The 70,667-nt window shown below is 49.9% G+C and overlaps 1 protein-coding gene, 2 long non-coding RNA genes and 1 pseudogene across 10 annotated transcripts in view; 1 reads left to right on the top strand and 3 right to left on the bottom strand.

Annotated features, from left to right (window-relative positions):
• Window positions 1–16,587: 16,587 nt before the first annotated feature.
• Window positions 16,588–26,059, bottom strand: LOC101331660 (V-type proton ATPase subunit e 1 pseudogene; annotated as a pseudogene).
• Window positions 26,060–32,911: 6,852 nt separating this feature from the next.
• Window positions 32,912–39,494, bottom strand: LOC141277354 (uncharacterized). Its single transcript, XR_012328615.1, has 3 exons — window positions 39,106–39,494; window positions 38,744–38,923; window positions 32,912–33,484 (listed from the first exon to the last, which is right to left on the bottom strand). It is a non-coding gene; the product is annotated as an uncharacterized lncRNA (long non-coding RNA).
• An 11,535-nt stretch (window positions 39,495–51,029) lies between these two features.
• MEOX1 (mesenchyme homeobox 1) overlaps window positions 51,030–70,667 on the bottom strand; it is a 21,424-nt gene continuing 1,786 nt past the window's right edge. For 3 of the 7 annotated variants that reach the window (XM_073797698.1, XM_073797700.1, XM_073797699.1), the window contains exons 3-4: window positions 57,156–57,328; window positions 51,030–55,997 (exon numbers count right to left, since the gene is read on the bottom strand). In XM_073797698.1, coding sequence (XP_073653799.1) covers window positions 55,875–55,997; window positions 57,156–57,328 — 296 coding nt within the window. In that variant the 3' untranslated portion in view covers window positions 51,030–55,874. The remainder of the gene's footprint in view (window positions 55,998–57,155; window positions 57,329–70,667) is intronic. The other 4 variants (XR_012328606.1, XR_012328604.1, XR_012328605.1 and 1 more) reach the window with 4 other exon arrangements.
• Window positions 58,558–64,159, top strand: LOC117309610 (uncharacterized). 2 transcript variants are annotated; one of them, XR_012328609.1, is made up of 4 exons: window positions 58,558–61,560; window positions 61,682–61,964; window positions 62,212–62,924; window positions 63,229–64,159. It is a non-coding gene; the product is annotated as an uncharacterized lncRNA (long non-coding RNA). The 2 variants fall into 2 exon arrangements; XR_012328610.1 differs by having other exon boundaries at window positions 62,248–62,924.

Consider the following 70,667-nt stretch of genomic DNA (forward strand, 5'->3'; position numbering starts at 1 on the left):
TAACAGACCGCATGCACCCAGAACCACGTGGCTAGATCTTGAAAACTTAGGAGTAAAAAAGAACACACGACTGCTACCCGCATCACGTGGAGGGAGCTCCCAGACAAGTTGAACAAAAGAAGCAAGACATGAAAGGCGTGAAAGAGGCCCCGCTGTATGATTCAATTTAGATGAAGTTCAAGAACAAGCTAACTACGGGGCTTCCCTGGTGGCGCAGTGGTTGAGAGTCCGCCTGCCGATGCAGGGGACACGGGTTCGTGCCCCAGTCCGGGAAGATCCCACATGCCGCGGAGCGGCTGGGCCCGTGAGCCATGGCCGCTAAGCCTGTGCGTCCGGAGCCTGTGCTCCGCAAGGGGAGAGGCCACAGCAGTGAGAGGCCCGCGTACTGCAAAAAAAAAAAAAGAACTAACTAACAAGCTAACTAACTGGGTGGTGACAGAAGCTGGAGTAGTGGTTACCCCTGGCAGCAGAAGGGGGAAGGGAAGAGTTTATTAACGGGGAAGAGGCACAGGGGAAGCTTTCTAGGGTACTGGAAATGTGTTATCTTTTGATCTAGGTGGTGATTACACAGGTTGTATTCATAGATAAAAAATTGAGTTTTAGACTTAAGCACACATGCTTTGCTGTATACATGTTATCCCTCAACAGGGAGTACAGAGCAAAAAATGTTGCCCAGGGAGAAAAGCAGGAAACATGGAGCTATGACACAATACCATTTATGTAAATAAAACCCTGCATGCACGTGAAACAACACTGCCCATCCCGCAAGAACTCAGCAAACAGAAAGATAGCCACTATCATTTGGACATAGGCAATGGGGATAAAAGAGAATGAATGAATGAATGAATGAAACCAAGAATAGGGTCCTGAAAAGACCAGTTACGAAAATAGGTCATGAATGGAGAGTATGGTTAACTTAACCCTCTGCCTCTGAGGTAGAAGTTTGTAGAAAATCACTAGTTAATTAATCAGGATGTCTTTGGGCTGGATGTGGGATGTGTGGGGTGTCGGGGCATTTTGATCTGAGGGGTGAGTGTAGAATCAGTCACCGACGCCTGCCAGGGGCTCAGGGAGGCACCTGTCTCATGTTTCTATCCGTCTCTGCTGTTTGCCAAGTGACACCATCATGCCCACTGCCTGAGAGGACCTCATATGGTGGGCAGATCCCCGGGGTGGGTTGACTGGGGCCAGCCCACCTGCACTTAGCCCAGACCTCCCACTCCCAGCTGAGCCCCCAGCAGGTTTCTTAACCTCTCTGGATCTCATCTTCCTTATCTGTTACATGGATGATAAAAAGAAGGTCCAAGGTGAGGGTGTGGAGCAGGGCTCAGCAAACAGTTTTCATTTTTTTTTTTTTTTCGGGGCCATGTGGCTTGTGGGATCTTAGTTCTCGGACCAGGGATTGAACCTGGGCCCCAGTAGTGAAAGCACCGAGTCCTAACCACTAGACCGCCAGGGAATTCCCTCAGCAAACTTTTTATGTAAAAAGGCAGATAGTAAATACTTTCCGCTTTGTAGTCCATAATGTCTTGATCACAGCTACTCCAGAAGCAGTCATAGATATAAATGAATGTGCATGGCTGTGTTCAAATAAAACTTTATTTATGGACACTTAAATTGAAGTATCACATGATTTTCATGTGTCACAAAATATCATTCTTTTGCTTTTTTTTCCAAACCATTTAAAAAGGTGAGAATGATTCTTAGCTCGCAGGCTGTACACAAACAGGTGTGGGGAACGAGGGCGGATTTGGCCCACGGGCGGTAGTTTACTGAGCCCTGGACTAGAGCAGTGAGTGAGCTGGAGCAGGGCTTGGCACATAGCAAATGCTCAAGAAAGTTTAGCTATTACCGTTCTTACCCCCACTGTACGGCAAGAAAGCAGAGATGTGGAGAGGCAAAGTGGCTTCCCAGGGTCACTGCGGAGTTAGTGGCAGAGCTGGGACACCGACCCAGATCTCCTGAGTCCCCATTCAGGGTGGTGGTTTCAACCCACTTAGAAAAATGCTCAAGGAGGGAAGATTCTGGTGGTATCTACGTCCCCTTTTCCAGGGCCCGCTACTTGCAGCAAGAAGTCTGGCTTCAGTCTGGGTGGCTAGTTTTTCTGCTGAATCAGAGAACGCCTTGCATCCATGGAGTGCATTTTTACCCTTCAAAGCCCTTGGCCATCCTTAGTCTAAACGAAGTGACAAACGCTACTCTGCGCTCCTGTTTCCTAGGCTTCTTTTGTCCTATGGCGTCAGTGTGATGAATTTGTTGATGTGGATATGCCATTAGGGGGCATCAAAGTGAACTTCTGATTCCATTTACATAAAGTTCAAAAGCAGGCAAAGCTAATCTGTGCTGTTAGAAGCCAGGAGAGTGGTTACCCCGGGCAGCAGGCACGTGGGGGCCTCTGGGGTTCAGGAAATGTTCTGCCTCTTGATCTGAGGATGATCTTTGTGAAAAGCCATCGAACCTATACTTATGACCTGGGCACGTTTCTGGGCAGATGTTCTACTCCAATAAACTGTTCAGAAAATAGCTCCAAAAGCATCTTGGGAAAAACAGAGAAATTTCGATAAGTCTAGTTGCGGGAACGGGAGGGCATTGCTGATGTCACCCAAGCCTTCTTGCTCTGCTGGGGCAGAGAAGGACACTACTGATGAGACTGGAAGTTCACCAGCCCATACGCACCTTTCACCTTAACATATAAGGTGCTGGTCTTGGTTCCCTGGAGCACAGAAAATGTGTGAGTATATATGTGAGAGTGTGTAGTGTGCATGCAAGTGTGGGTGGGTGTGCTTGTGAGTGTGAGTATGTGAGACATGTGTGTGTGAGCACCACTTAAAAATGGGCCCCAGAAGTTTTCCTCTCCCTTTGGAGTTTGGATGTGGGACCTGGGCAGGGGTGTGTATACGCATACTTAGCGTGTGTCGCACGTGGAGGTTCTGGGACTCATCTCCCTGGTGTGAGTGCTTGGCCCATACCGCTGCTATTCCTCCTGTGGATAGCCGTTCTGTGTTTTTGATAATGCACAGATTTTGTAATGCTGCAGGTTTATGCAGAGAAAACGGCTTCTGGTAACTGGCTGACCCTTTTAGCCATTGTTCATGTGGGTGGATCTCAGGCCCTCTGTTTGTTTCTGGAGGGTTTGCTGGAATTCTCTCTGAGATGTGCTGAGCTTCCTGCCCAGGAGAAGAAATTGATTTAATTTATTTAATTCAGTGATTAAATTCTCTCATTCACAGGGAGCAAAACACAGATTTTGCATTACAGGAGCCTGAAGGAGAGAGGGAGGGATGGAGAAGATTGAAACATGGTGATTCCAGCTAGAGCTGGAAGAGAACTTCTCTCCGTTGGAAGGAGCTTCACATTTGTACCAAAAGGATTGGTCTTTGGGGCCTTTCTGTGAAAAAGAGCTGATGTCGTTGACCAGATTTGAGGAAGAACATTCCTGTCCTCCCACCAATACCACCCTTTAGGACTCCTCCGGACCGACGTCCCCTAGTCCCTGCCTTCAGCTGCAGACCATAACTCCACCCCTGCTTAACTCCCTTTCCCCCCCTTGAACTTGACTTTTCTAGTTCCAAGGGCACGCCATGCCCCTGCATGTTTCTCTCTACTGCCTGGAACATCCTCCTTCACCCTCAGCCCACTTGGTGAACCCGAATTTGTCCCTAACTCAGCTCAGATGTGGTGTTTTATGAGATGCTTTTCCATCTCCTCTCCCTTGCAAATATCTCGACTCTGGTGCTTACCACACATAGCTGTAATTCTTTGCACATGTGTTTTTCTCCCACATCGGGCCACAAGTTACTCCTGAGTAGAGACCCTGTCTTGTTCATCTCTGAATCACCGGATGCCAGGGCAATGCTTGCCTCAGAGGAGATGCTGGGTGAATAGAAGCTTCCTGAATGAATGAATAGGCACACAAGTGGGGGGTGGGGAACTGAACGAAGTCCACAGGTCTCAAATGCAAACACACAGACATGTACATGGCTGGGCAAAGGCACACTCCCCGCCCCTCACTCGCTGAGTTGAATTGTATCAGTCCTCTATATTTTTTTGGCCTCGTCACATGGCATGTGGGATCTTAGTTCTCCGACCAGGGATCAAACCCGCGCTCCCTGCATTGGAAGTGCAGAGGCTTAACCACTGGACCGCCAGGGAAGTCCCGTGTCAGTCCGTTTTTGTTTTGCACACGGCACTTGGCTTTCAGAAGGGTTCTGGGTAGTAGCGGCTGTCCTTTCAGACAAGGTCTACCTGAGTCTAAAACAGCACAAGATGAGGGTGAAAGGTGGGACTGGAGGGGCATTCCGATGTGGGGCAAGACCAAGTCGGGAGACTTGTTGCCCTGGGAGCCTGGCCGGAACTGGGCCGCTCTGCTCGCAGTCACAGGCTGGGGTGGGAAGGTTTGTGGGGGAAAGGGTTAGATCAGTGACCCAGAATAGAGAAGGATCAAAGGCTGCCTGGACAGATGCTATCTCTCCATGGATGAGTGTCCCCGCAGGCACTGGCTGCTTCTCTGCACTCAGGTGCTTGCTCGCCACGGAAGCTCTAGTGAGAACACGTACGAGCACCTGGCACGGAAAACGAATGAATGAAAGAATTCATTGTCTGAATTGGGCACGAGATTTTACTTCCTTGGGACCCATGTTTTCTCACCTGGAAATTGAGGGTGTGGAACTACGGGAGCCTTTCCAGCTCTGCTCTTGCCGCACTCCCCTCTGTGTTGATTAGTGGCCCATGCACTGCACAGACATAAATAATCATACACTGACATTAAATATTAATGTTGCCTTCTCCCTCTCGGTACCCTCTTGGGCTCTCAGCACAGGAGGATGGAGACCCTGGAGGCAGACAAGGGAAGGTTTCAATTTTTGAGTTGGCCACTAGCTAGTTGTGTGATTTAGGGCAGGTTCTTTTAGAAGCTGCTGGTTCCTCCTTGAAGTAGGGATACTACACAGTCTACTGATCTCTCAGAGATGTGAGCATGAAGCGAGATAATATATTCAAAAGGGTTTTGCAACCTGTCCGTGTTACTAAGGTGGCGTTCTTTATGATGATCCCACACGGTGGGGTCTCAGTAAACGCTCACAAAATGAAGGAGTTTCTGGATTTGCCTCTATCTTTAGTCAAGCTCCGCTATGTGTGTGTGTGTGTGTGTGTGTGTGTGTGTTTAAGGGCCTTAACCCCCATGCTGCCGGGAGCTTGAAGCAGCACAGCCAGAAGTTCTCCATCCTCCTTAAAGCCCAGCAACTAAGTGCTGCAACTTTGTTCCCCCCATAAGTCAACAGAACCAGTGGGGATGGGGAAACAAAGGAGCCCTTAGCAGGTAGGAGCAAGCCGGCTCAGTCTCCGTGCAAGTCACCACCAATAAAACCTAATCAATGCAACCCCTTTTAAGTTGGTTGGATCAGTGACCCAGAAAATAGCTCCCCTGCAGAAAAGGAAATGATAGTCAATAAACTGAGACATCGATGGGAAAAATCTATTAAAGAGAGTGAGATATCAGGAGACCTCTGGTGTTAACGGAGACCCTTTGGAACGGAGCCACAGACAGACAGTGGGTTTTTAACCCTCTCGAGGCCGGAGTTGTCTCTGCCCCAACTCAGCTTCCGGTGCTTTGCTCGGCCCTGCGTCTCCCCAAATGGTATGGAGGAGCCCATGATGTGATGAGTGCTGTGTGCTGCTTGGCCATTCAGTGTTCCCTCCTAGATGGTCAGCAGGTGGGGCTGGTTCGAGGGTCTGTCTGGGGGGCTGCCCTAGAGACGATCCCTCTCTGGCCCACAGGGAAAGGAGCTGGGGGTCTCTGCTCCTTCAGTTATAACGGGTGTGTGGAACCAGATGCCTCACCCTGGGTCGGATGTGCTGCCGCCACCCTGCCAATTAACAAAGCTTCTCTCCTCTGGAGTTTACCAGGAAACGCAAGCTGTCCCCGAGAAACCGTTCCGCGATAAGGTCAAGTGTTCTCCTGGCCTGCACACGGCGTCAGCGACTCTTCAAGCTCCCCGTGATCAAGTAGGGCAGGGGATGAGGGACTCGTGGTGGGTTTCAGGGTAAAGCTGTGTTGAATCCAGAAAATTGTGGGAGCACATGGGCAGGCGGGTAGCTCTCAGAATGGGGCGTACAGGTTCCGGGATTGCTGGATAGCCCACCCCTGGCCCTTGTCCTGTGCGCATCATGACCACTGGCGCTGAGCTGTGCGGACTGTGTCTGTGTGTGCAGGTGCTGTTCAGGTGTCTTGGAATGAAGGCTGCTGTTAAGGAAAATCACCATTGTATCACGCTCAACAGGCAGTGACGATGTCTAAGATGAAGGACATTTGGATATGCTGCTCTACTGTGAATAAATAGGAAAGTGTTGGAGTTAGTTTAAAGGTGGGTTTGTTGATGTGGAATTGGGAGGAACTAGAGGGGGCCAGCTTGGGGACAGAGAGTTATGGGAGTAAGACCTTGGCTGTACTCTTCCTCCTCTCATTTGCCTTGGGACAGAGACTTTTGCTGGTTAAATTTGTGTCCAGTCACTACACCGCATCCTTTATGTTATTATGATTGTTATTGCTGTTGTTTAATCTTTGAGTTTTACAGTCTTCTTCTTTGTTTTTTTTGTGGCCATGCCGCGTGGCATGTGGGCAGTGGAAGCGCGGAGCCTTAACGGACGACTGGACCACCAGGGAAGCCCTTACAGTCTTCTTTTGGAAGTAGAGTCATACAGCCATAGTATTTATGCCATCCCGGTGTTAGCGGGCTCTAGGGGAGATATTGGCAGTGGCTTGGTCCATCTGGGACATGTCCATGGGTGGGTTTTTATACCCCAAGGGGCCAAAAAGCCCACAAGAATAAGATAAGATTACTGGGTGAGACAATTACAGACAAATATCTCCAGACTGCGGTTAAAGGTCATTCTAAATATAACTTCTTTTTTTTTTAAATTTAAGTATAGTTGGTTTACAATGTTGTGTTAATTTCAGGTGTACAGCAAAGTGATTCAGTTATATATATATATATATATATATATATATATATATATATATATAATATTCTTTTTCAGATTCTATTTCCTTACAGATTATTACAAGATATTGAGTATAGTTCCCTGTGCTATACAGTAGGTCCTTGTTGGTTATTTATTTTATTAAATATAGTATTTAGAAACCATGATCTGGGTGCTAGGGGTGCTCATGGCTATTGGGGTGTCACTGCTCCCAGCCCTCTCAGTGGGGAGAGTTAGGGAGTGCATGTGCATCCACATTTTCGATTATAGGCATACCTCAGAGATATTTCAGGTTTAGTTCCAGACCACTGCAATACAGTGAATATTGCAATTAAAAAAAAGGATCTGGAGGTTTCTTTTTTTAAAGATAATTTAAAACAGGGGTCAACAAAGTACAACCTTTAGGCCAAATGTGGCCTGTTGTTTTTCTGAATCAAGTTTTGTTGGAACACAGCCGCGTAGCTCTCTCCTTCCATCTTTCCTGATGATAATCACATTGCTTGAGAGGTGTCAGCTGTCATGGTGGTTACGTTTGGTGGGGATTGTGAAAGATTTTTTTTTTAATATTTATTTATTTGGCTGCTGGGTCTTAGTTGCAGCACGTGGGATCCGCGTTGTAGCATGCGGGATTTTTCTTTTTCCCTTGCGTGCACGGGCTCTTCTTTGCGGCGTGCATCAGAGCATGTGGGCTCAGTAGTGGAGGCGCATGGGCTTAGTTGCCCCGGGTCATGTGGGATCTTCATTCCTGGACCAGGGGTTGAACCCATGTCCTCCTCTGTATTGGAAGACAGATTCTTAACCACTGGACCACCAGGGAAGTCCCCTGTGAAAGATGTTCTAATGTGTTTGAGGAGGTAACTGGTTAGCAACTCTATGAGGATAAAATTTTTGGATCTGGGCTTATTTTGCTCCTAGGGTGCAGGAATGTCAGGAAGGGAATCACTTTTCCTGAGAATATGAGAACCAGATGGGTCTCTGTCTTCATTTGCCACCTCAGGTTGGTCACGGCCTCTGGGAGGTGGTGGTGAGGTTTCCACTAGTGGTGACAGAATAAATTGACAAACTGTTGCGGACACATGCTTTGAGTTATTGGTTCCTCTGAGTCATGGGTTCATGCCTTTGTTACGATCTGGAGGTTTTCTTTGGCACTTAAGGGAACATTCTGGAAGCTTCTGATGTGCCCCATTTGCTTGGTGAGCCCAGAGCCTTGGGTGAGGTTTCATCTATTCCCATTCTTGGAGCAGGGCAGGGCTGTTCCTTAGATACCTTGCTCCCTCCTCCCCTTCAACTCAGTGACTCCCCATCTTAAGAGGCCTGTGACTATGGAGTCTGAAATATCTGAGACAAATTAGCTACCCACATTGCCTGAGCTTTGGAGTCCGGTGGTCTTTGACTTTCAGGGTAATCTCTTTCTAACTGTGTGACTGTGGTCAAGTCACTTCACCTCTCTGAGCCCCAGTCTCCTCATCTGTAAAATGAAAGCCAATTATATCTTCCTCACAGCGTTATTTTCAGGATCAAACAAGACGATGTTTGTAGGACATAGTATTTACCACAGTAACTGGCACATAGTAGGAGCTTGGAAATGGTAATTCCTTTCCTTATCTAAGACAGGATCATATTTACAACGAGTGTCCCATGTTACAAACTGTAAGAGACATTTTTGGAAACAGAGCCCCGTTGATAAGAATATGTCTCTGTTACAGGAGAAGGGTGGGGTGGGGTTCAAGCTTTGACCACAAGGGCGCCAAATTGAGGCCTCCGCTGGGAGTTATGTGTTTCTGCCACAAGGTGGCAGTGTTGGCAAACGCACAACATCCCATGCGTTGCAGAGAGGCCCAAGCCAGAAGAATTTTACCTCCAATTTAAATTATTTTAAGAATGGGAGTGCTTTTAGAGATCACCTAATCCCATGATTGGACACCTTGGGAAACGAAGGCCCAGAGAGGGGAAGAGCTATCCCCAAGATCACAGAGCAAGTCAGTGGTAGAGCTGGGTTCACAATGGATCTAGGATTCCTGACTTGATTCATTCGACACACCTTTGCCATCCTGCTCTTTCCCATCACGTTCTTTGCCGCAGGGTGAGGGGTCGGTGGGGCGGGGGAATTACGAGGGCTTCAGAGCCCTTGTTTCGGTCTTAGCATCTCTGTTTTCAGAGGCACCAACAGGAGCCCCCCCAAAGATTTATATAATCACTGGAAGTAAACCGAGAGATCCCAGAGTCCCCAAGATCTTAACTGCATATCCCTCACCTCACTTACCGTTAGTTAGTATCCTAGTGACAGAGGCAATCAGAAAACCATTTCTCCTCCCCTCCCCCTGCGATAGTTTGGTCTTTTGTTAAATCCAGGGTGAATGGATGGCCCAGCTCTGGTTTCCCGCTCTTTCACAGGAAGGACCCCAGTCTAGCTGTATTTGTCACAGCTCGACATGCAGTTTATTTGGCTTCTGCTCTGTGCTAGGAACCAGGTGAGTGCTGACGGCCCCACCCTCACTGGGTGATGCTGGTAGATGATGGTCACATCTCCCAACTCACAGCTAAGGAAGCAGAGGCTCAGAGAGGAGAAGTAACTCACCCAGGGTCACGCAGGATTTGCAGATTCTGAGCTTCTGCTCTTTCTAGGCTGGTCCAGCAGGGGCGGGGTGGTGGTGGATGGAGATGGCCCACCTTTGGGATTTGCGTCCTCATACTAGGTGCTTTGTCCTGCCATGGAAGCTCCCTGAGCGGTAGGTTCTGTGCGCAGACTCCTTCCCTCCTCCCATCTCGCCCCCTCCCTACTGCAGCTTCTCACGGGTTCCTTTCCAGAGCACTCACTGGCTGAATAGGTTGCTAGTGGAAATGTGGTTTTCAAATTTGGGAAGTCTCCATTAAGTCCTTTTATTTAAGGAGGATGTCATTATCACGCCTCCCCGAGGACTATTAGGGTTCTATTAGGCAAGGCCGCAGACTTCCTAGGTACTGTCTGGGGTCTGATTCCTGGGCAGGAAAATGCAAGACAGGAAGAAGGGGAGGCAGGAGGGGGAGAGAGAACAGGGGATGTGGAGGGGCTGGAGGAGAAGGAAGAAAGGAGGCGAAAGAGTGAATTAAGGCAGGAGTGAGGACTGAGAGAGACATGCAAGGGCATGCGCGCCCTTTGCTCCCTGAGGTGTGGGGAGAGGGCAGAGACCCTGGACCTCTGGGCCACGTGCTAGTTCAGAGGGTTGAAGATTAAACTGGAGGGGAGATGCCCACCCCTCCTTCTTTCACCCTTTGGAGCAGACAACACAGGCCTTCCTGTCTTCCAGCTGCCAGTCCCGCCTCAGGGATCCAGGTTCAGACTTGGGGTGGGGACCCTCTGTGAGGGAGAGAGGAAGAAGATGCCCAGGGAAGGTACTTCTGGAAACTGTGTCTGGGCTCAGGGCGTTGGCCTTCCTGATGACTCCGGTGAACACACTTTTCCTATTCTCTGCCCTTCTCTCTAGAAAGCAAGCTTGAGAAAAGCAGGACCTTCTCTCTGCTCTTGGCTGTCTTCTGGGATCCTAGAGCAGTGCCAGGCACATAGTAGGTGTTTGCTAAATGTTTGTGGGATGAATAATGAACAATGGATGAAGAAATAATTCCACAGATTCCTATCCTCTCCCTCGTAGAGCTTAAAACAGCCTTCCGGTTCGAATGGATCTTCTCCCTGTTCTCAGCAAAGGCAGTGATCACACACACACACACACACACACACACACACACACACACACACACACGGGATTCTGGGTTTAGGGAAGGTCACGAATCACATGGTAAGCCACTGACACTGGCTTGGCCACAAGAGACAAAAAAAAAAAAAAAAAAATCCTCTCCTGGGACTTGCCTGTTAGGGGGTTACCAGCAATGGACTGGAAGCACTTTTAACCTCTGGGCAGGAAGGCTGCTGCTCTTCGGACAAACATCCTGGCTGGGAAATCCCCTGGCCTGGGTGGGTCCCTGGGGCCTGGCAGCCTTGCTCCATGCCATCCTGGCCTCCGCAGACCTTCCCCTGGCTCCCAGCTTGAGGCCAGGCACGCCCCTCCACCCTCAGGAGCCCGGGGAGAGCTAGCTCAGGCCCCTGGAGCTCCTGTGCAGAAGTGATTAATGAGGCAGACAAGTCTTTCTTCCCCAGCTGTGTCAACACGCCCCAGGCCGCCTGGAAGTGGCCCTGTTAGCTGCAGGTATGGGAAGCAGCCCCAGGCCTCCTTTACGCCTGTTCTCCCCTCACCAGGGGCTCCCTTTAGGGCCCTGGGCCTCCCACTGGGCCATCAGAGTCCTGATGGTGGTGGTGATGATGATGATGATGATTTTATGATGCTACAGCACTTGATATTTGCAGAAGGCATGGCCCTACTTTTCCTCAGCTCCTCTTGCCAGCTGCCAGAGCCAGTGGCTTGTGTGTGACTACGTTTGGGTCACAGGGAGCAATTGAACTATAGCTGCCGGAGCTTATGCCACCTCCTCTGTGAAGCCTTCCTTGATCACCCTGGCAGGCTTTGTGCATATCCCCATCCTCCAGTCACTGCCCGGTGCTTTCACTGTGTGGGGAGCACATCTGTTTCCCTCACTGCTTCCTTAAGGGAGGAGACTGTGTGTTTTTCTGGGTCTTATTCATTTTGTACCTGCAGCCCTCTTCCCCCACATCCCCATTCTCACAGCAGCCTAGCACAACGCTTGGCATGTGCTAGGATAAATACTTATTGAATGAACAAATGACCTTTAGATCTGGAAAGATTTGAAATTCCAGGGCTTTGGTCTGTCTGTGGTTCTGATTTCCTTGTGTTCGAGCTGGTTCAGATCCGCCTATGACCACACATCCTGCCTCTGGCCCCAGCTTGTCCTCATGGGGCTCTTAGTGGTTGCCACCCAAGGAACTCTGATAGAGCAGCAGATCGTGAACTTGTGTTGTGGGGGTGGGATGGGGGGGTGGGGGAGTAGTGAGGTTGGAGTGGGGAGGTCAGGAAGCTAGAAAGAGTCATAAGATTTAAAAAAAAGTAAACCTAGGGCTTCCCTGGTGGCGCAGTGGTTGAGAGTCCGTCTGTCGATGCAAGAGACACGGGGTTCATGCCCCAGTCCAGGAAGATCCCACATGCCACGGAGCAGCTGGGCCCGTGAGCCATGGCCGCTGAGCCTGCGCGTCTGGAGCCTGTGCTCCACAACGGGGGAAGCCACAACAGTGAGAGGCCCGTGTACTGCAAAAAAAAAAAAAGAAAAAATAAACCTGAAATTTTGGAATAATTTTATTTTTAAAAAATTTATCATTATTATTATTTTTTGGCTGTGTTGGGTCTTCATTGCTGCACGCGGGCTTTCTCTAGTTGTGGTGAGCTGGGGTTATGCTTTGTTGCGGTGCGTGGGCTTCTCATTGCAGCAGCTTCTCTTGTTGCGGAGCACGGGCTGTAGGCGTGTGGGCTTCAGTAGTTGTGGCACATGGGCTCAGCAGTTATGGCGCACGGGCTTACTTGCTCTGCAGCATGTGAGATCTTCCTGGACCAGGGATCAAACCCGTGTCCCCTGCATTGGCAGGCAGATTCTTAACCCCTGGGCCACCAGGGAAGTCCCTTGGAATAATTGTACATTAATAGAAAAGTTGCAACGATAGTACAGAGTCCCGTACACCCTTTAGCCCAGTTTCCCTTCATGTTAACATCTTATTTAACCAAGGTACTTTAATTAAAACTGAGAGATTCACATGGGTACCTTACTAGTAATTAAACTCCCGTCTTTATTTCTATTTCACCGGTTTTTCCATCAATGTCCTTTTTCTGTTCCAGGCTCTAATCCTGGATCTCACGTTGTATTTAGCCCACATGATTTGGAAGATGATGTTTTATTTAAAACTTCATGCGTGTCGCTCTCTTCTTCATAATCCATCTGGGTTGATTTTACGTGAGAATAAAGCTTCTCCCAGCCAAATTTTCCGGTAAACAATTGTCACTGTGTTGTTTCTCGTGGCTTCCCTGGCGATTCTGCACACTGTCGTGGGTCTTTGGGGAGTGAAGCATGATCCCAAGAGGACAGTCTCACGGCGCCTTCTGGATACACAATATTAAAATCTGCTGACTGCAGTTCTGATATGAACAAGAAACAGGGATCATTGGGCTGATCTAGGGCTGGGGACAGCAGAGGGGTGGGTGAGAAAGGATGGATGTGAGGGTATTTGGGGGAGGTTTGGGGAGAAGAGGGATCTTGGGGTGGTAGCCCGGCGTTTCCTGAGAGGCAGGGACATGATGTTTGATCTGTGAGTAGATGTGTCCTGGGTTCCCCTGGCTCATTGGTCCTCCGCCTGTGTCTCTCTCTCTTTTCTATCTTTTCACATGGGTATCTATTCGCAGCATCACAGTTGGTCTTGGTTTTGCTTGCATTCCTGGTCAGCTGGAATAATTAGAGTTAAGAAGCGAACATTACTCTCGCTTTGAGGAAGACAGGATCTTCCTGTTTGGAGGCCCGAAGGACTGGGGCGGGGTGGGGGGGAAGCAGAATGCAGGCGGGGTGATAGGTCAGTTAAGGCCCCTGCTCTTCGCCCGCCCCCCCCACCCCAGACCCACTCTCCTTCTGCTGCAGGTCTCTGTCCAGTGTCTGCTGATGTCATTTCCATGCTTCTGGTTTCTAAGTCTCACTGCTTCAAGTGATAGACAGGCTGGTGGGGCTGTGGGAGGGTGTGGGAGGGAAGGCATTTGAAGTTTGGTTTTGGAACTCTGGCTCCTTTTGAAAGAATAACCAGTGACTTCCGGGAGAGCCCTCAGCAGGCTGGCTGTTCCGGTCAGGGCCTGGGTGGAGGTGGGAGGAGGGGTAGTGGATGGAAAACCCCTCCCTGGCTGGGTGGGCCTGAGGCCAGAGGGCCAGTCCACACCCTCAGGCTTCCACCCCATGGCTCCCAAGGCCTCATAATTTCTGGAAGGAGAAGGCCTGCAGAAGTCCAGCACCAAGTCAGCAGGCAGGAGGGCCCTGGGTGCAGGACTCCCCGGGGCCTGCAGACACCAGTGCATTAAGGGGTCAACTCCTCTCATCTCTGTGTGGAGGGAGCCAGGATGTGTGTTGGGGAACAGGGAGAATTTCCCACCATCTCCATCATTGTCTGCCATGAATCCACTTCCTGGTCCGTATGTGATCATCTCAAAGGTCCGTAGTAGGTGCTCAGTGCCTTAAGAACCCTTGAATGGTTGAAACCTCATCATTTCCCACCTCCAGTTGTCCCCCCATTTCAGACCATGTCAGCCGGTTTAGAAAGGAACACAGGTTTACTGTGCTAGGTGTGTTTCGGGGTGCTTGCCTGCCCATCTCACTGCAGACTCTGTAGGAAGTGCTGGCTTTGTAAGTGGAAGGGGCGTTCATTCACGTGAACCCTTGCTGGAGGCAAACATCCTGTTCGAGTCATTAGCTTCCCAGAACTTCTCAAGGCACCACCCACCTCCTCACGTCTCATGAACTCCTCAGGCCTCTTCCCACCAGCCCATGGAAACAGACGTGATAGTCCGTGGATTTGGTGGAGATGCAGACTTTGAAGTTGCTCTTACTAGAGACGCCAATGACCTCCTCGTCTTCAGGCTACGGTTTGGTTCTCGTCTTCATGTCCTCACCGCTCTGCTGCACAGAACCGTTTCTCTTCCTTTTGTCTATCAGCTCTCCTGGTCCCCTGGATATCACTCTTTCCTGCTCCCGGATCTCCTCGCTGGTCCCTGGTCTCCCTCATCTCTTTCCACTCGTCCTCTGCCAGCCTCTCATCTTCAGCTCTCTTTTTCCCTAGACCCTCCCTCTGGCTCAGCTCACCTGAGATCTCCACACAGCATATCTCCAGCCTAAACTTCCCCTTGAGCCCATCACATCTCATTTGGTTATTTCATCTGCATATCTTCCATCTACTCAGAGTCAGCAAGTCCTAAACGGAGCACATCCTCTGTTCCCCGATTTGCCCCTCCTCCCATATTCCCCTGTTTTGTTTGCTGTACATAATCACCTAAAACAGAAACCTGGAAATCAACAGAGACTCCTCCCTCTCCCTCATCCTTCACGTCTCCTTAGTCACCAAGTGGTGTGGCTTCTCATCAGAAATCTCTTTAACTCCGTCCCTGCTCTCCCTCCCCGCCATCGCTGTCTTGGTTCACGCCTTTATCATTTCTCCCTTGGATTATTGCACAACATCCCAACTGATTTTTCTACCTCCAGATACTTCCAACTTTAGTCCCTCCTCTCCTTAGCTGCCAGCATTCTCTTTCTAAAAACAGATCCAAAATGCCATTTTCTGCCTAAAAGCTTCCAATGGTTTCCCACTGCCAAGAGAATAAGATCCAAATTTTTATCTTAGCACACAGGGCCTTTCGTGGTCTACGTCGAGTTTATCTTACCATCTACCTCTCCCATCACTGACCCTCCTGCACGCTTTGCCCCGCCATCCATGCCTCTCCCCATCTCCAATCATGCTGCCTTTTTTCACACTCTGCCTTTGCACGTACAGATTTGCTAGGGACAGAAGGCTTGTGTCCCCCCAAAATTCAGGTTGAAATCTGAATCCCCAATCTGATGGTGTTTAGAGTTGGGGCCATGGGGAGGTGATTAGGTCATGAGGACAGAGCCCTTATGATCAGATTAGTGCCCTTATAAAATGAGACCCCGTAGAGCTCCCTCGTCCCTCCTGCCATGGAAGGACATGGTGATAAGAGACATTTATGAACCAGGAAGTGGGCCCTCGGCAGACACCAAATCTGCCAGCACCCTAACGTTGGGCTCCCCAGCCTCCAGAACCCTGAGAAACACACTTCTGTTTATAAACCCACCCACCTGCCCTATTTTCGTTATAGCAGAGGCTGAACAAACTAAGACAAGGTCCTTGTCTGAAAAGTCTTAGTCCGTCTGGCACGATTCTACTTGGATTGAATTCAAGGCCCTGCTCTGCAAAACCTCCCCTAACCGTCAGCTAAATATCAATAGTTGTCCCCTCGAAATTCCCACATTCCTCTGTCTCTAAAGAGCACATCTCACTTCATTCTGCATTTATTTTTCTATGTCTGTCTGAGTCTACCGGATCTTGAGGCCAAGGATCGATGCAAACTGGTGTATATAGAATGGATACACAACAAGGTCCTACTGGAAAGCACAGGGAACTATATTCAATATCCTGTGATAAACCATAATGGAAAAGAATATGATAAAGAATATATACATATATATATATATATGTGTGTGTGTGTATAACTGGGTCACTTTGCTGCACAGCAGTAATTAACACAACACTGTAATTCAACTATACTTCAATAAAAAATAGATTTTTTTCCATAGAAAGCAGAAAAAGAATTCATTCCAAAAGAGGGCAGAAATAAGACATTCATCCTGAAAATATACTTTGGTATAATTCTGGTGGGACAGATTTTCCCTCTGAGCCTGTTCTCTTACTGACGGCCCCACTGGAGTCTTATTGTCATGTAACAGTTTTTAAACACTTCTCTGATTCTCGTGTTGTGAGCAGGCAGGAACCATCTTCACATCCACACTTTGCAAGGAGAGAGTAACGTTATTTCTCAGAAGAACAGCACTTTCTAGCTTGGAAGAGTACATAAACATTTTATAGAGGCAGCACAGTTTAGATTCAATAGACACATCATTCATCACAGCGTGAAAAATGTGATAGGAAAAAATACTGCCTTGTAGAATAAGATATTCAAATGTGGTGGGAACGTTTAAGGCAGCTGATGGCCAAAGTGGGCGAGTCAAGGAAGGTGGTCTGCGTATGGAGGTGATTTTGCATCCAGAGGAGTTCTCTTCGTGACCTCAGCGACTGAGCACTGGCGAGCAGGTCTTCTTCCTCAAGGCCAATGATGCTTGAGGTACCAGATGGTTTCATTTTTCAGCTGTGGTCCAAAGAGATGGTTGAGTGGGGCCAGAATTGTAATCAGCCAAACGAGATAGCAGCAAACGGAACAGGTCACCAACATGGTGATGTAACTCCCCGGTTGGGACGCTTTGGGATGAACCAGGGCATCAGGAAGCCGGCGAAGCCCCAGAACACGCTCATCACGATGAGAGGCACGGTGAAGCCAGTATATGGCACGATTTCTGTGGGAGGTGCCAGCCTCTGCCCTGCTGCCTCACTTTGGTCCCACCCCAAAAAATAGATTAAAAAAAAAGAAAGCTTGCTAAACTCTTCCCAGGTATACGGTAGCATCAGATTTTCCAAGAGACAGGGAACCAGGATCTGTGGAGTCCCTTGGTTCTGAGCTGCTGACCAGCGTGGAGCTCTCAGCACATGTGGTATGAGAGTGATCTCGAGCCAGATTCACGTGGGCATGTTGATCTCTGCAGGCCTGACCTCTTCTCCCTGGGGTTTGTAGTCCAGAAAGGGACCCTCTGTGACAGGCCCAGGTCTAGGATGAGGGGAGTAGGCACTTGCTATAGACCCAAAAAACCCAGTAATCAAGAGAAATGAAATTTAACACAATATTCAGAAAAAATCAGTAAACTACAGCCCATGGGCTGGCTGCCTGCTTTTTATTTTATTTTATTTATTAAGTTTTTAAACATAAGTTGTTTTTTTTTTTACTTATGATTTTGGTAAAGACTTAAAAAAATTATTTATCTATTATTTTTGGCTGCTCTGGGTTTCAGTTGTGACATGCGGGATCTAGTTTTCCAACCAGGGATCGAACCCTGGCCCGCTGCACTGGGAGAGTGGAGTCTTACCCACTGGACCACCAGGGAAGTCCTTAAGTCCTTGCCTGCTTTTTTTTTTTTTTTTTTAAACATCTTTATTGGAGTATAATTGCTTTACGGTGGTGTATTAGTTTCTGCTTTATAGCAAAGTGAATCAGCTATACATATACATATATTCCCATATCCCCTCCCTCTTGCGTCTCCCTCCCATCCTCCTTGTCCCACCCCTCTAGGGGGTCACAAAGCACTGAGCTGATCTCCCTGTGCTATGCAGCTGCTTCCCACTAGCTATCTATTTTACATTTGGTAGTGTATATATGTCCATGCCACTCTCTCACTTCGTCCCAGCTTACCCTTCCCCCTCCCTGTGTCCTCAAGTCCATTCTCTATGTCTCCGTCTTTATTCCTGTCCTGCCCCTAGGTTCTTCAGAACCATTTTTTTTTTTTTTTTTTTTAGATTCCATATATATGTGTTAGCATACGGTATTTGTTTTTGTCTTTCTGACTTACTTCACTCTGTATGACAGACTCTAGGTCCATCCACCTCACTACAAATAACTCAATTTCGTGTCTTTTTATGGCTGAGTAATATTCCATTGTACATATGTGTCACATCTTCTTTATCCATTCATCTGTTGATGGACACTTAGGTTGCTTCCATGACCTGGCTATTATAAATAGAGCTGCAATGAACATTGTGGTACATGACTTTTTTTTTTTTTTTTTTTTTTGTGGTATGCGGGCCTCTCACTGCTGTGGCCTCTCCCGTTGCGGAGCACAGCCTCCGGATGCGCAGGCTCAGCAGCCATGGCTCACGGGCCCAGCCGCTCTGCGGCATGTGGGATCTTCCCGGACCGGAGCACGAACCCGTGTCCCCTGCATCGGCAGGCGGACTCCCAACCACTGCACCACCAGGGAAGCCTTGTTTGTGGATTTTTTGATGATGCCTGCCTGCTTTTTAAAATAAAGTTTTATTGGAACCAGGGCTGGGCTAAGGAGGATGAGGTGGGGGACTGAGAACAAGTTTGGATCTTGTCTTTATTCGAAAAATTTGTATTTTGTTCATCATGAATTTTTGCATTAATTTTGATTAAAATACTGCATTCAAATATTATCTATCTTGATTTCTGAGGTTTGGGGCACCCCCCTTACCTTCTGTGCCCCAGGAAGTGCCTCAATGATCTTCCAGAGTTTCCCCCAGTGTCCTGAAGACGCTGGGTCCCAAGACGGGCAGCTGTAGGTCACTGTCAGGCCCCCAGGGCTCACTTCCCCTGGGTCCCTGGCTGACCACAGCCCCAGCCAGCCTGTATGAAGGAGCTGAGGGCCTGGACACCTTCTGTCCTTTGGGGATTGTGGCATGAGGTTTTTCTTTGGATTCCTTAGGAAGTTAGGTCTCCCCTGGCCCACTGACATTTGATTATCGAACAGCTCCTATCTGCCAGCCACTGGGGGTAACAGAACTGAGATTCTAAATGCCTTTTAAACCCTGCCCTCCAGCCCCTTTGCCCTGCCTGATCCGCCCCTATCCTCTCTTCTGACTGGTCCCTCTCCTCTAACCTCACCACTTTGCACCCTAGCTTCCACAGCACCACCAGGGTCACCCGGACAAGGTGCACATCTGACCTCAGTGTTCCCCGGATAAACTCTCCAGTGCCCTGGGCATAAGTCCCAACACCCTAAACAAACCCTGTTCCTGGGCCAGCCCAGCCCTTGAATCCCATCTATGTTCCAGGCTCACCAGACACCTCGGGATGTTGCTGTATGTGTCTTTCCTTCTTTCTTGCTCCTCTGTCTTTGCACATATGGTTCCTTCCCCTTGGATGCCTTGTCCCCTGAACCAGCCCAAGGGTCTTCTCCTATTATGCTCTGTGATTCTCCTCTGTTTACCTCAGTTATCCCATTCATTCCTCTGCAATGTGGTTACTTATGTATAGGGCTGTGCCCACACCCCTCCCCCACCCACCCCCACCAAACTGTGAGCTCTTGGAGGTCAGGTCATGACCATTTTGTATCCCCTCCCCTCCTGCAGCGCCCCAGCCCCACACCCGCAGTACAAGGCCTGGCAGAAAATAGGCTCTGAGTGAATGAACGAATGCGTGAATGGAGAGGACATAGTCTTGTTTGCCCCTCTAGGATTTGCCACGCTCGCAGCAAGGTTTTGAGCAGAGCCCTCAGCCCTGGCTTCATCCTAGAGCTCACAGCATCAGATTTGGAAGTCAGGGGTTCCTGGTGCCCCAGCAGTAGGGAGGTCAAATGAGAAGACACTTCAGGAGAGCTGGGCCACTCCAGGGGAGGAAATGAAAACTAAATTGAATTAATTAGGGGTCGTATTGAACCCTGCTTCTTGAATGTGCTGAAGTCTGATTAAACAAACAACAAAAAAGATAAAATCGCTTAGTTACTTTTTTTTTTTTTTTTTGGTAAGAGAAAAGAGAAGAAAACAAAATGTTGATTTAAGATGCGGCCCAGGGCTGGGGGCCCAGGGGAAACCTGGTGAAGGCTCCTGTTGTTTGGGGTCGGAGGTCGCGGGAGCAGCGCTGCCTGGGGATCCAGCTCAAGGTTCTGGAGTGATGGAAAAACCTGGCCTGACACTTTTCCTCAGCGGACCCTTAACTCGCTAACAGGAACCAGCTGAGTGAACACAAACAGAGGTGCTGTGCCGGCACCGATCCCAGCTTCCTCTGAAATTTCCAGGCCTCTTTTTTCCTGTCGGATTCCAGACAGATGAAATTTTCCTGGCCCCAGCCCTGCTCCTGGCAGCATCTCCCCTCTGAATCACCATAAATCAGGGCTGGGGGCGAGTGATGGGATTTTCCTGATTGACACGCCGCTACCCTGATAAAATGGGGGTTCCGTTTCCTAGGCTGAAAATAGCTCTGGGGGTGCTGTCCTGAGTCCTCCGCATCCCAAATCCCTGTAGGTATCTGCTTTGGATTTTAAATATTCATATCTGTCTGTGATTATGATTTCATCGAGAAGGGCTGTGGACGTGCAGATGTGAACTGCTGGGGGCCGCGGTGGTCGTAAGCGACACCATTGTTCGTGGGGTCACTTGCGGGGGGGGGCGTGCTGTACATTCCTCAGAGCCTCCATCATACACGGAGTCCCCAATTAATTTCAATACAAACACCGGATCTGGCCTCTCCTGTGCCTTTGCAGCCATAACACATGAGGTCATGCTGCTTTGGTTAACCGGAGGAGTTTTGGGGCGAGGTGGGGGGGGGGGCCTTCCAAGTCCCTGGGGGATCTGTCCTGCATGGCTCAGGCTGGGCTGTTTACTGCAGGGGGTCCACCTGCACACCCGAACTCTCTTTCTCACCATCCTTTTCTCAGAAACTCTGAAATCTTTTATTCTTTCTTTTCCCAGCCCCTCCAGCTTCATCACAACCACGCCATTGATAACCCACTGTCCCCGCAGTTCTTTGAAAACACCCAGAGCCCCTCACCCTCTGTACTTTTGCTCAAACAGCTTCATCCACGCGGGGCATGTTTTTGCCCCTTCATATGGCTCCTTGTTCTTGAAGATTTCCTGAAAGAGTTTCTTCCTCCAGGAAACCTTCCCCATCACTCCATTCAGAGTTAAGTACCACTCTCTCCTCTGTATTCCTATAGCTCACAGATTCTCAAACATGAGCCTGCGTCAGAGTCACCTGGAGGATTTGTTAAAATACAGATTGCTAGGCCCACCCCCAGTTTCTGAATCAACAGGTCTGGAGAAAGACCTGTGAATTTGTATTTCTAACAAGATCACAGGAGATATTGATGCTGCTCTAGCCCCAGGTGAGCACCTCCAGTGATAGAACTTATTCTGCTGTGTTCCTATGACCTGTTTGTAGTTTTCATCTACTGGGAGGGCTGGGACGGTCTTTTTCAGCTCTATAGCCCAATACACAGTGAAGTTGCCCACTGGAGGTTTGTTGATTGAATTGTGGACACAGAACCGACTTGCCGGTCACAGAGCTCAGTGGAGGGGAGGAGCCTGCCCTTTAAGGACCTGGCTGCTGTTGCGCAGAGGGGGGCGCCCGGGCAAGAGGACTGGTTCGTGGGGGATCTCTGGAGCATGAGTGGGGGTCAGCCCCACTTTCTGCAGGTCTCCCAGAAAGCCTGAAACAGGAGAGTCACTGATTCAGCTGCTGGGCAGAGATGCCAGAGGAGGGATGGGAGTCAGAGTTTCAAGTTGCTTTTCTCCCTCTGAGACCCGGGAACGCCCAGATGATGAAAGGACATGGGGACCCTGTCCCTTTTCTTGAGCACCATCTGAATGCCAGCTCCCGCCACCTCATGCTCCAGCCACATGGCCAGGTGAGATCTCAGCCCCTGCCCCAAACTATGAGGACACATCCTATGCCTTAATCATCTTTGCAGCTGCCCCTTCCCCTTCCACACTTTGAACTGTGTTTCCTATGGTTTCTTCAATGTACCGTTTCTTCCACAGCTCACACCTCTGCTCATGCTGTCGCCCCTGCTCAACAATCCCCTCGTTCCTTCTTTGCTGGTCGAAATCCAACACGTCCATTCTAGGCTGAGTCCAGATGTGCCACCTCCGCTCCGTGCAGGTCAGAGCCTCCTTGGCTCCCCTGGGGTCCCACCCGGTAGCAACATCACCGTCTGTTATATTTGTTCGAATGGGTTTGGTTTCTGCCCCAGATGGGGCATTTGTTCCTCCTCCTCTGTTCTCCCGCCTCTAGCACCCTTCCTGGTTTACAGTGGGTTGCTCAGTCGGGGCCCTTTTAACCGGGTTGTACCTGCTCATCTTGGGGAACGTGTTGGTGAGAGGGATCAGCTTGGGGCATTACTGACTCTTTTTTTTTTTTTTTTTTTTTTGCGATACGCTGGCCTCTCACTGTTGTGGCCTCTCCCGTTGCGGACCACAGGCACCGGACGCACAGGCTCAGCGGCCATGGCTCGCGGGCCCAGCCGCTCCGCGGCCTGTGGGATCTTCCCGGACCGGGGCATGAACCCGCGTCCCCTGCATCGGCAGGCGGACTCTCAACCACTGCGCCACCAGGGAAGCCGCATCACTGACTCTTTAAGCGTCAGGGCTTCTTGGCTGAGCAAGGGGTCTTCTCCCCCAGCTCCCCATTCCAGGGTGGTCCCTGTCTAGCCACACACTCAGCTGAATGGGACAACAGGTTGGTGTGGAGGGGGGTAGTGCCCAGAGATTCCCAAGTCCAGCTGCAGAGAGTTCAAAGCCCGGTTCTGCTTCTTCCCACCTGGGTCAACTTGAGCAAGTTATTTTTGTCATTGAGCCTCAGTTTCTTCTTCTGTAAAATGGGGAGTATAACCCTCCCTTGCCAGGCTGTGGTAAGGAATAAGGAGGATAATGTCTTGCAGGCTTCAGGCACAGGCCTTGGCATGGTTGCCCCTTCTTCTCCACCAGAGCTTCAGAACAGAGACCTTAAACTTTTTCTTTGTAAGTCCCTGCTCCCCTCCGTAATTTTCTAACAGTAACAGAGGAGAGCAGTCTCAGAGGGGAATCCATCAGGGCTGGGAACAAGCTGTTTCACCCCTGCCGATTTCAGCTGGAAAACCAGGCCCTTAGACAGGAGGGAGGAAAAATTATTAAAGGATTAAATCCAGAATAATCCTATAAGCCCCAGGAGGCTCAGAAGGCAATAAGCCACAGACTTAAAGTCTGATCTGTGAAGTTATGGGGGCGGAATCAGCATCGGAAGGTTGGGAGTGGGTTTGAGGTATACAGTGCTGTTAGATCTTTTCTAAAAGGTGGCTTCATTTTCACCGCTCGGACAGTGTTTTTTGTTTGTTTGTTTTTTGTTTTTCCCTCCTTATGTCATGGTTTTTAATAACAATGAGCGAGCTGCAGGAGTGGGGGAACTTTAGCTAAAATTCCATAAAAATAAAACTTTAATTAAAGTACACAAGTCATGAAATTCCATCCTTGTAAAGTGAGATGTCTTGGGACTCTGCCCCAAGCAGATCTTGCTCCCTGAGGCCCCGGGTTCACACGGGCTCCTCCTCGGGGGCCCGTGATAGCTGACACTCAGCCTGGACCCTCGTGTTGCCAGCTGAGTGAGGAGGCGTCTCTGGCCCCTCCTCCACAGCTCCCTCCAGTGTCCTGCCCAGAAAGGCTGGGAGGGCCACCGGGCTGGAGTGGGGGCGTTTTATAGGACTGGAGGCAGGCCCCGTGTGTGGGCTTTGGAAGAGACAGAGCACCCTGAGCTTCGGGGGCAGAAAGTGCATTTTTCACATTTTCCCAGGCAGCAAGAAGAGCGTAGGCTTCCCTGGTGGCGCAGTGGTTGAGAGTCCGCCTGCCGATGCAGGGGACACGAGTTCATGCCCCGCTCCGGGAGGATCCCACATGCCGCGGAGCGGCTGGGCCCGTGAGCTATGGCCACTGGGCCTGCGCCTCCGGAGCCTGTGCTCTGCAACGGGAGGGGCCACAGCGGTGAGAGGCCCGCGTACCGCAAAAAAAAAAAAAAAAAAAAAAAAAAAAAGAAGAGCACAGACCTGACCACTGGAGACCAGGAGTCTTCTTTTCTACTTTCGATGATGTTACAACGAGCTGGACCACTCAAGCAACTCTCTTTTTGGTGGGCCTGTTTCCCCATCTGTAAAATGAGTCGATTAGATCCAGGGATTTTGCAAAGTGCCCACTGAGGAGACTTAAAGATTTCACAGAACCTTCCTCAGGGCCTCTCTGGGGGCTTTGGTGCTCAAGGCTTCCTCTCCCCCTTACCACCTTCCCTGACTCCTTTTGTCTGTTTTACAGATTGGGTTTTCTGGTAAGATTTTGTTTGAAACAAAGGGTCCTGAGGCTGATAATGTTTGAAAACTGCTCAGGACTCCTCTGGTTGGAACAGTGTGCGATCTGCCCTGTAGTGTCTGACTCTGCCTTCCTTCTGGCAGCGAGGTCCTCCGTCCTGCTCTAGGGTATGAGGACCCCTTGCCCTCCCCCCCCATCACCTTCCTTTCTTCTACAGTAAGTCCCCTACATATGAACCTCCAAACTGTGAACTTTCAAAGATGCAAACGTGAGTTCGCATGTCCAATCACGTAAATTAGTTTACGCGTCTGGCGTACGTTGTCACGTGCACGCATCCTCTGCAGTGGTTGTGCTTTTGTGTACTTTACTTACAGTATCGTATAGAGCAAAAGTCCCCAACCTTTCCCGCACCAGGGACCGGTTTCATGGAAGACAGTTTTTGCACAGACCTGGGGCGGGGGCGGTGGGGGATGGTTCAGGCGGTAACGCGAGCGATGGGGAGCGGCAGATGAAGCTTTGCTCGCTCACTTGCCGCTCACCTCCTGCTGTGCAGCCCGGTTCCTAACAGGCCGCGGACCAGTACCGGTCTGTGGCCCGGGGGTTGGGGACCCCTGATATAGAGTACAGTAGTACAGTTTCTTTATTTCAAGCCCAGGATGTCCAGAAGCAAGCGTAAAAGCAGCGGTGATGTAGCTGGTACTGCTAAGAAGCACCAGCTGTTGTACTATACTACTGTACTTTTCAAGGTACTGTATTAAAAATGTTTACTTTATTTTTTGTGTTTGTTTGTTTTTTATGTATTATTTGTGTGAAAAGTATTATCAACCTATTACGGTACGGTACTATACAGTGATTGTGTTAGTTGGGTACCTAGGCTAACTTTGTTGGACTTACGAACAAAGTGGAATTACGAACGCGCTCTCGGAACGGAACTCGTTTGTATGTAGGGGACTTTCTGTATTTTGTTTTCTGAGTCACGGAACTCTTTGAATTGGATGAAGATGACCCATCTTCTCTCCAGAAAAATTCACATAGAAAAAAATACACACACTATGAAAATATAACTGTTTTAGCCTTCAGATCCTTTTGGGAAAAAAAATGTTTTCCTTTGCAAAAACGACTTGATGGGACCTCAGGCCCCAGAGCAGGGCATGAAAGGCCCGAGCTTAACAAAGTGATGACTAACCGCGCTGTAAAAGAAAATAGTTCTGTTTGCAGAGTCTCGCCGCCCTGCAGGTACTGCCTTCCTTTTGCTCTGGGTTGAGCCAGACTGGAAATCAGCCCCTCTCCTCGACTTCTATACCAAAAAATGTGTTGCAGACTTGGCCAAACTTTGAGGACCAGCAAGGTAAAGTAGATGGAAACCCTTGCTGTGTACAGACTTCTGGTAGCAAGCGATTAAACCGCAATTCAAATTTCTTAAGAAAAAACCCAGGAAAAATGAAATGTGTTGACCCATCTAGCTGGGAAGTTGATGATAGAGCCATGGTCCCACTGAGATGTACAACTCAAGGGGGCGCTGTTCACATTGTGGTAGCTTAAGAGAATCCAGGGACTCAAAGGACACTCCCTTCTTGTCCCCCTGTCTCTCTTGGCTTCGCATCTTTTGGTCTTCATTCTCTTTCCTGTAGAGAGGCCTATTCCACACAGTTGGGGAGATGTGGCCCCAGCAGCCCCAGCAGCCCCAGGCCTACCTTGAAGCAGCTCAGTCATCCCCAGTCTCTGGGGGACGGGGTACCTTAGTCGGATTGGACCAGGCCCGGGTCAGGTGCTTAGCCCGGTGGCGGGTGAGCCTGGATACTGTATAAGGCAACACTTTCAGAATCGTGGAACTGGGGAAAAGAGTCCTCTGTTTTCACCCGATGGTGAAAGAGACGCTGGGCAGATAAAAAACAAAGACACAACACACGCACAAATAGTATGGAAACGAAACGAATGTCTGCTCTCTACCTGACCGGCCCTTGAGTCTTTAGGCCAGTCTGCAATATACTTGTGTGTGAGTGATTTTGTGTGTGCACTGAAGGCACAGAGAGGGGCTGATTTCCATGTCCAGGTCAATCCAGAGTAGAACAAGGGCAGTACCTGCAAGGTGGTGAGATGCTCCACAGACAACTAATTTGGAAGACCATAGAGCCAGTGATAAACAGGAAATTCATTATCGAGATGCCAGAATCCTTGGAGGGGCTGGGAGGGGTGCACGTGGGATGGAGTAGGCACTGATTTCATTAGAGCTCAAAGGATCGGGTGTCTTAGCTGACATCCGGATCACACACACGCAAAATATTGCATACGATTCTGAGGACTCAGGATCCCCTGAGTGGAGAGCCCCCATCTCGGACCCTGCCTCCTCTTTCAGAGTTTCCTTCCTTCCTCCACACTTAGTCATGCGTTTCCTCTCGTGCAGAAGATTCCAAGGCTGAGGCCTCAATCCCAACACTCAGCCCCACCTAACTCCGCTCCGACGTGACACCTACACTCCCATGGGAATTTTCTGGACTGTTCTCAAAGGACTACTAGGCAAGCCTGTCTTCTGCATTTGTACCATTTTCCTCCCCCCTCAGGATGAGGTAGCAATCCCAAGAGACAAAAAGTCCTGCTCCCCTCTCCTCTCCCGTCTCCACTGCTGAGAACGGATCTTCCTCGATGATGCCATCTCTGGCACACGGGCCTCAGCTAGAATGAGCAGCTCTGGGTCACCCGCTGCAGGCAGCTCATAGCAGGGGAGCTGCCACGACTTGGTCCTGGGCCTCAGCTGCTGCAGGATTTACTGCTACCTGCTTTTTTTGGATCTGACAGATGCAGAAAGGGCTGGAGAAAGGATTTTGAATTTGTCCCAGGGAAATAATTCAAAAGAAGAAAAACGCTCAGGCAGGAAGGTATCCGTTGGTATGGTAGTGACCTCAACCAGCAACATCCTGAAAGTCCAGCGATGGGAAGAGCTAACATTTGCCCTGTGGATCACGTGACTCCAAATGCACCTCACGATTGCCTCATGCTCGAGGTACACGCTTGGTTTTACCACTCGCCTTACACAGGTTAGCTAAGAACGCCTTCTATTTAGTTATTTATTTAAAAATTTACTTTTTATTTTATATTGGGGTATAGTTGATTTATAATGTTTTGTTAGCTTCAGGTGTACAGCAAAGTGATTCAGTTATACATACACATATATCCATTCTTTCTCAGATTCTTTTCCCATATAGGTTATTACAGAAGATTGAGTAGGGTTCCCTGTGCTATGGTCCTTGTTGATGATCTATTTTATAGATAGTAGTGTGTATATGTTAATCCCAAACTCTTAATTTATCCCTTCCCCCCACCTTTCCCCTAAGCTTGTTTTTGAAGTCCAAGTCTCTTTCTGTTTTGTAAATAAGCTCATTTGTATCATCTTTTTAGATTCCACATCATATGACATTTGTCTTTCTCTGTCTGACTTACTTAACCTAAATGTCCATTGACAGAGGAATGGATAAAGAAGATGTGGTACATATATGCGATGGAATATTACTCAGCCATAAAAAAAGGATGAAATAATGCCATTTGCAGCAATATGATGGACCTAGAGATTATCACAGTAAGTGAAGTAAGTCAGGAAGTAAGAATGCCTTCTGTTGATTGCTGGTTCGCTTTGTGCTGGAAACTGTGCCAGGCAAGCTATGTATGGGCTCCCAAATCTTCACCAAGCCCTGTGAGATGGATGTTCTTTTAGGTTTGTTTTTCGTTTTTGCGGTACGCGGGTCTCTCACTGTTGTGGCCTCTCCCGTTGCGGAGCACAGGCCCGGACGCGCAGGCTCAGCGGCCATGGCTCACGGGCCCAGCCGCTCCGCTGCATGTGGGATCTTCCCGGACTGGGGCACGAACCCGTGTCCCCTGCATCGGCAGGCGGACTCTCAACCACTGCGCCACCAGGGAAGCCCTGGATGTTCTTTTAAAGATGAGGAAACAGGCTCAGAGTGGGTCAGTTATTTCCCCAGAGTCAAAGATGTGCTTTTAGGTTGCGTCTGATTATTAGCACTTGTCTCCTGAATGTCATCCCCAGGGGAATGGATGAACTTGACAGCAGGGCATGTGACTCTCCTCTGGCACCGTAGCACTTAGTAAGTATCCAATAAATATTGGCTGTTGTGAAAGAACAGTAACCATCTGTGATTCACAGCTGTTTCTGTAGCACATCCTGGAGTCTTGCACTCGCTCCGGACCAGGCCTCAAGTTTCTGGATGGTTAGGAGGGCTGTGGGCAGGGGGTGGAAGCAAAAGGCAGCAAAGCAGAGCTATCTGGCTCTCCCATTCTGAGCCCTGTGCTGAGCTTCCGCCTTACCCAGCAGCTTGTATAGATTCCAGCCATAGCACTTACCATTATGAAATACCTGTTGGTGTTGTTTTTTTTCCATACCGTTAAATAACTCAATTCTCGGAGGACATTGACCAGATGTCCTACAAATTTGACTTAATTCTGAAGCTATCTGCCTGGAGATAGCATCAGATCCCATAGATAAGGGCTTAGTCCTACACGGCTGCCTACCGCTCCAACTCCAAATGCCAGTCATAAGTCCTGGCTGTCACTGTACATGGCTGACTTGCCATAGATTGGAGGTTCCAACCACCCCCTCCGTGGGTTTAATTAATTTGCTAGAGTGGCTCACAGAACTCAGAGAAACATTTCTCTTACTAAATGACTGCTTTGTTATAAGAGGATATAACTCAGGAACAGTTAGATGGAAGAGATGCATAGGGCAAGGTTTGGGGAAAGGGCACGGAGCTTCCATGCTCTCTGAGTGTGCCCCACTCTCCCTGCATCTCCATGCATTCACCAACCCAGAAACTCTCCAAACCCTGACCTTTTGGGATTTTATGGTGGCTTCATTACATAAGCACGATCGGTTAAATCATTGGCCATTGGCGACTGAACTCAATCTCCAGCCCCTCTCCCCGTTCCAGAGGTCAGGGGAAGTGGGATGAAGGTTCCAGCCCTCCAATCACAAGGCTGCTTCCGCTGGGGACCAGCCCTCATCCTTAGGTGACCCAGGGGCTTTTCAAAAATCACTTCATTAATGTAACAAAAGATACACTGATCACTCTCCTCACTTAGGAAATTCCAAGGGTTTTAAGAGCTCCTGGCAGAGAAGGGGATAAAGACCAAATAGATATTTCTTATTATAAATCACAATATCATACCATGTGAGAGTGTCATCATTTATTTATACATCTGTCCCTCTCCTTAGCCGGGAAGTGCCTTAAGGTTTCTGTAGCCGCAGCCCCTGGACCAGTGCCTGGCACAGGACAGGCATCCTATAAATGACTGTTGACTAAGCGAGTTAATGAACTGGAGAAGTGTGGGTAGGAGGAAAGATGGGGACAGGACCAGGGATTAGAGGCGCCATAGCCTCTGTGCAGGTCAGTTTTGCTGCAATAATGCTCCATGATGAGGCTTCCCCAAACACTGGCTTACAACACCAATGTTCATCTGTTTCCATACTCGTGAGTCCTGGGGTGGGCTGTCTCGGCTGGGCTCAGCACTCCTGGCTCCAGGCTTACGCTCAGGTGCGCTCCATGTGTTTCTTCATCTTCCTGGGTAGCTGCTGTTTGGGACATGTCCTTCTCGTGGTGAACGGCAGGAGCAGAAACTTACGGTGCCCCTTCAGGCTTTGGCTTGGAACTGGCATGTTGCCATTTCTGCTCACATCCCATTAGCTAAAACTAATCAAATGGCCAAGCCCAACATTATTAAGGTGGAGAAATACATTCTGCCTATTCTCCCGCCCCAAGGTCACAAGGTAGGTGAGAACGAAGAGCTGAAGGACAATCTACCGCAGCTTCCCTTAAGAAAAAGCCCTGAACCTCCTTTATTCCTTGGGGAGAATCTCTAGAAGAGTCCCACAGGCTGGTCCCAGAGTTCTGCCTGTGGCCCTGATATTACTTTCCTCTTGGGGTTTATGGCAGAAAGTGATGACTGTCCCCATTATTCACTGCCCCCCCCTTTTTTTTTTTTTTGCGGTACGCGGGCCTCTCACTATTGTGGCCTCTCCCGTTGCGGAGCACAGGCTCCGGACGCGCAGGCTCAGTGGCCATGGCTCACGGGCCCAGCCGCTCCGCGTCATGTGGGATCCTCCCGGACCGGGGCACGAACCCGTGTCCCCGGCGTCTGCAGGCGGACTCTCAACCACTGCGCCACCAGGGAAGCCCAGCCCTTCTTTTTTAGTAATAGAACACCCCAGGTTTTAGTTTGGGCACGTGGTGCCCACAGGAGGCCACACTTCTCAGCCGCCTTTGCAGCTAGACATGGTCATGTGACTAAGCTGTGGCCAATGGGATGAAGCGGACAAGCTACAGGCATCTTCTGATGTCAGCTGTATGAGAACGATGCTTGCCTTCTCCTTCTCTCTCCCCCTTGCCTTGAGCTGGAACGTGGGCTCACCTGAACAACAACACTCTAGGGAATGACAGGGCACCACAGTAGAAGGAATCTGGGCGTCCAGACAAGCTCTTGGAGTTGGCCCAGTTTGCCTGCCACAGCAAGGGAGAAGAATGAAATGCCGTATTTCTGTTTGCTCCAGAATCTCAGTTTGTACATTAGCCCGCACGAGGTCACTTGCTTGCCATCTCATCGCCCCCCCCACTTGGCGTCTAAAGGCCACTGGTCCACTCTTTGTCCTTCATTCACCAAAATGTGAACTCAGGGTCTTCCCTGGTGGCGCAGTGGTTGAGAATCCGCCTGCTGATGCAGGGGACGCGGGTTCGTGCCCCTGTCTGGGAGGATTCTGCGTGCCGCGGGGCGGCTGGGCCCGTGAGCCATGGCCGCTGAGCCTGCGCGTCTGGAGCCTGTGCTCTGCAATGGGAGAGGCCGCAGCAGGGAGGGGCCCGCCTACTGCAAAAAAAAAAAAAGTGAACTCAAATCCCTTTTCTTAATTTTCCTTAGCAAAAGTGAGACAGGATAGATTTCTTTAAAAAAAGGGATTTCATGAAATAAAGAGAAATCAAAGGAGAAACAAAATCCAGGAAGCTAACCATAAACCAATCCAGTTTCTATCCTAAGAGATACCTTACCCAACTGCAGCCATGACCAGGGCAGGCTGACGGTGGTTTTTGCCCATGGGGCTGGAAATTTAGTGGATGTGAAATTTAAAACTATAATTACAGAAGGTGATAAAATTTTAAATGTTGTGAAATATACCTACCGTTAGCACATGTGCTCCTTCAGTGACACTGAAACAAAGGGATTTGGCTTCTCTATAGGAAGCTTCTAGAGGCCCATTGTTAATAACGCCCGCTTCGTGATTCACAGATGGAAAATCAAAGCTGGCTTGAGGATGTGTTTTAGGCCTTGCCTGAGGCAGCTAAAAGGCCAGTTAGAGCTCTGTGTCCTACCAGAGGTGACTCACTCCATGGGCCCTGCACCTTTTCACCCTTGCCTTTCAGAATTTCCACCTGGTACAACTTTGTGGCCACTTTATGGAGTCTCTTGTTCCTGAACATTCAGTCTGCTTCTATCCAACCAGCATCATCTTCTTTCCTGCCTCCTTTGGCCTGGGCTCCTGGCCACATCATTTCTTTCGTGGCCAAGACCAGGAAAGCTCCCTTTAGTTCCTTGGAATCTCTGTTCTTTTTTTTTTTTTTTACCATTTTTTAAAAATTGAAGGATAGTTAATTTACAATGTGTTAGTTTCAGGTGTACGGCAAAGTGATTCAGTTATACATATACATATATCCTTTCTTTTTCAGATTCTTTTCCCCAGATAGGTTATTACAGAATATTGAGTAGAGTTCCTTGTGCTATACAGTAGGTCCTTGTTGGTGATCTATTTTATATAAAGTAGTGTGTACATGTTAATACCAACCTCCTAATTTGTCTCCCCCCATCCCCTTTGGTAACCATAAGTTTGTTTTCTATGTCTGTGAGTCTGTTTCTGTTTTGTGAATAAGTTCATTTATATCACTTTTTTAGATCCCACATATAAGTGATATCATATGATATTTGTCTTTCTCTGTCTGACTTACTTCACATAATATGAGAATCTCTAGGTTCATCCATGTTGCTGCAAATGGTATTATTTCATTCTCTTTTATGGCTGAGTAATATTCCATTGTATAGATGTACCACATCTTCTTTATCCATTCCTCTGTTGATGGACACTGAGGTTGCGTCCATGTCTTGGCTACTGTAAATAGTGCTGTTATGAACATTTGGAACACCCCTTTTTTTTTTTTTTTTTTTTTGTGGTACATGGGCCTCTCACTGTTGTGGCCTCTCCCGTTGCGGAGCACAGGCTCTGGACGCGCAGGCTCAGCGGCCATGGCTCACGGGCCCAGCCGCTCCACGGCATGTGGGATCTTCCCGGACCGGGGCACAAACCCGTGTCCCCTGCATCGGCAGGCGGACTCTCAACCACTGCGCCACCAGGGAAGCCCTGGAACCCCTCTTCTTAATTCTGGGTTTAGTTCAGAGTGACTTGTGTCAACCTTAGGCCATGCCAGGAATCTGGTGATGAAAACAGCAAATAACCTGTGACCCCATATTTCCCAGAGTTGTGGGAATTTGACATTTGTAAACCCCAAAGTCTTACAATTCTTTAATTATACAATATCATTTTCTTCCACAGGTAGGAAGGGAGGGAGGAAACACTAAATGAATATCTACTGTGTGCTAGGTATTTTCCCATTTGCTTTCCCATCTTACATGGTAACAGATGAGACAGCAGAGGCCCAGAGAGGTGAAGGCCCTTGTCCAACACCACACAGCCAGTAAGTGGCAGGGCTGGGATTTGAACTGAGGTCTCTCGGATTTCAAAGCCTGGGCTCTTCTTCCCCAAACAAGAACATGCACAGATGCTCAAGGGTGTTGAGGGGGTGTTTGGTCACAGATACAGGAAGATAGAGGGATTGAATGACAGTGGACTCAGATAATGGAGGTGGGAAATGATGGAGAGGGAAGGTGACAGACAGACTAGCTGATGGAAGAGGGAGGTGAGGGGAGGGTCAAAGGGTTCTGCTTTGACAAGGGATTTTGGATTCCAGGCAGGGAGTTTTTTTCCACACTGCGCCTTGCTGGAAACACCTCACATCCCCACATGCGATGAGCTCATTCTTCTGTTGGCACCGACTCGCATCCCATCTTGGCCCTGGATGGGCCACACCAACATTTCTGCAGGAGGAATAAAGCAATAACAGGATTCTCATTTTTCTCCTTAAAATAATACCTCTCTGTTCTGCCAGCGAGCAGAGAGCTGCGCCTGCCAGCAGTCCTGTGGGAAGCCTGTTCCCAATCCTGCAGGATTAGTCTGATGCTGGCTTCCCAGGAGCCCCCCAGCAGGCAAGGCAGCCCTCAGGCAACCTCGAGCCTCTGGCTGTGGATCCCTGCTGTCTTTCTCAGCCCTGGAGGGTCATTCATTTCCATGTCCCCATCCCTGGCTCTCCAGGGCAAAGGGATGCTGCTCTCACCAGCATAGACCACAGGCTCCCTTAGCTGATGGCTGCCCTGGCATCTCTTTAGGACCTAAGCGATTTCCTACAAGGAAAAGATCATTGGAAAAGTCATTTTGAACAGGAAGAATTTAATTTTTCTGTACCAGGCTTTTTCCTTCTTAAAAGAGAGAGAGAGAGAAACTCATTTACCTAAAGGCTTGAGTGCCTGGAAATTTCTTCCCTGTGTGCACATTACCCACTTCCTGGCTGCAGGGATGGAAGGACTCGGAGGATTTGGAGGATATGAAACAGATTCATAATGGACCCAGCAGTATAAACACGTCTCAAGTGCAGACAGAAGTACCACAATCTCTTCTTTGGTTTAATGTGAAACATACACCGTTTGTGTCTGTGTCCCCATCTTACAAATAAACAAGGTGAGGAGATGGACTCCGAAATTTTCCCCGGGGAGCCAGGTGCCTTCGTTCCTTGTACTTTCCAGGCTTCTCCTGCCCACAAACAACGCAGAAAAGAACGCTTAATGTAGCCTTGCAGATCACTGCCAAAAGGCAGAGCAAATGGGAGAGGCCTGGCCAAATGGTCTGCAGCCATTCCCACCCTTCAGGGTGATGCCACAAGGGGGCCCCAGGGCCCGCAGAGGGTGTTACCACCGAACTGACCAGGCGGCTGGGTATATGCGGGCTGGGGCATCAGGAGACATGGATTCAAATCCCACCTCTGCCCCCCACTGCCAGCAGGCTGTGCCACCCCAGGCACCTGACTGTACCCCTCTGCCCCAGCTGGGTCTCCTCATCAGTGGGATGAGGTGACAGTCCCAGCCTGTGTATCTCACTGCATGATGGGGGGTCCCCCAGGAGACAAAGGTGGGTCAGCATCCTTGGTTAGGATGTAAGTGATCTTAGGAATGGCCATTTTCCCATTTTTATTCAAAATCAGTATTTCTTACCACCGATTCTCTCAGACCCAGAGGCGGAGGGACGTGTCACTGTCAGAAAGTCTAAACACGTTGAAGCAGGATCATTTTTTTAAAAAATTAATTGATTATTAATTAATTTTTTTGGCTGCTTTGGGTCTTCGTTGTGTGGGCTTCCTCTAGTTGTGGAGAGCAGGGGCTAGTCTTCGTTGCTGTGTGCGGGCTTCTCATTGCAGTGGCTTCTCTTGTTGCAGAGCACGGGCTCTAGGCACGCAGGCTCGGTAGTTGCAGCACGTGGGCTCAGTAGTTGTGGCTTGAGGGCTCTAGAGCGCAGGCTCAGTAGTTGTGGCGCACGGGCTTAGTTGCTCCACGGCATGTAGGATCTTCCCGGACCAGGGCTCGAACCCGTGTCCCCTGCATTGGCAGGCGGATTCTCAACCATTGCGCCACCAGGGAAGTCCCGAAGCAGGATCGTTGACTCAAGGGCCAAAATGACTAATTTGGCCCCATAACTAGCTCAGTGTGAGGAATACCAGCCAAACCAGTGAGCTGGCTGAACTGACAGGTGGGATCAGTCAAAACGCACTGCCTGGTGGCTCCAGCGGAGGCAGGGCCCACATCTGGCCATAGAAGGAGGATGGCTTAGCCATCGGAAGGATGGACTGCACGGCCAGCCTGCCTGAGTCTTGCTGGGTGACGTGGGGCAAATTCCCTAATCGTCCTATGTCTCAGGTTCCTCATTTGCCACATGGAAAATAATAGAAGACCCCTCAAAGGGGATTGTGAGGATGAAATGATGTCATATGTGTGAAGAGCTTTGGATAGCGCCCGGCCCCCAGCAAGTGCTCTGCAAGTGTCAGCTATTCTTTGTGTCAAGGGAGCTCCTTGGGCATTGACAGTGAAATGTGTCTAGAGAAGAACAGAAATTCTTCAGATGAGGAAACCGAGGTCTGTAAATGGGACATGATCTGCTGAAGGTCACACGAGTTCAACTTGCATTTGATTGATATTTTCCAGGCGCCGAGATCATAGTAACAATCACGTGGTTAACATGTATTGATCCTTTTCTCCATTCCAGGCACAGAGCTAAGCATATCTCATGCTTTAATTAAATCCTCACTGCCACTCTGTGATGAAAACACCCTGAACCCCATTTTACAGATGAGGCACTTGAGGCTCAGAGAGGGAAGGGACTTTGCTGGTAGGTGGGATTAGCTGCACTGGTCATAGGTCTGGGGTCTTGGAGTCCATGTTCTTCTTCCCCAGAATGCCCATCAGCCCTTCCTCCAGGCCCAGGCACTTGGTTCTTGATTCTTGGTCCAGACTCCATCCTTCCTGCGTTGCTTCCTGTGGCTTCTTCCTCTCGATTCCAGGCTCACAAGGGCCTGGGTGCGCTGGCTCACCCGATGTGGGGGCAGGCAGAGGAAGGCTTTGAGCTCAGCCTTCCCCCTGGATCTCCTGTCCAGGTGGGTGTCACTGAGTCTCTCCAAATGTCCTCATTCAGCACTACATATTTCATGGTGCTTGGTGAGTGCTGGGAGCATTTCTCCTCCCCCCAGGTTCTTGGCCATGCTCATGTCTAAGGCTCTAAAGATTCTCTGTTTTCAGACAATAAATTACAAGCCTCTAAGTATTCCAGAGATCTGGGGAGGAAGAAACTCAGCAACACCGAGGCCCGAGGAAGATTTGGACCTGACCCAAGAGTTCCTGGCATCCTGGTTCATCTGTCCCCTAAGGCATCTGCTCTCCCACTTCTCTGACCAGCTGGCGTGTAAATTATCTCCCAATTCTTCCCAAGGAAAATAGAAAAGAGAGGAGTGGGGAATCAGAGAGAGAGAGAGAGAGAGGAAGGAAATACCAAAACCTGGGGGAGAGAATTATAATCCCTCCTACCTGTGATCACTTTAGAGTTTCGAGCAGTACCTAGCACCTTAGACCAGGCAAAAGGGGCCCCTGATTTGTGTGCTCAGCCTCCTCCAGCCACATCCCTCTCCATGGGCCGAGCAGTGTGCAAGGCCAAGGGGATGCACCCACTAGCACCAATGCCCCCCTTCTACACCATGCTGAGTGTACCTGGGACCCAGGAATGTCTGAGCCTCCACCAGGATCTGCATGGGCTTCTTCCCCAGATCCATCCTCCCCAGACGCCCTCAGAGTGTGGACCTCTAGGTCCATATCTGTTTGCAATGTGTGTATGTACGTGTAGGTTGGAGGTTAGGGCTGGGCGTCCTCCTGCATCTGCACGAAGCCCTCGCTCTGCAGGATGGAGCCGCACTGGGAAGGGAAGGGAATGGGGAACGGGCTGTGGGCTGTGACGGGCTTCCCCGTGCCGTGGTGTTCCAAGTTCTACTCCAAGGAGTCCAGGAACTCTGAATTCAGACCTGGCCTTCCAGATTATGATATTTTCTTAAATATTATCATAGAATATTTGTCAAGTTTGGAGGATAACACATATTTCATCTAAGAGTTTGTTAGACTTGATTTTTTTATTTTTTTTTGCGGTACGCGGGCCTCTCACTGCTGTGGCCTCTCCCGTTGCGGAGCACAGGCTCCGGACGCGCAGGCTCAGCGGCCATGGCTCACGGGCCCAGCCGCTCCGCGGCATGTGGGATCTTCCCGGACCAGGGCACGAACCCGCGTCCCCTGCATCGGCAGGCGGACTCTCAGCCACTGCGCCACCAGGGAAGCCCTAGACTTGATTTTTAACCCAAGGATTTAGACACACGCAGAGGAGCCCCTATCTGTACTGTGGCCCCAGGCTCTGCCACTGTTAGAGGCGGGCCTGATTTCCAAAACACCTCTGGTCTTCTCTAAGCCTGTGAGCTGGGTCTGATCACTTTCACTTCCAAAGGAAGACTCTGAGGCTCAGGGAGGTTAAGACACTGGCCCGAGTCTGCATAGCTGGAAAATGGCAGAACTTCAAGGTGAAAGCAAACCCTCCAGCTCCACTGCTGGCTCTTCCTACTGCCTGGACCTCCTTCCTGCCACGGGGAGCCGCTTCTGTTTTGGGACGTGGTGTCTTGCTCCTCTGTGGGGGCCCAGGCTGAGTGGTGAGCCAGGTGGAAGGGGGCACACACAGGCTGGGAATATACTGGACAGACTCACCCCAGCAGAGGAGGCTCTAAACTGGGGTCAACCAAGTAGAGCTCCCACTTAGAAGAAAGAAAAATGAGAACCTTGTCTCCCGTCAGATTGGCAGGTCCCCACAGCTCCTATTTCAAAACCATAACCTCATCACGCTCCCCCTCCGCCCCCCTAAAGCCTCCCCTCGCTCAGCAAACTGAGAGTTTTCCATTGTAGAGGAGGGAAGAAATGCGTCTCTAATCCTCTTTGTTCCATGATTTCATCTCCTTCTCTCTCTCCTCCCTGGGGGCTCCAGGCAAACAGTTGGAGGAGGGAAGGTGGGGCAGGGAGGGGAGCCAACACTTTTTTCACGGTGGTGGTGGTGGGGGAACATTCTGGGCTTTGGGCAGGAGGGAGGGGAGCTGGAAGGGCTCATCCATCCCCTCCCCCAGCCGCCAACCAGAGCTGGAAACCTGGGAGACTTCCAGGAGGCCACCCTCCCCTTCCCTCCGCCCCAGCCCACGCACCACTGATTTCACCTCCTTGACTCTGTCCCCAATGCTCCATCACGAACACGTTTGCTGCCTGCGCGTAAGCCTCATCGTTCATTCCTCACCGGATTTTGCAACAGCTGCCTAAGTGGCCTCCCAGACTCCGGTGCCGTCTACCTTGGGCCCATCCTCCGCTCAGCTGCCCAAGAGAGCCTCAGAGGCTCCACATCACCCCCAGGATAAAGCCCGAGCTCCTAGGTGGTACTCAAAGCCCTGCTGTCCTCCCCCTGCATCCTCTCCGAACTCCGTGGTCACAGTGTCCTACCACATTTTGTTTTCCTAATCGTCTACTTACTCCTCACCCACTAAGCCCCTTGAAGGAGGAATCTTCTCCACATCTTTACATTTTTGCTTTTCCAGGCCCTGGCAAAGCTCTTGGCCAATCAGCCTTACCCTCCCCTTCGGGGAAGCCAGGCAAGCCCTCTACCCCCAAACCCCATCTCTCATTTACCTGCTCCCCGTCTTTTTCTGCTGCCCGACGTGACCCCACTGCAGAGCCTTTCTTTTCTTGTGTTGAAAGATGGCAAGTGACGGAATTCCCTGGCAGTCCAGTGGTTAGGACTCGGTGCTTTCACTGCCAGGGCCCGGGTTCGATCCCTGGTTGGGGAACTATAGATGCCCGCAAGACTTGCTGTGTGGCCAAAAAAAAAAAAAAAAAGATGACCAATGAACATGCATATCAACTTTTGCTCCCTCCCAAACCCAAATCCCATGGAAACAACGGATTTGGGTTTTTGTTAAAGGCATAAATCCACAAGAACAAGAAGACCGGGAGAGGAAAACAATATGCAACAGAAGAAAACTGAATCTTACACCAGCCCTGGGGAAAGCTGAGAACCCATCTGATTTTCATGCCCTGAATTTCAGGCATGGTGGCCTTGGGGAACCTCTGGATCCTCTGGGGAGATGGGTGAGTGCTCAACTCAGGCGGATGGGTTGGAAGTCTGAGAAACAGTCCCAGGTCCCTCCCACACTCTGAACAGCTGGTGGTGCAGGACTTCTCAGGGTCTTTAAGAAGCTGATGTGCAGTTATATTGAGACCGTCCACAAATGGGATTCATTAGGCAGCATTTTATAAACAGATTTATCTCTGAGACATTTTTTTCCCTCTCACTTTTAAACAGCTTGAGGCCACATAGCTTGGGCAATGCTGTTAAAACTTGCCAGCAGCTGGGAGGTGGGGTGGGAGTGAGACAGGCTGGGACCTGGGACCCTCTGCTGCAGTCTGCAGTGCAGACCCCTCTGCTGCAGGACCCTCTGCACCTGGACCAAAGCAATAAAATACAAAGAGACAATAAGGGACTAAAAATAACTGTGTGTGTGCTTGGTCAGGGCAATTTCTGGACAACAAGATACAAAAAGACCAAAAAAACCCCAACTACCACTTCTGAAGAGTCGGGAGCAAAACAGGGTACTGCACATGCCCCCTGCACTCAACACCACCAAAGGGGTGGGCAGACCCCCTGAGCCGCCCCTCTGGCCTGACCCCTGGACACACCTCTACCCTCACCGCATGTAAGGAACCAGCTTCCTGGTTCCTTGTTCCTTACAAGCAAGGGAACCTGTTACTTGTTTTCACTCCCCGCTGCTGCAGCAGGGGCCCCAATAAAGCCTTGCCTGAATTTCTTGTCTGGCCTCTAGTCATTCTCTTGATTGGGGAAAGGCCAAGAACCCTGACCAGGAACAGGAGCACATATCAGAGGTTAGTCCAAGTCACCCTTAGAGCAACCTCTTCACTCAGGCCAATTGAGTCTGATCATTCATTCATTCATTCATTCATCAAATGTTTATTCAATGCCAGTCTGGGCATAGGGTGAAAACAAAGATCAATAAGACACAGTTCCCACTTTTGGGGGACTGGCCTCCTGGTGGGGAAGTAATCAACTGTCTGTTCCCATTTAGGTAACAGAAGGACCGAGCCCTTTCCCTTCCTCTCTCCAGAACCAACTTCCTCTAGAATATTCAGGGAGAATATTCTCCCTTGGGCCCCTGGGTCATTCAGTTCTCTGTGTTATCTTCTCTCTCAGCTCTCACCTGGCTCCACCTCTCTGAACCCGCCCAGTTTTCTCTGGGGCCTCGTTCAACTTGCTGCTGGTCATCAGAGCTCCCCTAACATAGGCTGGTGTGTGTTTTATAGAATTTCACTCCAGGTTTAAGATAATATGGGGTTTCCAGACAGGAAGCCACTTGAAATTGAAAATCATCTATTGCTAGACTGGGTGTCAGCAAACTTTTTCTGGTAAGGGCCAAATAATAAATATTTTAGGCTCATGGACCAACAAGCAAAATCAAGCATATTATGTACAGTACGCTTATATAACAACAGAGAAAGCAAATTTCCATAAATTTTTTATTAATGAAATTCAATGTATAGTAATAATTGAGTACACTTCTTTGTAACACAGGTCTACTAAGGAGAAGAATGGAATTATTTGGGGGGGGATATAACATTTTGCTTAGTTGGTTCAAAGTTAGTGTTCCCCATCATCAAACTGACATGATCATCTGTAGAAAACAGTTTTAGCTCACGGGCCTTACAAAGACAGGTGGCAGGTGGATTTGGCCCATGCACCGTAGGTTGTGACCCTTGGGCTAGACGTCCATCAGCCATTCCCTGCCTCTATAACTAGCTTTCAGGTGTAGGCATTGCTCTGTCTTCAAGTTGTCTCCTCCAGACCTTTCCTCCCATCTCCTCTCCACCTACCCTCAGGTCCCCATCCCACAGTGTTTTCTTATTATGCAGAGCATTTAAATCTTGTTAGGCTAAATCTTTCCTATCTATCAGCAAGCTACATCAGGAGCCAAGTCCAGCCTGCTGTCTGTTAGTGCACAGTCTAGGAGCTAAGAATATATATATATATATATATATATATATATATATATATATATATAAATATATATATATATACATATATCACATACCATGTAATTCACCCATTGAAAGTGTGTATGTCAGCGGTTTTTACTATAGTCCCAGATACGTGCAACCGTCACCACAGTCAATTTTAGAATATTTTCATCACTCCAATAAGAAACCCCATACCCTTTCACAGTCCCCGCCCCCCACTCCCCCATCCTCCTTGTCCTCAGCAATCACTAATTTACTTTCTATCTCTATTAAGAATACTTTTTACATTTTAAAGTGGTTTTTATTTATTTATTTACCTTTTTAAAGACATTTGTTATTCATTTATTTATTTTTGGCTGCGTCAGGTCTTAGTTGTGGCACGTGGGATCTTTGCTGAGGCATGTGGGCTCTTCGTTGCGGTGTGTGGGCTTCTCTCTAGTTGTGGCGTGTGGGTTTTCTCTTCTCTAGTTGTGGTGCGCAGGCTCCAGGGCGCGTGGGCTCTGTAGTCGTGGCGCGTGGGCTCTAGCTGAGGCACGTAAGCTCAGTAGTTGGGGCGTGTGGGCTTAGTTGCCCCGCGGCATGTGGGATCTTAGTTCCCTGACCAGGGATCAAACCCACGTCCCCTGCATTGGGAGGCAGATTCTTTACTACTGGACCACCAGGGAAGTCCCTAAGGTGTTATTTGGGTTTTTTTGTTTTTTGTTTTTTTGGCTGCGTTGGGTCTTCGTTGCTGCGTGCGGGCTTTCTCTAGTTGCGGAGCATGTGGTTTAGGCGTGCAGACTTCAGTAGTTGTGGCGCATGGGCTTAGTTGCTCCGCGGCATGTGAGATCTTCCCAGACTAGGGATTGAACCTGTGTCCCCTGCATTGGCAGGCAGATTCTTAACCACTGCACCACCAGGGAAGCCCCCTAAAGTGGTTTTTAAAAAATCAAAAAAGAAGATTTCGTGACATGTGAAAATTACACAGAATTCAAATGTCAATGTTTGTAAAGTTTTATTGGCACACAGCCACACCCATTTGTTTACGTAATTGTCCAGGGTTGCTTTCTGTGCTAGGAGGGCAGAGTTGAATAGTTGCACCAGCGACTCTGTGGCCCTCAAGCCTACAGTATCTACTATATGGTCCTTGAGAGAAAAGTTTTCTGACCTCTAATGTGGGCTAGGACTTGGGTGGGGGTTAGGGAGGAGGGAGGGGGAAGCTTTTTTCCCCAGCCTAATGCACCCATTAGAAGAGCATTTCTCATCTGTAGAGGAACTGAACTGCTCTCCTGGGCCAGTGGTTCTTAGATTTCTGTGAGAGGACTTTGGTTCCAATGCTGACTCCTGGGCCTTATTCCAGATGGGTCCAGGGCAGGGACAAGGAAGCTGCCTTTTCATCAGCATCTGATGAGTCTGAGGCAGGTGGGCCCCAGGGCACACTGGGAAGCCCGGTCCTTGTGAGTGCACACTCAGATGGCAGCCCCTCTCATGGAACAAGGATGTTTCCTTCCTGTTCCAGAGGCAGTGACCTTGAGGTGTGAGAAATGCCACAGGCGCCTATGTGTGCAGTGAAACAGGAACCTGGAGGAGGGGGGGTCCTGAGGGAGCACCACCCCCGAGCAGGGGTCCTGAACTTATCTATCTGGTCTCTGGAATGAGCATGTAAAAAGTAACTAAGTGAAGTAACTCAGAAAGAGAAAGACCAATACCATACGATATCACTCATATGTGGAATCTAAAATATGACACAAATCATCGTATCTATGAAACAAAAACAGACTCACAGATATAGAGAACTGACTTGTGGTTGCCATAGGGGAGGGGTTGGGAGAGGGAAGGATTGGGAGTTTGGGATTAGCAGAGGCAAACTATTATATATAGGATGAATAAATAACAAGGTCCTGCTGTATAACACAGGGAACTATAGTCAATATCCTGTGATAAACCAAGATGGAAAAGAATATGAAAAAGAGCAAATACATATGTATAACTGAAGCACTCTCCTGTACAGCAGAAATTAACCCAACATTGTAAATCAACTATACTTCAATAAAATTAAAAACAAATAAATAGAAAAAAAGAGTAAAGGGCCAGATAGATATACTCATTCTCCTGAAGCCTGTAGCAGGCAGGCGTCGGCCACAGAAGAAGATTCTGATCAAACACTGAGCAGCCTGGCTGGGGGCTGACGTGGAAAGCACTTTGTCAGTTCTTGGGGGCCGAGGAGGTGTGGGTGAAACATCATACCTACTCAGGCCTCAAGCAGAGTGGCTGCCTCCCCTGTGCTTCCGGGGGAGAGGGAACCAGTGCTTCAGAGGGACAGACCCAGGCAGGCTCTTTAGAGAGAATCTTCCATCTCTTCTTCCTCTGTATTAAGAAAAATAACAAACGTACAGAGAAACAGAAAGACTCGTACAACACGACTAGTATCCCGCCACTTGGACCTGACAGCAGTCAGCATTTTGTCACATTCACTTTCTCCCTCTCTTTCTAGATAGGTAGATAGGTTTTTAAAAATCATACATTAAAGTTGGCTCTTTGGGTGTACAGTTCTATGAGTTTTTTTTTTTTTTTTTTTTGCGGTACGCGGGCCTCTCACTGTTGTGGCCTCTCCCGTTGCGGAGCACAGGCTCCGGACGCGCAGGCTCAGCGGCCATGGCTCACGGGCCCAGCCGCTCCGCAACATGCGGGATCCTCCCGGACCGGGGCACGAACCCGTGTCCCCTGCATCGGCAGGCAGACTCTCAACCACTGCGCCACCAGGGAAGCCCTAAAACAAATTATTAATGAGATATCAGGCATCCTTTTTCTGTCCTCAGTCTTTGAATTGGTGTGTATGTCACACAACACCTCTCGATTCAGACTAGCCGTGTTTCAAGTGCCCATTTGTCACAAGTGGCCAGTGGTACTGCCTTGGACGCTGAGATGCATACCAGTCTCCCTGTGCGCCCATGTGATTGGGCCCCAGTTGCCCACCGTGGGCAACATGCTGTGACACACTCTTCAGGAACCCCTTTCTCTTCCCTGCCTCAGTCCCCCTTCCCTACTGGTACTTCCTGGCCTCACTCCCAAATAAACCATTTGCCCTCAAAGCCTCGTTCCAGGGTCAGCTTCTGCGAGAACGAGGCCCCAGAAAGGGGCTTCTTTCATTCTCCACTTCAGTGAAGCCAGGAAGAAAAGAAGGGTTTTTTTTTTCCCATTCCGTAGAAAGGATGCTGGGGTTCAGAGCTGGCCTGAGGTTTGCTGACAGTCCCCCAGCAGGCCTGGAACAGAACCAGGTGCAGGAGGTAAATGTTCTCTCCCACCTGCTTCCAACCCCCTGAACTTTTAAATTTTATTTATTTATTTTAAACCAGGAAAACAGCATTCCCCTGGTGGTGGGGAACTTGGTTTGTTTCCTGCCCTGTGTCCCACCTAGCTACCTCGCAGTGTAGACAGTTCTGCTTCCCGAGTTCAGCCAGCCCGGGCTGGCCCTGCCCTGCGGTGAGACCCTGTGGAGGCTGTGGACACAGCCTGAGACACCCTGAGGACCAGCGGCGGCTGGTGGGAGATGGGCTCCCTCGAAGGGCATGATGGGAGAAATGCCCCTGGGTCCCCCCAGCCTCATATATCCAGCAAGAGGAGAAGACCAGATCTCCTGGAAGGGGGGAAAAGAAAGGAAAAAAAAAAATCTTCCATCTGTTGAGTATTAACCTCTGAACCATTTAACCAAACATTGGCTTCTCTTGTCATTTGATAAGGTGTGTCCAGCCAAGGGAGATGAGAAAATTGGGAGGTTATTCTTTTAAATTACATCAGCAGGGGGTTTGTTCTTGCCGCAGAGCTCGGAGGGTCCCGTCTGAGCCATCACATCACCACCAGCACACTCAAGGACAGATTTGAGTGTTTTCCTCTGCCCTGGGCGTTCAGGCATTCACAGGGATTTTTTAAAAAGCAAGAGGGATTTGAAAATAAAGCCCATGCACGGCAGGCTGTCTGCCCTGAGCCAGCACTGCAGCGAGGGTGATTATGGAGGAAGGAATGGTTTGTGTCACCGCCACACAGAAATGTCCGACGGCTTTTCTGCAGAGACAACACCTCTCAGTCTTCCAGAGATTCTGTGTGCAGACTTCCGGAGCTGTCGGGGACCTCCAAGGCCATCCCGCCTGCCCCAGCCTGCCTTGAGTCGAGTTTCTCGGTGGGATGGGCCAGCAAGCAGTCTAGACAGATAGGGACCTCCAGAGCTGGCCAGCCAGCTTCCGCGGGCAGATCTGACCTGTCAAGAGGACATCAGGCCCTGGACAGAAAGGCAGGAGCCCAGCCTTTGGCTCTTGTCTCTGGCCCAGGTCTTCCTCCTGTCCCCCTCGACTGTCGACTCACAGGAGCGCGTTATCTCCCCAGACCCGCCACCCCCCACGAGGCCTCCTGGGAGGTTAGCTGAGCCCTGGAGGGAGTCAGGAGTCTGTCATGAATGCCTTGTATGACCCTGAACCAGTCCCTTCTCTCTGGGTCTCAGTTTCCCTGTGGATCAAAGGAACTGGATGGACTGGTCTCCAAGGTCTTGTCAACTCCGCCCTATGGTGGTGTTTGTTCATAGGATTCCTCCAATAGGGAGGAAACACATAGTCTCTGTTTCTCCCGGTGACTCACAGCCCCAGCCAGAAGTCTTCTCTGCCATCTTTTCTAGGCTTATCTCACTGAAGCACCACTCCTTTTCCTTTCTCTAGCCCTCTCCCCTTGGTTGGCAGAGCCCATGAGGTCTCACCTTTCTCCTACCCTGGACTCACTCCATCTTGTCTCTCTTTTGTCACTTTTTCCCTGGGGAAAGAGAAAGGCAATCCATTCCCCCTAAGCACTGACTAAGCTGGCCCTTTTCCACATATTAGCTCATTTAATTTTCTCAGCAGCTCAGAGCCATGGATAAGTCTCATCTCAGATGGGGAAACTGAGGCTTAGAAACCATGGCTTGGCCAAGCTCCCACACCAGGAAGAGGCGGAGCCAGGATTCAGACCAGGTGGGTTTGACTCTAAAGGTCAGATTCTCTTCACTACATGACCTTTCTGTGTCACCTAGCCATCTGGGTTCTTCCTGGGTGAGGCTCCAGGCAACCTGAGGACAGAAGGGGCAGAATGGCAGAGTAGGCAAACGTGGGGTCTTGCTTTGAAGACCTAACTCCTTGGCAGATGGGGAAGGGAAGTTCTCAAGTCTCAGAAATCGACTGGGACATGACAGTAATGAATTTGAGCCCTGGGCTCCCTGCATATGATTTCACGCCTATTGCATTCCCCATCTCAGGTCACGGCCAGCTTCACTGACCAGGTTGGCTTACCAGAGAAGCCTCTAGAATGAGTCCCACACAACAGCCCAAATGACACAAGGCCAGGTGCCATCTTTTCCAACACAGAGTAGATCTGTGACCTTGGGCGAGTTCCTCCAACAAGCAGAACTTCGGTTTGCTCATCTGCACGATGGGCATAAGGTCCCCCACCCACCTCAACAGGCAGCAACAGTGAAGAGACTTCATTGGCTCTGATGTAAAATATACCATCTTTCTTATTCTCTCACAGCCCCCATCCCAGGGACACCTGTAGCCCACAGCTGGCAGACATTTGTTGGGTATAAATCAGTCACCATCATTTGGACAGACCTTTGGAATTTACTGAATATTTCCACACCTTATATTCTTTAATTCTCCCAGCAGACTTTTCAGAGGGCAGGGTTGCCCTTTGCCCTTGGCCCCAGTTTACAGGATGGGGAAACTGAGGCTGCTCTTTTTTTTTTTTTGTAATGAACTTATTTATTTATTTATCTATGGCTGCGTCGGGTTTTCGTTGCTGCGCGCAGGCTTTCTCTAGTTGCAGCGAGTGGCGGCTTCTCTTGTTGCAGAGCACGGGCTCTAGGCACACGGGATTCAGTAGATGCAGTACGTGGGCTTTGTAGTTGCGGCACGTGGGTCCTAGAACGTGTGGGCTTCAGTATTTGTGGCGCACGGGCTTGGTTACTCCGCAGCATGTGGGATCTTCCCGGAGCAGGGCTCGAACCCGTGTCCCCTGCATTGGCAGGCGGCTTCTTAACCGCCGTGCCACCAGGGAAGCCCCTGAGGCTGCTTTTTTATGGCTCCCAGCTGGCTGAGGAGTTGTGGTGACTTTCAGAGCCCTCTGCTGACAGCTCTCTGTCTTCCTGTCATTTACAGAGAGCTAGCCTGTAAGGGCAGCTCAGCAGCCAGCTGCAGCCCAGATGTGGAGGCCTGGCTGGCCATGGAGGAGGTGGGTGGGTGGGGACATCCTCCCATTTCCTCCCCTGAAGACAAATGGTTCAGGGGCCACTGGAGACCCTGCAGGCTGTGGCTGCCTTGGGAGCCTTCCCGGAGCCTCCGTGAGGCGGGCGCTGTGCTCATCTTGAAAACAGTTCCTATACGGAGGTGGTTACTTGGAGGATGAAATCAGGGAGCAGGGGCTCAGCAAGATGCCTGCCCTTCTCCTCACAGCACGACTCTCTTTAAGCTCGCTTAGGCTCTGGGTCCTAAGGGCCCTCCTCCTAGTCTGGGCGAAAGCAGGCCGGCTAAAGGGGGCCATCTTGGCCAGCACTTTTTTTGGCTGGTTTTTTGTGGAGGCCCAGCATTTTGAACTCTCTCCTCTGGCCATGGAATGAGCAGACACATACACGCACACACAGAGAAAACATACACACAATGCACACTTATGCAGCCGCACACACGTATACACACATATACACACACCCGTGCACGTGTGTGTACACACATGCATGTCCATCCACACCTCCCAGGAGAGACCGTGAGCTCCCTTAAGCCCCTCAGGGGAGGAGGGAAGGAAGCTGGGTGTCGTATATCATTTCTCTCTAAACAGGCAGTAGCCTCGCTGAAAGCGGGCTTGGGGGTGTTCGGCAGCCTTGAACTGGTCTCGGGAAGGAGCCCCTCTGGCCCATATTTCACAGACACCCCAGACAGAGCCCGCTGTCAGGAGCGCTGTCTGATTTCCTCCCCTGCCTGCCGGCTCAGATCCCCCCACAAAGAGGGCCATTGTGTCCGCCTCCACACCCCTGGCACCTGCTCCACAGAGATCCGACGGGGGGCACGCTCAGAGGGGATCTGGGGGACGAAGGCGCCGCGTCCTGAGCTGCAGCCCACAGAAGGGCCACAGATTCTTGAGCAGAAAGAACCTGGGCCTGGCTGAAGGGTCCCCCAGCCTCGCAGGCCTCAGCGTCCGCAGCACTCCCACCCTCCCGCCAGTTCTCCCAGGCGCCCCAGGGCTCTGGAGAAGCTTCTCCTCAGGCCTTTCAGGGACAAGATGGGTGAGGAAACCATTGAAGAGGTGGTGACTGAGGATGAAAAGGCATTTTCAGGGGACAGGAGCCCTCCCACCCTCTCCCACAAGAAAAGCCCTTAGCCCTTGGTCTCCTTTATGGAGGGGAGAAGGCCAGGCAGGCTGCTGGGAAGAGGCAGTTGTGTCTGGTTTTTCCTGCTCTAGAGTTTCCATGGGTTGGACATTCTGGGGAGGGAAAGTGGGGTCCTGGGGGCCAGTGCCAAGGAAGACAGAAGGAAGGGAGAGTGGGCTGGCGAGAGAGGACTTATGGGGCCGAGAGCCATCACAAAACTTCCCAGGAGAACATCGTTCAGCAGGGGCCTGGGCATCCACTTTCTAATTCCCTCCAGGGACACCTCTGAAGAGGCTGCTCCACCCCAGGTGCCAGGTCACTGGGTCAAGGTCTGAGAGATGCCTCCCGTGGAGGGTATGTGTTGGGGGCGGTATAGGGGTAAAGAAGCTTTCATAACCGAATCCCTATCACAGGGGGTTCTCTTGGGGGCTGTGGTGTGAGGCCACAGTGTGGCAGTGGGCAGGGGTTCGGTTCTGGGCTAACGTATCAGAAGCAGATCTAGCCCCAGCATCCTGAAAACACTTGACCTTGATCACTATCCCCTACTGCCCCACAGCAGTGCTTCTTATCTGGACAGCTTGGTGCTTTGAAAACATTCTGCCCAGGGTGTCTGCGTATCTTTTATACTCAAAGCAGAGCAAGGTATAAGGTTCCTTTTTTTTTTTCACACCTGGAAATTGGCCCAGAGAGCGTAAGCGGCTTGCTTAAAGTCACACAGCAAATGAGTAGGACAGCAGATCCTAAAACCCAGGCCTCCTTCTTGCTCTGTGCTTTTGTTGTTGCTACACTGCAGCCTCCCTGTAGAAGGAGAAGAAAACTCTGTCTAGAACATGGTGTGTGTGTGTGTGTGTTGGGGGGGGAGGTGGAGCTGGGGGAAGGAAGGTTACAAGGAATGAGGGATTTCTCCTCCTGCAATGCAGAGCATATTAGAAGAAAACAACCCGAAGAAAGCCTGGTCCCACCATGCAGGCGGCCGACCAGCTCAGACACAGACCTGCAGCTCCCTAGTCAGGCGTGCTGGGTGCCTTAGAAAGCATTTGTGTTCCTGGAAAACTGGTTTTAAATCCTTTTAAAAAAACACAAACAAAACCATCCTTTACAGGTGCTGGGAAAGGCTGCAGCCATTTTTTCTTTGGTACCATCAAGAATTCTTTAGAGATTTAAAATTGTCCTACTGGATTTTCTCAAAGTATGGTAAATCTGCTGGATCAGAGAGGAAACCAAGCATCGGGCTCTGGCCAAGATGAGCACAGGCTGGATAGTAGACGCCCTTCACAGGGGCTCTCAGACCTGGCTAAGCCTGTGCCCTTCCCAGTAAGGCTGGAGTTCAGCCCAGCCATGGGCCCTAGCCCTGGGGACAGGGTGGGGTCCTGAGCCAGCAGCTCCAATTAGGATATTAATAAAGAAAGAGAAGCTCTCGCAGCCAGGCCCATGGTGAGAGACGAGTTAGGTCATGTCTCTTTCTGTTCAGTCGCATATTAGTACTGACCCTGATGTCACCTTCAAGCTATTAAGCATCACCGTCAGAGGCTTGAATGAGGATCTCACAAAGCTTTTATCAGGAATACCTCTGAGTCTTGCTGGTGTCAGTGGTCGACACTGGACACTCATTTTTTGTCCACTGCAGGTCAAAGGAAGTGGCTCTTTTAGACCTCAGGGCTCAGGGCTGTGAGGTGGGGAGTGACAGAGAATCTTGGTTTGGTCCTGTGGTTAGAATCAGAGACAGTTTCCCTGAGCCACAGAAACAGGGTGGGTGTCCAATGCCCTCTTTTTTGGCAAGGGCATGGCCAGCCAAACTTGGTGGGCAGTAAAGGCCTGGACTGCATCAAGCCAGCCAGTTTAACCAGCATCTTGGCCACAGATTCCCCTATGTGGTCTGTGTGGCCAGCAATGGGCAATTGTGAGCTGAGAAGCCAATTGACACCACTAATTTAACAATTCCCCCATCCATCCATCCATCTGACCATCCATCTATCTCTCCATCCATCATCCATCCATCTATCCATCTGTCCATCCATCCATCTATCCATCCATCCATCATCCATCCATCTAACCATCTGTCCATCCATCCATCCATCTGTCCATCCATCCATCCATCATCCATCCATCTAACCATCTGTCCATCCATCCATCCATCTGTCCATCCATCCATCTATCCATCCATCCGTACATGCATACATACATCTATCCATCTGTCCATCCATCCATCTATCTCTCCATCCATCATCCATCCATCTATCCATCTGTCCATCCATCCATCTATCCATCCATCCCTGCAATAACTATCTATTGAACATTTATTATATTCCAGGCATCATGCTAGTAGCTGGGAATAAAATGGTCAGAGAACTATAATTCATTTTCTTCCCTCCAGCTTGGAACACAGACCACAAATGAATAAGCAAACAACAAATAAAAGAACTATAAATTGTGGTAACAGCCATAAAGGAACACACATAAGGTAAGAAGACAAAGATCAAAGGGTAGTAGTGGCCAGGGTTGATGGTGGCATCAGAGAAGAGCATGGATATGAGATACTTTTTGAAGGTTTATTCATGGTTTGTAGCAAATGGGACTGAGAAGGCACAACCAGTGAGAGAAGGAACGTGGTGAGAGCCTAATGCTATGGTGGCTAAGAGAGGACACCACTTGCAATTGCTATGTTGGTAGTTGTATGGGATTACCTGGCACAGGCCCTTCTACTTGGCTGAAGAATGTATAGCTCTCAGTGGAAAACATTTCTACTCAATGGAAGGAAAGAAAGCCATCCACCATGGGTTTTCTTGGTTATTGGAGCTGTGGCACTTTGGGGGTCCATACAGGAAAGAGTGGATTCCTCCTGCCTGACACTGGTTCTCCTTTTTGAATAGAAGAGCTGTTAGAAATGCATCCATCCCAGGGTTTGGCCCAGGCAGGGGGGTAGACTTCTGAAGCCCTGAGTCCTTCCAGGCCCTTTCATTTGGAAAGGGATTCTCTGCATACTTCATCTTACTTGCCTCTCTCTCCCTCTCTCCAAAGGGCAGCCGCATACTTGCTCATCCTCAGTGCTCTCTGAAGGATGGAGAAACCCGTGACTGAAGAGTTACTGTCGGAGAATCCTTGGCTGTTTGCATTCCTACCGAGCCTCCGTCTCTGGTCACGGTCACCGGTTCCCATCAGGGAATCGCCAGTGGGTGGGCTTGCTTCCCCCGCACAGCTTTGCACCCGAGAAAAAGCAGAAGATTTTTACCAGCTTGAGGAGCAGTTGGTCCCAGCTACTGTTCACCTAGCGCCGTTCAGTCAAATGCCAACACTGAAGAGTGGGAAGAGTCAGGGAGTCTTCAAAGGAAACCAGAGAACGTGACTGATGTGTGCGTGCACCTTTGATTTCATTACCAGACCCTCCTCCATGGATTTATTAACTATCGTTGGAGAAATTAAAATTCTCATATTGAAAGAGATTTTCTTCTATTGACTTTAGAAAGTGGATAATGTTGCTGCCTGATGTCAGGCGTGGGCCTCCTGTTGAAAACTGGGCCATACTGACCCATTAAAGCTTCCTCTGTGTGCCTTTCAAGTTGTCCCTTTAAGTGCCAGTGGAATGCCTAAGTCTTTGGGGGGCAGGTCCAGGTCTGGGAGATCTTTCCAAACAGAAGAGAATGAGCAAGGGAATGTAGGTAAGAAATCACATGGTATCTGTATATGGAAGGGCCAGTGGCTTGGTATTGCTGGGTTTTGTGGCAGGGGGTGGTGTAACGAGGTTGTAGAGTTAGGCAAGGGCCAGAGCGTGGGGAACCTGGAGGCATATAAAGGGTTTCGAACTTTATGTTGTAGGTGATAGGAAGCCATTGATAGGTTTTAAATTGGGTGACAAGGTTGAATTTGTGTGTGTGTGATTGCTGTAGGGGATGGACTTTGAGAGCTGTTTGAGGTTCTAATTCAACTGTGAGATGTTGACAGCCTGAGCAAGGGCAATGGTGGTTGGAAGACAAAGCATGCGTGGGTGTGAGAGATACCTACGAGTTAAGTGAAATGAACAGGACCAGGTAACCGATTGGTTCTGCAAAGCAGCTAGGTAGTATCAGGGATGTGTCCCAGGTTTCTAGTATGAGTGAATGAGGTTTCTAGCATGAGTGAACGGGTAGGTTGTGGTGTCGCCAACTAAAATAGATGATTCAGAATGCAGGCGGAGGAGCTAGCCTAAGCTGGGGAATGGAGGTTTCCCCTTCAGATATTTTGAGTTTGACGTGCCTGTAGCCATTTAGGTGGCAAAGGGCAGTAGGCGGCAGAGTATGAAACTTTAAGCTCCCACATCAGGGGTAGGGGAATGTTGGTCTGGTACCAGAATGCTGGGATGCAAATCCCAGTGTCATCACTGGAGTGGTCAGTTTCCACAAAGTGGTGCAGGAGTGACAAATGACCCCCAAATCCCAGTGGCTTACAACAGTGAACTGACATAGATGAAAATTGGGAGCTAGCTTTGGCTTTGCTCCACGTCTTTCTCATTCTGGAACCCAGGGTCATGGTGGAACCCCCGTCTCAGCCCAGCCTCGTGCAGAAGGAAAAGAGCGATGGCAGAGCCATGAGATGACTCTAAAACTTCTGCATAGACAGGGCACTCGGTGCATTTGCTCACATTCTATTGGCCGAAGCAGGTCACATGGACAAGTCTGAAGTCAGCCAGGTGGGGACATACACTCCTCCCACCGGAGGTACAGCATATGACAACGGTCAGGGAGCAGTATTCATCTAGTGGGGAGAAAAGAAAATCGTTGGGCCCAACCATATGACTTATGACAACCACTAATGGGCTATAAAACCTTGGGGATTTACTCAACTTCTCTCTGTTTTGCTTACCTTCTCTGTTAAGACAGGAATAGCAGTACTGTCTCTTAGGATTGTTAAGAGAAGTAACTTCGTTCGTCCACGTAAAGCGCTTAGAACAGTGTCCGACACAGAGTAAACACTTTATACATGTAGGTGGATGGAAGGAAGAGGGAAGGTGGGGTTATTATGGTTAAAATTTTATGTTGGGTATATTTTACTACAATAAAAAAAAATGTAGGTAGATGGGATTGTCTGGGGAGGGCAAGAAGAGGAGAAGAGGGTGGTGGGCAGAAAGTGGAAAACTTGGGAACCAGTAGTGGGGGCGAAAGCATTGCGAAAGGGAGATGGTCTGCTTGGGAGACAGAGAAGGAACATTCTAGACACACAAGAAAACCAAGAGAGGTTGATGTCCTCCGAAGCCACAGGAATCGAGTTAGGAGGGGGTGTTGGAGTGCCTGAGGGTGTCTGCTCTGCTTGGCTTTGAACCTGAACCTTCCCTTTGGCACCTTGATTTTGGTAGGTCTGCTTTCCTCTGCCAGCTCCTGATGATATCATTTCTGGTCACCGCCAACACCAGGCCCAGACTGCCTCAATGCCAAATCCTGGCCAGGTCTCTTCTCCGAGGTCCCTCCCTCCCCTCCCCTCTAGCCAGTCCTCTTTCGTCCATTGCTGACATCTTGGTGAGACAAATCTCTTTTCATTAAAAAGACACAGAATTGAGGACATCCTTTCTTGTGTCATTTTTTTATTACCGTTGGTGTATATGGTTGTACCCTGAAAAACAAAAATCTTCAAACTTTGAATTTAAAAATTAGGGTTGGTTAGTTTATGGTCAAGATTCCTTTATTAGCAAAAGAGTTCATCTTTTGTTTACAGAACATTGTCTATTTGATAAGCCATGGGTTAGAGAAACTGAAAGCTAAAATTTTTCAATGGGAAATGCAGACTGTACAGTTGCGAGGAAGACAAGATTCTTTTTTCTTTTACATCAATTACATTTGCACCGCCACCTTTGGAGGAACCAAGGGATACCTTGGTCCAGAGGATTTCTTCCATTTCTTCGTTGCTTCTAGACCTTGTCTGGCCAATCATCACATGAGCATCAGAGGACTGTGCACAGAGCTGTGGTTCTTAGCTCTGCCAGGAAAAAGCTCTGCGAGGAGCCTGGCTTTTTCTTATTGATTTTATTTCTCGAAGAGTTTTCTTACTAAGTGAATTGACCTTACACAGTTAACTTGATGTAATCTAAAGAAAATAGATGAAGTATGCTTTAGAAAAAATTACACACGCTCTAACCAGCCATTTGGCAATCATTTTCCACAGCCTCTGTCCTTTCGGGGATGGGGAGGTGGGTTTTTTTTTTTTACACGTGAATGATTACATCTACATACAAGAGCTCCAAACTCTTACTGACCTCCCTCTGCAACACCAGGTGGTGTTGGGGGACAGAGCACTGAGGCAGGCAGGGGGTCTCTCTCAAGGCGTCAGTCACCCCAGGTTGTTTGGCCAACAGTCCCAGGGCATCTGGGCAGTCCACACGCATAAACGTGGCAGCTCTTCCAGTCATAACAACATTTGTGGAACACATTGGATGGCCTCAGATGCATCCCATGGAGATAGGGGGACTTTTTTTGGTCCTTATTTGTGGTCAGAGTTCTTTGAAAGCACAGGACATTGCAGCTGGAGAAACTTTCTTAACAGGGTTCCACATTTCTAGGTCCTCACCCAGCAGCCTTTACCTCACTTCATTCGTAGAATATAGGGGACCCTCTCCAGCCCTCACCCTCATAATGTGAGCATCTGGATAGGTTTTCAATCCCGAAATTATAGATTTAAAAGGAATAGCTGTTCCGGTGTTCTGGGGGTCCTGCTCAACAGTCCTGTGTGTATCCTTGAATTGATTTTGAAGAAGCAGGTGCTGTCGTGGGTCCATTCTCCTAACCCAGTCAAGCCAGCGTGAAAGGCCTGTGTGGGGACCACAGAGACCTACACCAGGCTGTTCTGCTGACTGTCCGCTTCTAGCTAGTGATCATGAACTTGCCCATTTCACCAGCAAATTTGGATCCAGGGATGGCTTCTGATTTGTAGCAGCTAAGTTTCTGACCTCAACTTCCTCACATTGATTTCCCCTAGGGTTTTGGGGCCTTTGAGGTCCCCCAAAGCCTCAGATATAGAGCCCAGAAAGGAAGGGTGGTCTAGGGTGTGTGTGTCTCCTTTCCTTTCTTTGGGGGCATCTGTGTTCATGAGTGGCAGCTGAGTCTCCGAGAAACAGTGTCCCTGGAGCTATTCCCGGGATTCACTAGGGTCCATTCTGGCTGCTGTATGACTGACTCCATGAGAAATGTGAGAAGCAAAGGCCCTGGGGAAGGGGCTGCTAAGACAGAGCAACGCTGGACAGAGCTTTCTGGGAAACTTCAAGGCTCCCGGGAACCCTGGGCAGCTTCCTATCCAAGAGTCACTGCGCGATGTGGAGAGGCTGCCCTGGGTGGGTGGGAGAAGGTGAAGGTAGGATTGGGGTGGGGGTAGCTGGTACGGGGCTCAGTCCTCAGTCTTTTTTTTCCTCCCTGGAGAATTTCACTCTGAACTTGGAGAGGCGGCAGAGTCCCCATCCTCGGGGTCCTGCCCGTGTGGGGAGATGGGCTGACCCCCCTTCACGCGCTTCCACTTCATCCTTCGGTTCTGGAACCACACTTTGACCTGATGAAGGAAGCAGAGGAGCCTGGTCACTTCACGGCAGGTGTGGCCGTCTCCTCATATGGATGCTGAAGCTACCTGGGGTGCAGCTCTGGGGACCCCCCAGCTCGAAATTCTGCTTGCCCCTCCCCACGCCTCCAAAGGCTCCAGGAGTTGAAAGGGAAGACCCACCAATCGGCCCAGAGGCTTGTCTTAGGTCTCCAGATAAAGAAAGCCTGACAGAAGAACCCGTTCTAAAAGTCACACTGGCCCCACCCCCTTTCACAAGCCCCTCCCCTCCTGTGCCAACACCCTCTCCCTGTAGCTTCTATTACCCAAGCATCTGGGAACACAGGATCACCCTTAGGCACATTTATAAAGCACTTTTCGGCTTAGATAGCTCTGGTCTGGACATTTTCTCATCTGGGCTTCAGCATTTACCTGCAGGTAAACCTGCAGGGTGGGGTTATGACACTGCCTTACAGATGGAGACCAAGAGAGGTTAGGAGAAGACACGCCCCAGAGGTCTCAGGGCTACGAAAGGGTAGAGGCGGGATCTGAATCTAAGTCCTCTGATTCTAAATCCAGCATTTTGGCAGACGCTTTCTCAACTGAAAGCTGCAATCAATAATAATAATAATAATATTTTATTCCACGTCAGAGCACGGGGATGGATGGAATGCTCTGAGAGAAAGCCCAAAACAGAGGGCTAGGAAGCTTTTCTCCGAGTGTGTCCAGGAACCAGCCGCAAATCCAAATCACCTGGAGAACTTACTCGAAATGCAGATTCCTGGTCCCACTCATTATGACTGGAAAATCGCTCCGTGGAGCTCCGGGAGCTGCATTTTAAACAGGGCCTGGATGATCCCACTGCACACTCAAGTCTAGGGATAACCAGATCAGAGGTTTCAACCCTGGTTGCATGTGAGAATCACCTCGGGGACCTTCGATGAATTCTGATGCCTGGACTTCACCTCAGACCAATGAAAACAATCTCTAGGGGGTGGAGCCCAGGCACTGGTGTTATTAGAATCTCCGCAGGTGATTGTCAGGTACAGCCAGAGTTGAGGACCACTGGACTGGGGCAGAGGGAGAAGACGAAGAAGGTTCTGGGAGAAGCGGGGGAAGAGAGGGGTATGACAGAGCACAGGAAAGGAGGCATGGCCAGAAGAGGAGGGGCACCTGCCGCTCGGAGAGGTCCAGGTTTACGGCTATCTCGTATCTCCGGAGCCGGGTCAGGTAGTTGTGATGAGCAAACTCGGCCTCGAGCTCCCGCAGCTGCTCCTTGGTGAAGGCCGTCCGCTCCTTGCGGGCCTTGCTGCTGCCCTCCGGCTTCCCTCGGTTCTCCTGGTTGTCTGGGGAGAGAGGGCCCCAAACAGGAAGAAGTGAGCCGCAAGGGCCTTGGTTCCCTTTCTTTTTGTCCTCAAGCAGCGGGGCAGCCTTTCCCTGTTGCTCTTATTTTGAAAGGATGCTGAGAAAGAACCCAGGGTGTCCCTTTATCATTCATTCTAGCGTCTTCACCCCCAGAGAACTGGAAAGGTTTTTGGATATCAACCTCAGGCACACCTCCCCCACAACTGTTTTTAATTCCCGAAGCACAGGAAGCTGCCCTTGACTGTTTAATGATCTCCACCCCACCTCTGTCCCCACCTACCCACAGCTTGACATTAGCAGTGGCTGTAAGTTGGTGCGGCAGGTTGCTCTAAAACTGAGGTTCTCTGTCCTCAACGACAGAAACATCACCTAGGAACTTGCTGGAGATGCAGATCCTTGGGCCTCACCGCACACCTGCTGAATCAGAAACTATGGGAGTGGGGCCCAGCAATCTGTTTTTTTGTTTTTTGTTTTTCCCAGTGATCTGTTTTAACAAGCCTTCGATGAGTCTGACACATGGTCATGGTTACAAACCTCTGCTCTAAGACCTGGCTACTCAGAGGGTGCCTGGTGACAGCAGTCGTGTGGCCAGGGAGCTGTCAGACTTGCAGGATCTCCACCTCACTCCATCCTCAGACCTACTGAATCAGAGTCCGCATTTCAGCCAGATTCCCAGGGGAGGTGTGTACACGTGTAAATTGAGAAGCGCTGCCTTAAGTTTCTCCCGCTCCCCCCCAACGCTCTGACACCAGGAGGGGCCAGGTCTGGAAAGTTCATTTACGAAGGAGGCTCTGAGTTCGACAGGGCAGGGGCTCAACCGTAGCTGGTAACGGGTACAGGAATCAAGCACCTTACAGGCACCAGCCACTTAATCCTCACAGTAATTCAGCCTGGCGAGCTCTAGGATGAGACGCATTTTATAGACCAGAAAACTAAGCACAGAGAAGTGAAGCAAGTTGTCCAAGTTCATCCAGTTCATCTGGCCAGTGAGTGGTGGGGACAGGAATCCAACTCAGGCAGTGTGACTCACACAGTGTTCCAATGAAATATATGTAGGAAGGCTTTACAGACTGTAAAGTATTGTCCACCCAGAAAGGACTGTATCGTGATCTGAACAGGGGAAGGGGCGGTGGTGGATGCAGAAGCACACAGGAAGGAGACCGACACACCTACACAATGAACTACCAACGCGTGCCACGTGGCCCGGGAAGGGCTCCAGGAAGCACGTTTTACTGCAGCGCTCTTAAAAGTTAGAAGTCTTTCACTTCATTGCCCTTGTACATACAGGGAGCCCGGCCAAGGGGCCAGATTGCCGAGCGGGACGGGGATGTGGAGCCCCCTCGTCCACCCCACGTTCCCGATGGGAACGTCAGCCCGCCGGTGCTTTCTAGCGCTTTCCACGCAGTCCCCCTTGCATTTCTGTCTGCGCGTCCTCCGCCCCCGCGCCACGCCTCCGGGAGCCGGATAGAAGGGGGAGCCGCCCGTCCCCTCCCGACGTCCCCCGGGAAGCAGAGGAGGCGGAGGAGGGGCCGCCGCCCGGGTGCCGCCACCGGGGGTCCCCGCAACCCCGATGCTCGGCTGCCCGTGCCGGATCCCGGTGGGCCGCCTGCCGGGCGCGCCCGGGGGCGGGAAGGAAGGGGGCGAGTTCTCCTGCCGGGCTGTCTGCCCAGACCCCTCCGGAAGCGGAGCCGGGGCTGGCGGGGAAGGACGCGCCGCCTGGCTGGGGTCCCCCAGGAGTCTTCAGCCTTGGCTGGCGCGAGCCCGGGAGGGAGGGGCGGTCACGGTCACGCCGGGGAGGGACGCCGATTCCGGAGCACATCCTCGCCTGCGCGCCCAGAGCGAGGCTGGGAAACCTGGATTGTTTCCCATCCGCTCCTGTCCTGGAGCTCGGTATTTCCCAGCTCTAACCTTTCGCAGCAGCGGGGGTGTTAAACCCAGAGGACTTGCCCCGACGTTTGAATCCTGGATCTTCTTGCTGGAGCCTCTGGGGAAGTCGCTTAACCTCTCTGGGCTTCTCATCCAGAAATCTACCTCCCAGAGGTTTTGGGAAGCTTGGACAAGCTGCTGTGTGTGGAAAATGCTTTTAAAACTCTAAAGCTCTGGACAAATATAAAGTATTCTTCCGATTCTTCAATTCCTTGAGACGCCATCTGAGGGGCTGGGGTAATAGCTACCGTTTCTTAAAGGCTTCCACGTGCTAAGATGCAGTCACTGCTTTAATCCTCCCCATACACCACACGTAGGAGTAGGTAGTAGTATTATCCCTTTAGCTTTGTCGTGTGGATTTGTGTGATAATTTGATTAATAGCGCTCTCTCCCCAGGGATGTAACTGCTTTTTCTCACTTGCTACTGTACCTGGCACTTAGGAGTTTCTTGCTAAATGTTTGCTAAATCCCTCTCAGTAGATAGAGGCAGAAGCAGCCTCAGAGAGGCCCGGGAACTTGCCCAGTGTGCCAGGCAGCTTTTGGGCGGCAGAACCGAGATTCGAATCCAGATCCACCTGACTAGAGCCTTGGCCATCAACCCTGGCGTCAGGTTCTCCATCTTGCATCGGCTGGCTGGCAGCTGGACCTGGACCATCACAGCCCTGCCCGTCTCCGCCTCCAGGGCTCCTGTGGGCCCTGGGTTGATGCCCACACCCACCCTCCCCTTCTCTCAGGCCTGCTGAGGTGTGCACAGGTCCCCTATGGAAACCCCCCAAATACGTCCCCCCAACACACAGAGTTCTGCACATAATCCTTCCTAGAGAGAAGAAGGGAGATAAAGGGAGGAGACCTTTGGAGCTGGTCTTGGACTGGTTATGGGGGCAGCTGACCATTGTCAACCAGGTCAAACCCCTCCCTATCCACTGTCCTCTCTCACCTCTTAGTATCCTGATTTAGGCACTGGGGCCTCAGGATGGGAAAGAAGAAATAGGACAAAGGAGCCTGGGCTGGGAACTGAGTGTCTGAGCCCCTGTGTGAACCTCGGGGCAACACCCGCTAAAGGGGGTGGCAACTGGCACTGGAAGAACCTTTGTCCCTCATCAGCTTCCCAGAGGGGTAAGAACTTTGATCACTGTTAGAAATGACACGGCTTCCCTGGTGGCGCAGTGGTTGAGAGTCCGCCTGCCGATGCAGGGGACACGGGTTCGTGCCCTGGTCCGGGAAGATCCCACATGCCGCGGAGCAGCTGGGACCGTGAGCCATGGCTACTGAGCCTGTGCGTCCAGAGCCTGTGCTCCGCAACGCGAGAGGCCACAACAGTGAGAGGCCCGCGTACCGCAAAAAAAAAAAAAGAAATGACAAAGGGGTCAGAAGTATGGCAAGTTAACTATGAAAACGAAAGTGGAAGTTATGGTTCTCTTTGTTCTGCAGTAGTATAAAAATAGTATATCTTTTCATCAAGATAGGAAAAGACAAAGAAAAATGGTAAGTACTTTTATACTGTTTCTGGCCAGGGGGTGTCCATTCTGCTGGATCACGTGCACAGTTCCTATGCATGCTACCCCCAAGATGGTTTGATCCCTTTGTTGGGGAGCCTCCCTCCCCTCTCTGGCCTCAGCCTCCCCACGGGTAGAAGTATGGGATTGGGCTGGGCCTTCTTTCCCTGGGCGAGCTGTTGTCAGAGTTCTTTTCCAATACGCCACCCTGGCACTCTCTTCTCTCCCTACTCCCTCTTCTGTTGAGAAACCCCGGCCTGGAATCTGAGGTCCCTTCCAGTTTCCAAGATTCTTGTCTTGGCCCCAGGTTACACCCTTCAGTCAGCAGGAAGGAACAGTGTGTTGTGTGTTCTGTCCCAAGGCCCTCCGCAGCCTTCCCAAGGCCCTCAGCCCAAAGATCAGGGCTGTGCTGGGGAATTTCTCTCTCCCTCTGACATGCACAGCGCCCCAAGCCTGGAGCTGCGTGGAAGGGACTTGTGTTTGCAGAGATTTCTGAGGACCTGTTGGAGAGCCTGAGCCTTAGCTGGCTCGAAGAAAGGGCTCTCTGACCTCGGGCAAGTCCCTTAAGTTCTCTGAGCTTCAGTTTCCTCATTTGTAAAACAGAATAGCCTCACCCCCTGTGATCAGAAGGCTTCTGAGAAGGCAAAACGAGATGGGTAACGTGTGTTAACACCTAGTACAGTGCCGGGCACACAGCTGAGGCTCCTTTTGGAGAACCACCGGAAGAGGTTCTACTGGAGATGATGCTGGAGAGATGACACAGGCGGAGATAAAACACGGTGCATCTCAAGGTACCACGTCTCCAGAGCTGTGTGAAAGGGATGCCTTTTCTACGTCTGGCCTTTTAACTGTTTTCCCTTCTCCACTACTTTTGCACAGTTGTACTTGAATCCGTGTCTCTATTGTTTCCAGGCGCAGTAACTAGAACTGAGCAGCGTGACCGTCCACGTCAGTCCTCCTGGTCCTGATTCTTCCTCAGGGCCAGCGGGCGCCTCTTCCAGGACCGCAGAGGGAGGAGGCCGGTGCTCAGCTGGCTGCCTCTGTGGTTAAGGAGGAGACCCCCGGCCCCGCCCCGCCCTCTGCACACCCTCAGAGGGAGCGGGGCCATGATGGAATGGTCCGGAGCACCCAGAGAAATGCAAACAGGATGTGTGTGTGATTGCGGTTTCCACCAGGAGCTTTGACACCATCCGAGGTAAATTATTTCATAAGTAGCTGTCACGTTTGGCAGACCTTAAAGTTAGCGGACAGCTTTATCGGAACTACGGGGAGGTTCTGATAGACCTTGGGGAACGTGCCTTTCTGGAGTCCTGTATTCCTACTCCCCAACTCTCGCAGCCAGTTAACATAAATTTCTATCCAGGACCAGATAGACAGCCACAAGCCCCATATTCGGGTAGCACTTTGCAGTTGACAATTGACAATGGATTTCTTTCCCCCAGAGATAAACTTCTTTGGGGCTTTCCTCTGTACTACAGAATCATAGAACAGTAGACCTGGAAGGGGACTTAGAGATGATCTGATGTGGCCTTTACATCTTACAGGTGAGCCTAGAGAAGGTAAGAAACTTGACTAAAGACACACAGCAAGTTAGCAGCAGAATTGGGCTGAGAACCCAGATTTCCTTTATAGGAAGCTATTTCCTGACTGTTAGGCTGCTTCCTACTGGGTCCTCTTAATTATCCTGTGAGGTAGGTAAGGTACACATTAGCCCATGGAACAGACGAGGAAATTAAGACCCAGAGACTAAATGGCTTGCCAGAAGTCCCCTGGGACCAGTTCAGGCTACGTCACACTGCACTGCAGCGGTGATGAGCATGGAGCTGTGCTCGCTCCAGGGATGGCGTCTGGGTCTGGGTCCAGGTCTGCCTCCCTGGGACTCCCCTTGGCAGATCCTCTGAAAATGGGGTCTACAGCTTCCTGGGCTACAGACCAGACCTTTAATGTGCTCGTTAGTTTTGATACTTTCAACTTCAGAGGGAAGAGTCAAAGCCCTGAAAATAGACAAGACCTGGATGGAGCCAGTCCCAAGACCAGATGGGCCTTTGCATCCACACCTCCCTGGCTTCCTGGGACTGGCTTGACTTTCTCTGGGCCCCGACCCACCTCAATGTCCAGGCCCTTTCTGTCTCCCATGGGGGCCTGAAGAGACCTGGTGAGGCTCCCAGCCTCTTTGAGGAGCCCAGCAGTGGGGCTGGGGGATTCAGGGAGGGGAATACCTGGGGCTAGAGTCGTCTTTGCTGAGAGTCCCAGGTGGCAGGGGGTGGGTGAGGGTGGGCAGTGATGAGGCATAGTGGAATGGACTGGGTGAGGAGATGGGGTGTGGGGACCATGAAAGAGGGGAGCAGAGAAGTGGAGCGGGTACGGGGGCGGTGGAAAGGAGAGGCTGGAACAGCAGCAAGTTTCTGAGACGGTTGGGGCAGGCGAGAGCAGCGCTGGGCTTTGTTTGTGTTTATCAGTTCCAGATGTCACGCTCAGCTGTCACCGAAGGAAGCGTGGGCTTCAAGACCCAGGGCCCACTGCTCACACTGCTTCTCCACCACTGAGTTCAAGGAAAACATGACATAGAAGAGTCTGGAATGGGGGTGGGGACTGCGAGAGGAATCCTGGCCAGAGGCCAGGGCACCCTGATTCCGTGAGTGGAGTGGGCACTGGGGAAGCTGGCCCCAGGGGTCTGCAGGGGCCTCGAGTCCTGCCCCTCAGAAAGGGGTGAGTGTGGATTTGAGATCGCTCAGCCTGATACTCGGTGTCACGTTTGTGACCCAGGCGACACTCGGCTGAGGTTGTCCATTTATTTTGTTATTACCTCCTTTCCTTCTTCCTCTGTCCAACAGCCTGCTTTTTTAGAGATTCATTCGTAAAACAGTCTCCACTTTTTTTCTTCTCTCTTGATGGGAGTAAGATAAGAATGCGGGGATCTGCTTGTGGCCAGAAGCAACGCTCTGTCTGAATGGACAAACACTAGTGGCCAGCGGACCCGGGACTGGAGCATTTGTCCCACTGCTAGAACTTTGTCCCTGTACCCTCTGTTTATGGGCTGAACTGTGTCCCCCCCACCAATTAATATGTTGAAATTCTAACCCCCAGTACTTCTGAATGTGACTGTATTTTGAGATAGGGTCTTTCAAGAGGGGATTAAATTAAAATGAGGCAGTTAGGGTGAGCCCTAATCCAATCTGACTAGTGTCTTCATAAGAAGAGATTAGGACACACAGAGAGCCACCAGGGATGCGCACGCACAGAGGAAAGGCCGTGTGAAGACGTGACCAAAAGGCGGCTGTCTGCCAGCCAAAGGGAAACGCCTCGGCAGAAACCAAACCTGCCATCATCTTGATCTTTGACTTCCAGCTTCCAGAACTGTGGGAAAATAAATGTCTGTTGTTTAAGCTACCCAGTCTGTGGTATTTGTTATGGCGGCCCAAGCAAACTAAGACGCCCCCAACTCCCCATATCCGTGCTTATCACTGAGGAGAGAGAGGGAGCAAGGCCACTGGGGGGTACTTGGCAAGGCTGACGCAAGGCCATAGGGACGGCTCTGCAATTCCTCTAGACTGGAGAGCACAGTCACTTGTCCATGTGGCAGCTGGGCCCTCTCGTTGCCCAGCTGTGAGCCCCCCTAACTGCCTGGCCGTGGTGGGTCCCCTTTGTTGCCCAGCCACAGCAGCTCCAGCCATGGGAGTGCTTGGGAGGCAAGCCCAGCACCCTGTAGCGGATTCCTGCAAGTCCAACCTGCACGTGGATACGTCTTTCTGACCCAGCACTCACCCTGACCCTGGGCTGGTTTTATGACCGAAGTCTGGCTCTCTGCACACTTTTTTGTGAGTGAGACTGTAAAAATCCTGATGCATTTTCCAGAAGCACATCACGCATGGTGAAAACCCTCATGCCAGGCGGTGGAGCCACTCTCAGAGAGAAAGTGAGAAAATGAATGAGTGAATGCCAGGCTGCACTAGAGGCTATTGGCCAGACATTGAATGAGCTTCTCCTGTGTACACATGTTTCAGTAGGTGCTAGGGAGACTGCACAGGTGAATCAGATAGCATCCCAGCCCTCTAGACACTTCAATTTTAAGGAAAAAGGCAGCTATATGCATCTAGAGCTCTGGATACGGGCCAACTGTGGTTTGATTCTAAGATGGAGGTGTCAGCAAGGTATGCTCCATGTGTGAGGGGAGAGAGGACATGAAAGGATTCTTGGACACTCAACAAACTAAGAGTAGAAGGAAGTTATCTCAATATAATAAAGGCCATATATGAAAAGCCCATAGCTAACATCATACTCAGTGGTGAAAAAGGGAAATAGTTTCCTCTAATATCAGAAACTAGGGAAAGGAGGCCCACTCGCACCATTTCTATTCAATATAATACTGGAAGTCCTAGCCAGAGCACTCAGGCAAGAAAAAGAAATAAAAGGCACCTAAATCAGAAAGGAAGAAGTAAAGTAATCTCTGTTTATAGATGAAATAATCTTGTATGTGGAAAACCCTGAAGATTCCACAAAAGCCTCTTAGAACGAATAACTAAATTCAGCAAGGTTGCAGGTTACAGAATCAGAATGCACAAATCATCTGTGTTTCTATACTGAACAATCCAAAAGGGAAATTAAGAAAACAATCCCATTTATAACAGCATCAAAAAGGATAAGATACGTAGGGATAAACTGAACTAAGGAGGCAAAAGACTCACACAATGAAAATTACAAAACATTGCTGAAAGAAATTAAAGGCACAAATAAATGGAAAGACATCCTGTGTTCATGGATTGAAAGACTTAATATTGTTAAAATGTCCATACTACTCAAAGTGATCTTCAGATTCAATGCCATCCCTATCAAAATCCCAATGGCATTTCTTTGCAAGAATAGAAAAAAAAAAATCATCCAAAAATTCACATGGGATCTCAAAGAACCCTGAATAGCCAAAACAATCTTGAGAAAGAAAAACAAAGCTGGAGGCCTCAGGCTTCCTGATTTCAAAACATATTACAAAGATACAGTAATCAAATCATTATGGTACTGGCACAAAAACAGACACTTAGATCGATGGAACAGAATAGAGAGCCCAGAAGTAAGTCCTCACATAGATGGTCAAATGATCTTCAACAACGGTGCCAAGGCTACACAGTGGGGAAGGCACAGCCTTCAACAAACGGTGCTGGGAAAACTGGATCTCCACAGGCAAACGAATAAAGTTGGATCCTTACCTTACACCATATGTAAAAATTAACTCGAAATGCATTAAAGACCTAAAAATGTAAGACCTAAAACTAGAAAACTCCTAGAAGAAAACATGGAGGGAAATCTTCATGACATTGGATTTGGTGATGATTTCTTGGATATGACACCAAAAGCATAGTCAACAAAAGCAAAAATAGACAAAACTACGTCAAACTTAAAAATTTCTGTGTAGCAAAGGAAACAATCAACAGAATAAAAAGGCAACCTAAGGAATGGGGAAAATATTTGTGGACCATACGTCTGATGAGGGATTAATATCCAGAATATACAAAGAACTCCTGCAAGTCAACAACAAAAATCAAACAGTCCAATTTAAACCTGGACAGAGGACTTGAATAGACATTTCTCCAAAGAAGATATACAAATGGCCAATAAGTATATGAAAAGATGCTCAACATCACCAGTCATTAGGGAAATACAAATCAAAACCACAATGAAGTATCACCTCATACCTACTAGCATGACTACTACCAAAAAAAAACCCAGAAAATAACAAGTGTTGGCAAGGATGCGGAGAAAGGAGAAATTGGAACTCTGTGCACTGTTGGTGGGATTGTAAGATAGTACAGCTGCTATGGAAAACAGTATGGAGGTTCCTCAAAAAATTAAGAATGGAATTACCACCTGATCCAGCAGTCCTACTTCTGGGTATATATCCAAAAGAATTCAAAGCAGGATCTCGAAGAGATATTTGCACACCCATGTTCATTGCAGAATTGTTCATAATAGCCAAGAGGTGGAAGCAACCCAAGTGTCCAATGACAGATGAATGGATGAAGAAAATGTGCACACACATGCAATAGAATATTATTCAGCCTTAAAAAAATAAAGAAATCCTATCATGTGCTACAACATGGATGAGGCTTGAGGACATTGTGCTGAGCTAAACCAGTCACAAAAAGACAGAGACTGCTTGATTCCACTTACATGAGGTATCTACAGTAATCAAATCTTTAGAAACCGGAGGGTAGAATGCTGGTTGCCAGGGCCCGTGGGGAGAGGGTAAAGGGGAGTTGTTTTTCAACGGATATAGAGTTTTCCTTTTATAAGATGAAAAAGTTCTAGAGATCTGTTGCACAACAATATGCATCTAGTTAATGCTTCCGAACTGCACAGTCAAAAATGGTTATGATGGTAAATCTTACATTATGTGTTCTTGACCACAATTTTTAAAAAAGCAGATTTCAAATGCAAGATGTTCAAAGGTAAGAAATCTCAGGGGAGCTCCTTTATGAAGTTACAGGCTGTATTTATAAAATCAGCACAGGTTCTAGCGATACTATAGTTTGGAACTTCTAAACTGTACCTTTCACTGAAATGATGCTAGGTACAAGTGGAGTCATAAAGGAAAGAAGGATGGAAGGAAGGGAGGAAGGAAGGAAGGAAGGAAGGAAAGAAAGGGAGGGTCCTTGGAGTAGGTGGCTTTCAAGCTGGATGTTAAAATAAGTAGGCAGAAGAGCCCGGGAAGAGAAGGGTCTTTGAGGCAAGGCGAAGAACTGAGCAAAGGCGGGGGGCGGGGGCATGGGGAGAAAAAGTGGGGTGCCTTTTCAAGACAAGTAAACTGGTATGGTTTCGTGGCAAGGTGAGTGGAGATGGAGGTGGGAGGGGTGGCCTGTAGCGGGAAATAAGCAGGGAAAGAGGTCAATCTGTGGAGGGTTTTTCAACCTCAGGGGAAATTGAGAGTGCGCGTAAGCTGGGCACGGGGAGGTGGACATCAGATCTTGCAGGGGAGAAATCGGGGAAGGAGGAGCCCTGGGAGGCACGCGTGTTGGAGCTGCAGGAGGATGGGGCAAAGCGAGTCTGATGAAGGCAGAGTGAGTGTCGGCGAGCGGCGCTGAGCTGATCCGGGGCACCGCGACTCTCCCAGGCGGGCGATCAGATTCACCTGTAGCTGGGCTGATCACACGCGACCTTCCCTTGAACCCCGTCAGGAAATCACCGAGAAATCCTTCATTCCCATAAATTAAAGACGACCACGGTAGCAACGACAGATTGGGGGCAAACAAGAGTGGCCTTGCAGCTGTCCTTGCCAGCAGGGGTCTTTAACACCCCCTGGCCCCAGGGCGGGAGTCGTTGGGAATGAGTTAATATCACAGCTGTCTCCTAAATCAGTTTTGTGCTGTGAACCAACAGAAAGTCTCAGGGTAGGAGCCGAGGACCCCTGCTTTCCTGACCATTTCCCTGAGCAAATCAGCTCCACTTCCAGTAATGGGGAGTGATGGGGGAGCAGCTGGGACTGGCAGAGGAAGAAGAGGAGAGAGCAGAGAACGTTCCTTTTGAAACAAACTTCCAGTAACTTTCTGTTACCGGACGCCCCTGGCCAGGCCAGCCAGTACGGGACCCATTTACCAGGCGTGACTCACCCCCTACCCCAGCCTGTCTGGCAGATCTCTGAGCTCCAGGCTCCTAATGAATGGCAACTGGATTTCAGGACCAACAATGATTGCGAGAAATTCCCACATCTTATACCCCAGACTCAGGAATTTCTGAGACAGCGTATTTGAAATATTCAATTCCACTGTCGCCCATAACATAGGGCTATTTATCAGATTCTATGTTCTGAAGACTGGTTCTGGAAATATGGGCCTAAGACCATTCAGAGCTGCTAGTTATCGAACTCATGTGCCAGACACAGTGTTAATCTCACAGATCACGGAATTTAACCTTCACAGGGACTCCACATGGAGAGTGATACTGTTATAGTCCCATTTTACAGAAGGGTAAACAGAGGCTCCAAGAATTTAAGACCTTTCCCAGAGTCAAGCAGCCAAAAGCGGCAGTGCCGACCCCGCAACCTGACTGCCTGACTGTGAAGCACGATGGAACACACCCCTGAGCCATGCTGCTTAACCTTCCAGAGACGGCTTAGCAGGGGCCAGGGGGAGGTGCGTGAGACACGATGAATGCAGAATGCAAGGGGTGCCCAAAACCTCAGTAACCACGAGAAAGAACATTTTAACGCAAAGTTTTAAAAAATCAAAATGAATACAAAAATCCACAATGAACAGAATGTCAAAATTGAAAAGAGAGAATGCAACCAGTGGCTCAGGACGGGTAGGGTGGGGCGGGGGTCTTCGTGGGTTTGTCTCTTGTGAACTGAACTCCAGGCTCCTGGAGTTGGTCGTGAGCCTTGTCCATCGCTTTCCCTTTTCTTTAGGCTCTTACAACACTGATCTTTCCCGCCTCCTTCCCCTTCGGTTACATTCTGAAGGAAGATGCAAGCAGCCGTGCAATAAAGGTTTCCATGCTGACCAGAGAGGGTCTGGGACCCCAGAGAATGAATGAGAGTCAGCTGGCTGTGCCCTGTCCTGTGCGACTGCTACTCCCGCTGCTGCTTCTGAGGGGACCTCGAGGGAGAGCCCAGGCTCCCTCCTGGGTGGGAAGCTCCCCCCGCCAGAGGCTGACCCTATGAAGAGGGTGCTCTGGGGTGGCCAGCTGCTCGGCAAGCGAGCAGCGCCATCCATGGGTCCCTCGCCAAAAGGAAAGATGGTGCATTTGGGTCTTGCTGAAACATGGAACGAGCTTTTGCCTGAGCCCAGCCCTTGGCCTTGCCCATGCCTTCCCAGTGCTCTTGGCTCACAATCCCCTGGAAAGTGGCTGGATGCGGCCAAGGTGGATGTGGGCAGAGATGGAGGACACAGTGGCAGGCGCCAAGGAGGGGAGAGCTCTTCAACTAGGCGCGGAGCCAAGTGGCTGACAGCTCATTGGAGAGGAGAAGCAGAAAGCGCCCCATTCTCTGCAAATCTCCATCCGGGCTTAGGAATAGTTCAGGGTTTGACTGGCTGGGGATTTAAAGGGCCCTTCTATTTAGTAGCCAGGAAGGCTGTGGTTTTTATCATCCACTGTGAGCACAATGAGGGGCTTCTTCAAGCATGGAGACCAGATATTTCAAAATGAGGATTCTGCTTGAAATCTACTGAAGGGTGTGGGATCGGGGTCTGAAGTCTGGGGTTTGAGCTTTCTTCTAGGGTGACCAACGATCCCGGGGACACTGGACTTTCATGCTAAAACCAGAAAGGTCCTGGGTACGTCGAGATGAGTGGGTCACTCTGTTTTGACTCCATGCTAGCAGAGATCCCCTCAGACTTCTCAGTCTTTCCTTTTCCACGTGTAAAGAATCAAGTCACTGACAAGACCTGCTGTACCAAACTCGAAAACTTGTGGGACTCAAAAGACTTATCGTATGTTTCCTGCAGCACCTCGAACCCCCTAGATCACAGCACATCCACTGCCGGAAAGGTATCTGCTGGCTTCTCCTCCCCCTCAGTCTGAACTCTTTGGGGGTGAGACCACCTTATTCATCCCTGCAGTCTCAGGACCTCTGCCAATGCTTGGCAAAAAAAAAGATGCTCGGGAAATCTGCTACTTTGAAAGTGCTTCGTAAAGCAAAGCAGAGAGTGTTCTCGTTGGTTAGTCGGTCCTCTCATTTGCTGCCTGCCTCTTGTTAGCCCCATGAAAGGTCTTCTGTAGGTTCAGACAGACAGATGTGCCCCAAGGGTGGCCGTCAGGAGGACGTAGTGGGGCAGTGGGGGCGGGAGGCAAGGGCACTGTCTTGTTCCGGGCAAGGTGGGGACAGGAAACCAGACAAAAGGTGAATGGGCAGTGAGAGAGGCTGGGGGGGGGGGGGGGGGGCGGGGCAGTCCCACGGGGAAATGAGGAAACA

Source organism: Tursiops truncatus, chromosome 20 (genome assembly GCF_011762595.2).
Source record: "Tursiops truncatus isolate mTurTru1 chromosome 20, mTurTru1.mat.Y, whole genome shotgun sequence".
Classification (NCBI taxonomy): Eukaryota; Metazoa; Chordata; class Mammalia; order Artiodactyla; family Delphinidae; genus Tursiops; species Tursiops truncatus.